Consider the following 72,089-nt stretch of genomic DNA (forward strand, 5'->3'; position numbering starts at 1 on the left):
GAAAAAATCCCAAGTGTCAGAAATGCACATAAAAAATAAGAAATATAAGCCACACTCAAAGGAAATGTAAAGAGTGATCTTCTACAGAGCAAATGGCATAGGGCCCAGACCTTAAGATAAAGTAAAATCAGTCTTCCTTGATTAGGCTTGAGCATCACATCTTGCCTTTTAAGTAAGGGGTTCTGTTTATTTTATTGTCCATCCTGGTACATCTTTTCTTCTCTTATTTCACTAACGTCATTTCATTTCTAATGTGTGATTAGACTGTTTCCATTTCAGTTTCTAGTCAGATGCCTGGAAAGGAGTTATCATCTGGTCTTGGATACACACCTAGATTATTGGCAAACAGAGCTTCTGATAGACATGCAGAGAAAGGGTTGGCCCAACCAGGAAGCTGTTGCCTTTGATGGGGAGGGGGCTGAATGCCTATAGTCAGTCTTACTGCATCTGTGACAGTGTTTGTCCTCTGTGCTTGCAGGATAACGAGCAAATGAATCATTTTCCCCAATATTATCAGTGGCTTCTAAATTCTTCTTTATTAAAAAGTCAACTGAGGTCAACTTGATGGTTGCCAACCAGTTCAAAGAGTTTGGGACCTGGTTTCGGCTAAGAAGCAATTAAGCAGCCAGGCCTGGACGTTTAGATGAGTAAGTGATGAGTAACTAGTGTGCTACCTTGCTTCATGCAACACAAACTGAGTAGGGCAGATGGGAAGGCAGGGATAGAAAACATATACTCATTTGCGCATTGACTTGGGCTCCTGTTTGAGCACGGCTAAGCCAAGAATATGTTCTGACAGGTGGCCTGAAATAGCAGGATTTAAATGTGTCTCACAGCACACAGCTGTTTCTGAAGGAAAAAAAAAAAAAAAAAAAAAAAAACCACTGCAGAAAGGAAATGGACACTTACTCCGTGGAGATAATGCAGATACACTGGGATAAGGAAGGCTCGATTTCTGTCTAAGAGCAGATCCCAGTGTCAGCGAGGAGAGTCTACTCCAGATAACTCAGAGCCAGCACAGACAAAACACACTGCAGCAGCATTAAAAAGAAGAAAAGGCTTCTGGCTGGGAGGGGCAGACTAAGGTCGCTGAAGGTGGAGATACAGAGAAAGAGGAGGAAATTATTTTGGAAAGGGGAGGGGCACGACGGGGCTTGCTAATCTTGTGGGGATTGGTGAGAGGGAATGAGTTGGAAGAAATAACTGGAAAGGTGAGTAAGTCTGAGAGGGCCCTGGGTGCCTTAACTTTGACATTGCCTTAGAAATGAGAGCTCCTACAGCCCCTTTCATTAAGTTAATGTCTGATCTTTTTTTCTGAAATAATCTCAATAGACCCTTAATATGTTATTATGCACTAGTATGGTCCTAAAAAGAGAAGCCAACTGTGTAGCAATTAGTAGTCACAGAGTAACAAATACCTATTTTTAGGCCTACTAACACAACACTGGAAACAAAGTGCAGTGAAGGTAAATTGTGGGTTCCAAGCTCATTGCTAGAACAGCTCCTTTTTGAGTTTCCTTGGCTCTCTGAGCATAAGCCACCCAAATAGGATCTTTTACACTAATTCAGTACAACTTTGCACGTTCATAAGCATCAATGTGACCACTGGCTGGCTGCATGGGAAAGTTGACAGTCTCAGGTTTGGATGGACAGTCTTCGCAGTGTCCTTAGAAGACACACATAGGAAGCTTTCAACTTTAAGACAAATAATGAGGATGGTAAAATTTTGTTAAAGTTTGTGTGTGTGCCTGAATGAGTGCTTAAATTGCTGAAATATGGTAGTAGAGATATGTATGTGTGTATGTATGTGCTTGTATTATGTGTTCATGTATGTGCTGATATACATGTGTGTGGGTGCATGTGCACAGATGTGTGTCAGTGGGTGAAAACCAGAGAACAACTTGGGGTGTCATTCCTCAGATGCTCTTTCTGTGTTTTGAGCCAGGGTCTCAGCCGGGCAGAGGTGGTGCACGCCTTTAATCCCAGCACTTAGGAGGCTGAGGCAGGCGGATCTCTGTGAGTTCGAGGCCAGCTTGGGCTACAGAGTGAGTTCCAGGAAAGCCACAAAGCTACACAGAGAAACCCTGTCTTGAAAAACAAACAACAACAACAACAACAAAAAAAGAAGACAGAGTCTCTCACTGTCTCAGAGTTCCTAAATGAGGTTTGGTTAGCTGGTAGGCCCTACAGGTCTCCCTATGAAACACTGTAGCCAAATTATTAAAGCACCATCAAATGTGGAAAATCACATGATTAACTTACCACAATCTTTCTTTTCACAAGAACATTACTTTCTTAAGACATTAGGCAGATTACTGGAAAAGACTGGGCTGCGTTATCTGTGTCTGCAGGGAAGCATAAGCAGGTACCATGCTGATAATGTGATAATGGCACACAGCTCTGCTGCACATATTTTGGGGCTGCAGCATGGGTACCTAACAAATAGTCTAAAGTTTTAGCTGTCAGCACATCTGTCTTTTCTTTTTTCTTTTTTTTTTTGTATTTGATTTGGGGTGCTGAGGATAGAACCCAGGGCATGTGCTAAATGTATACTCACCCCAGAGCCACACTCCCAGCAAAATGTAAACTCTTCTTTTCACAATGGTAAGGGAGCCTGAAGATAAGATACTGGGGAAATTCTTTGAGAATTTCATATATGACCCCTGCATGTTACACAATAAATCTTAGTTATCAGGCTGAGGCAGGATGATTGCTAGCTTGAGGCCAGTCTGGGCTACACAGTGAACCAGTCTATCCTGGGATACATAGCAAGACTGCCTCAAAACCAAACCAATCCAAACCAAACAAAATATAGAGAGCCAGGTATTAGTATTAATATTTCACCCATGATAAGCCTGGAAAGGCAAAACTATTAAGAAATCTAATTAGTGGTTCTTAGAGATGGGGGTGAAAGGAGGAAACTGATTGGGAGTAGGCAATGACCCTTGAGAGGCTCAGAAAATATTCTCCAACTCAAGTACGCTGGGGACTTTATCAGATTCATCAAAGCACCTCAAACTTGCTGGGTATGGTGGCATATACCTAGATTCCCAGCATTTGGGAGGCTGAGGCAGGAGGATCAAGGTCATTCTCTACTACAAAGTAAGTTCAAGGCTAGATTGGATTACATAAGCCCATCTAAAAGAATAACAAAATAAAAATTTATTCAACTATACATAAGAGTGAATACTAGTAGATCTTGCTTTAAAGTTCATTTAACAAGACTTGTGCCAAAGCAAACTGTATTTCTGTGTGTTAACAGGGGAAAATGAAATTTAAGATGGCATTTGTAACAGTATCAGTAACCAACAAAGCACTGGGGAGCCCTGCTAATCATTGTCCATAGCTCTGTGTGGGAAACTAAGACACATCACTCAAGTAAAGATAAATAATGAAGGAAATGAAGAGACTAGAATATATAACCGGGCGGTGGTGGCGCACACCTTTAATCCCAGCACTCAGGAGGCAGAGGCAGGCGGATCTCTGTGAGTTTGAGGCCAGCCTGGGCTACCAAGTAAGTTCCAGGAAAGGTACAACGCTTCCCAGGGAAACCCTGTCTCGAAAAACCAAATATATATATATATATATCAATTCAGTTAATGAAAGCTTACCTGTGGTGTCAATATCTGAAATAAAACCAGAATTTCTATACATTTTATTTACGTGTGTGTGTGTGTGTGTGTGTGTGTGTGTGTGTATGTGTGTGTGTGTGTGTCCACACAATTCATATATATGGAGGTCACGGCCACTGTGGGAGCCTTTCCTCCTTCCACTCTGTGGGGTTCCAGAGGTTTACCTCAAGCTTGGCGTAAGCACCTATACTCCCCAACCGTCTTGCCAGCCCTAAGCCAGGATTTTTAACAATCAAGGCTTAAGCCTCTTTAGAGCTCTCAGAGGATGTGCTACACCACCAGAAACTAAAGCAAGCTTCTGGGAGAAGATGTGAGGACTCTCAACATCCTATGAAAACGTAAGAAGCTACTGAGGGTGGTAACTGCCAACGGATGATGCTGGTTAAAAGCTACACATTAAAACACAGTGAGGAAAGTGGTTACTCTAATAGGAGATGCTGGTTACATCACTGATTCAAAGCAACTAAGATATTAGAAGAAAATAGAGGGCAATGCCATCAGGACCTTGGGATGAGAAGAAACAAATAAGGATCTCTTTTTGTTAACATATGCCAATTAGAGCAAGAGGGCAGGGTCTAAGAGGATACTTCCACATATTTGCATATATCACCCAAAGGACATACTGAGAATGGCAGAGGAGCCAGCAAACCAAGAAGCCCAAGGGGGATCATGGGTGAGTTCTCTCCAAGTCAGAGTATTGAATATCCTAATATGCTCTTATGCAATGCCTAATATCATTAGTTACCTGACAGATACAAGTTTAAATATCAATGCACTATTAATACATGGCCAAACGAGGTGGTAAGGGGGATTAAGTAACTGTTGGCAAAGATGTTGAGTGAGATTCCTGTATAGAGTTGATGGAGTGGGAATGGATAAAACTACTTCAGAAGGCTGAAAGCATTTGAAAACAAATGCATACACCCATGATATAGGCAAAAACCTATGTCAGTGGCAGCATCTCAAGAAGCTCCAAACAGATGAGTATTCAGTGTAAAGTGGGTTTAAAGGATGGTACATTCAGTCAACAGTGGGCTACTGTAACATTCACAAAAGGACAAACAGGGCTGAGGAGCTAAAGCACGTGCTGCTCACGTGTGAAGGCCAGTTCAATTCCCCAGGAGCCACATAGATACTGGGTGGGCGTTGCTGCCTACCCATCTGTAATTCCAGCACTCAGGAGGCAGAGATGGGATCCCCTGGGTCAACCTGGCTAGCATTGGTGAGCTGTGGGTTCAGTTCAGGAGATTCTGGCTCAGACTAAAGAGCAATCCAGACTCTGGACGTCAACCCTGGGCCTCCACAGACACACAATCCTACAGACACACATGCAAACCCGGCTGCACTGACACAGGCGAATACATACAAACCCCCACATATAAGAAAAAAATCTTGAAAAAAACATAGAAAACATGCTACAAATTTCCAGTCATCTTATTTTAATACTGGGTTGTTTTATTTATCCTGTAATGGAGAGTCTGGCAGGCAGATGTCCTGTCTTCACAGTAACATTAGTACATACGTTGCATGATGAAAATTTCCCAGAAATGCAGCATGATTCCTGCATGCATCTCACTATCAGCTGGCATCTTTCCAAATGCTGCCCAGGCCCTGCAGAGTCGCTGTCCCATCTCTTTCGTCCATTAGCTGACTTGGCCAAGATGTGTTTTTAAAATCATGGAAGTATCACTTATTTCTGCTCAAACATCTCCTACATTAAAATTGCTTAGAATGTGTTTTTTTATTAACCCATCAAGTGCATAAAAATATGAGTAAGTGAATGATTGCAGGAAATGATGAGTTCTAAGGAACTACATTAAGTCATAAAGTCATTAAGGAAAAAGAATTGTTGGCCTGAAAGAACAGAACATATGTAAACACATGGGCTTGCTGTCCTGGTCAGTGCTGGCTTTTCCTGGGGGAAAACAGTGTCCAGAGAAAGGATTCGTGTTTATCAAAGGAGGAGCACACAACCTTTATTTAGAAAACGATCCATTTCCCCAGAAAATTAAATAACTATTCAGGGTAAGACTGTAGTAAAACCAAGAATCTTGCATGTACATGGCTTATCTGGTCACAGTAAAGAATCGACAGTGAGATACAGTGCACATCCTGTCAGAGGCAAGGGAGGAGAAACGGAAAAGTGAACACTTAATCGAACTTGTTGAAGAGATAAAGGCCACGTCTTGTTCTCCGAGCTTCCTTCAGCCAGTCTTATAGCTCATCGCCCATTTATTTTTTTTTAAATTATAAACTTAAAACAAGTTCTTACTCTAGGCATATCATGCACATGCTGCTACTTATAGTATAAAATTGAAACAAGGCACTTTCTGTAAAGCAAATAGATTTATTATGCACTTCATGTACATCAGGATGTTTTTGCATAATATAATACAAGGAATAAAATAAAACTTTACATTGTGAAATTCAATGTACATTTTCAGGTTATTTACACACCCCACACAGAGCGAACAACGGGAAGAAAGCATTTGTCTGCCGCTATATTTGGGAAAAGTGTTGACGGACGGAGGGCATTCAGCAAAACTAACAGTTGCATAGCCAAACAGCACAATGACTCGCTCCTGTCTCTGAAGTAGGTTTTGGTTGAGGAACCTGATAGGGGCTGGAGAGAAAGGAACAAAGGTATTCGCTGTACACTGCAGGGCACTGATTCTGGTCCTCTTTCCCCCTAAACTTTCCTGGACCCCCTCCAGATGACTACTTGTCTGACTTTTTACCACTTGTCATCCAGTGACACTGACCTTCAGGAAGGGGCGTGAAGGAACGTTACAAAAATGTTATAAACAAGTGACATCCCAAACAGCTGATTTACAAAATTTAAACATCTGAATTTCAAAAATAGCTATTTATTATTTATTTGTGGGGCTGTTTCTTATCTTTGTAACAGAGCAGATGCCATTGTTTTTCCCCAGTTGTGGTACTAACCCCCCTCCCCGACTCCAAAATGAACAAGCACAGTGGGGTGGCTGCCCTGCAGCCCTCAGTCAGCCTGAACCTCACCAGAAGCCATTTTTGTTCTTTTCTAAATCATAGCTGATAAAAACAAAACAAAACAAAACCCACCTTGAGGAATACTTATGAGAACCCTATTTTTCCAATGGGCTCGTCCTACCCCCTGTTCTGTGTGTGTAAAGATGGCCACAAAACCCCTTGGAAAATACAGATCCCTACTGCGATGAGCTGTCTTTGCCCTTTGGTCACAAGGTGCAATTTTGTAAAAGCAATAAAATTAAATAAATATGATTTCAATAATTCAAGATTAACAGAAAAAAACTGGCAGCTTTCAGGGTTCTCTTCCTTACAAAGAAAAAACCAAAAGCTACACCTAGTAAGAAGTCAGAGGCTCCTCTTCTATGGTAAACGAGTGTGTGTGAGATGGAGTCACACTGGTTCTAGTACCAGGGTGTGAATCATACTTATCAACACATTCAGAAACACTTTTAAGGCTGCCTTGCAAGAGTTCTGTTAAGTGTCATTAATCAATGTCCCATAGGGACAAGAATTCAATCCTTGAAACATTCACATTTGACTTGTCAGTATCAACCATGCCATCACTTTAACTTTGAGTGACTCCATCCTGGTTATGACTGACAGATGACACACAGGAAGTAAGTTAGGCTGACATTGAAAAACAAAGCAAGGAACAGCTTACACAAAGACTGAAATGAGAAACACTCATCACAAGCAGTTACACATCTGAGCTTCCAAGAACAACACTAGGAGTGTCTTTCACACATGATGACCATTCCTGGCCTCTCCTTAAAACATTCCGAAGTTTTCAGTAGTAGCAATGGCTTTGTGCTCAATTTCCAAATTCTCTTTCCCCAGTCCCCCCTTAGTAACAGCACGAGGAGAACACAGAATCTCCAAGGCCTGGGAGATGAATAGGAGTACAGTGCTCAAGGATCATCAAGAAACCATCCTTGGCTTCTAAATCATCTGGCCAATCAGTTACACAGTCCATCTAAGCTGCTCCATGTTCCTGATGCCGACGCCTCCCTTACCCATGGCTTCTAGTCATCCTATGTAAAATCGTGCAAAGATGAGAACAGGAAAGAGAATGTGGCCAGAAAAGTGCAAGCCCATTAAGTTCTATCAAATAACAAAACATATGTGCTGTGACTAATGGTTAGTGGTGTCACTTGTGATGGACAGCACATTGTACATTCAAGAACATCCATCTCATGAAGTCATTCAAATGTACTCAATTGGTTCTGATGGGGGCTAATTTAGTTATGCAGTAACTGGCAAGGGGAAATAGCTCAGAGCAGTGTGCATTCAGTTACAATGACAGATTACATTTCATTTAGCTGAAGGAGGTGAGGGCTGCCGGTGAATGATTCAGGGATCAGAGTCATCCTTAGTTGGACCTGGAGCCTCTGTCTGCACGTGTCCCCAGGCACTAACTGCTCTGTCCCTGAGAGCATCCAGGCTTCAGGAATGATGGTCTATCTACTTGCAGGTGGACTGACAGGCCGGTAGACAGCTCAGAGCCTCTTGTGCCTGTAGTCGGAGTGGCCAGTGTTTGCCTGCTCCGTCATTCTGCCCTACCCAGACGGTACCAGAGTGACTCTCTATACCACCAGAATTGATGCCTGTGGAAAACTCATCACAAAGTCATTTTTTCACATCCAGGTGGCATTAACACAGAAACTCATTTTTATCCAATGCTGAAGGTTAGCAGACAAAAAAACAGTTGCAAGAATTGTTTTATTGAGTAACATTTTTAAATACACAAGAACCAGGTACACCAGACAATGCGATGGGACTGAATACACACCACAACGCAGAAAACAATAAATACGGAACACTGCCTTTGCGGAGACACCTGACTATGGCACATGCACATTTACCAAATGGGAAAATACTCAAAACCGGGTTTGGCTGTATCAAACTGCAGTTTCCATCTCCATTTATTCAGTGTGGTGGAGACTGCTTCAGCATGGGGGTTATGCTGAGCAGGGCAGCCTTGCTGGGTAGGCACATGACAGCAAGTCAGGCAACAGTACCGAGGGAGTCACAGTCCGGCCAGCACATCCTCAGGTGTCCTGCTTCCATCTGGCAGCTGAATGGCCATTCTGACCACAATGTCTTCTGTTTCACAGAAGGGGAAACTGGAAAAAAAAAAATTCTATTCTTTTCTTGTTGTGACAGTTTTAAGATCTTATAAAAGAAAATTACTCTACCAAATATTTACCTTCTATCATGTTTTTACTAATTGACACAGACATAATTCTTTGTTTTTGTAAGAGATATGAGTTTGCCTGCGTATGCAGGGAACGGGTGTTGTACCATCAGAATCAAGTATTTGGAGGCATATTTCTGAATGACCTTGGATTGGGCATCCCTCTGTTCCCATATTAGGATGTTTAGTGCTAGAAGATATTTGTAATGATGGTGAATTAGTCAAATTCCTAAACTGTATGCCAGCTTGCCTGAATGTGACCGTCACCAGAAGTCAGGTCTTCTGCAAAGTCACTGGACATTAGAAAAGATGCTTAACGAAATCTTCAGTTGATTTATAACATGGAAAGGTACCTCTGAGGAGCACCCAAGGAATACAAATGAGCTCCTGCTACTTGTCCACCCACTTTTACCTATGCAGTGAAGCATCCTTTGAGATGGAGGATAAAAGGTTCTTATTTAATAAAATATACTAGTGATCTGAACATAATATATGGTCTCCATATCTTGCTCCTAAATATGTAACTAAGTAAATGATAACCCATACCCTTCACCTTGGTCCACACCTTTTCATGTTACCTACCAATACTACTAGATTTCTACAAGAGTTATTGTAATAAAACTTGATGACCAATTTAAATCCATGGTCTGTTTCTAGGTAAACCAATGACATTAAAATTTGCCAACTATGCACTAGGCACAGTCCAGTGCTTCAAAACCAAATAATAAATACGTAGAAAACAGCCCTGCTTTCTATCAGAAATCTCCTGGTAGCAGGAAATGATAATACAGGAAAAAAAAACTCTTAATCTAGAATTGATAGACGATATATTCATCTGTTCATCTACTTATCTAATACATTTTTACTGAAAGACTGCGACAGATTCAAACAATATTCCAAGCACAAGAACTCAGCATCAAATACAAACACATCCCTTCAGTCTAATATTTGAGGGGAGATAAAAGAGTAAATAAATTAAGCATCTATGTATGAATGTATGTATGTATCATCAACTGTGTATCATCTGTCACCCATTGTCTCTATCTCTATTACCTACTATCTTATTATTTATATAGCTACATCTCTTACCTATCTATGTCTATTGCCTATTATATATCTCATCATCCAATCTATCATCTACCTATGTCTATTACCTGTCTACATATCAGCTATCTACCTATCATTTATCTACAGTCTGTTATCTATTAGCTATCCTATCATCTATCTATGCATCTGTATATGGATATATCAATCCTTTGTCCCATACATGCTTTGGATAGGTGCTAGAGTTTGGAGAACGCATCTTACCTCTCACAAGGGCGTTTCCTTCTTGTAGTTGAAGCTGGGATCAGAGCCCTCAATCTGGAGCTTCAGGGCTTGTTTAAGGTTCAGCTCTGTCTCTGAGGGAGGGAACCCCTCCAGCACCTCCTGATGTCCTCGCTCCTGCACTGTTCGAGGGACAGAGACCCTGCCCAGAAACACCTGGTTGCTCTGCAGATGGTAATTGGGGTTCGTCATTATCCCATTCCTCTTCTTCTGCTCACCGCTCTGCTGGTGGATGAGAAACTGTGACTGGGTGCGGCTCCCGTCCTGAGACGAGGGGACCACAATTTTACACTGAGATTCCCCTGGCGTCTGTTTAGGTGGGCTACTGCCAGACTTAGCGACAGGTCCTCGTTTGTCAAACTGAGTCATTTCATATTCTAGAACCTTTGGCTGTGAGGAATTATTTTGTTTACCTTTCTTTCCAGCTGACCCAGACTTGCTGGAGTTTTCGGATTTGCCTCCTTTATTTGATTTGGTTGACTTCAAACTTGGTTTTACTTGGCTCCATTCAAACTCACTGCTGGGAGAATTATGGCTGTGTCCTAAGGACTGGGTTGTGGAAGAGGGGGACACGACTGACTGCCTGCTCCTGCTGCGTGGCAGCGAGTGCTGTTGGATCTGCTCCGTGAATGACAGGCTGTGGAAACTGTCGATGGGCACCGTTTGAGCAGTGGCTGTGGAGGAAGTTGTTCTCAGAGATGAATTTTTTGAGCTTTTCAGGGAATTGTTGGACAGAGATGACTTCTGCCGATCCACAGTTGAGTCTGGAGACTCTGACGGAGAGCTAAAGGCATGAGCCGGCCCGTTGGGCAGGCCCCGGAGGGAAGGCTGCAAGTCCCCTCCACCAGTACCACCAGAGCTGTTGGACCTGATGGTCAGAGACTGCATCTTGGACGGTGCCGATTGTGGAGGCTTCTGCTCCATGGTGTGGACAGGGGAAGGAGAGCAGCCATTTAGACTAGAAGCACCGTATTTCTCTAACAGCTTAATGATCTGAGAATGCCCGTTTTTGGCTGCCACTCTCATGGCGGTACGTCCAAATTGGTCGGCGTGATTGGGGTCAGCGCCATGCTCCAGCAGCACCTGCACCACATCCACATGTCCCTCCTGGGCCGCGATGCAGAGGGCTGTGGCGCCTTGGTTGCACGTGTGGTCCACCACGGCACCATGCTCTATCAGAAGCTGGACCACTTTGACATGGCCTTGCCAGGCAGCAGACTGCAAGGCTGAGCGTTTCTCATTGTCTGCGGCATTGACATCAGCATGGCAGGCAATAAGCACCCGTACCATCTCCACATGACCCTGCCAGCAGGACACGTGCAGCGCTGTCCTTCCCTCTGCATCGCTGGCCTCCACATTTGCACCATTTTCCAAAAAATACTCGGCCATGGTGAGCTGGTTCTCTAAGGCCAATATGTAAAGTGTGGGCCGCCCATCAGCATCTTTGTAGTTCACATCAGCCCCATGACTGAAGAGCAATTCCACAATGTCCCGGTGTCCTTCCAGAGCAGCAACACGCAACGCATTTCTCCCGTCATAGCCTCTCTGGTCTATGTTGGATTTGTTCTCCAGCAGGATCTGGACACAGTCATAATGGCCCTCCTGTGAGGCCAAAATGAAGGGGATGCGCCCGTCATTGTCAATCTCATTTGTTCTAGCACCTTGTTCGATGAGAGCTTCACATATTAACCTGTGACCCTCAAAAGCTGCCATGTGGAGAGGCGTCCAGCCAGCATCATCTCGGTGGCTCTCGTCCAAGCCTCTGTCCAGGAGAGTGCGCACCACCTCCACATTCCCCTGTGCTGAAGCTATGCTGAGGACTGTCCGTCCTTCACTGTCGATGCTGTCCACGGCTGCACCCCAGAAAAGAAGTGTGTTGACCACCGAAGCATGCCCCATGGAAGCTGCAGCCAGCAGGGGCGTCCGCCCGTTGTTATCCGTGTGATCCACATCTGCTCCTCCTTCTAGAAGCAGGTCCACCACATCCACATGGCCTTCATAGGCTGCCACCAGCAGGGGAGTCATGCCATCTTTGTCACAGTGATCTACCTCGGCCCCTCGATCAATCAGGAGGCTCACGACTGATGCGTGGCCTTTGCTCGCAGGCACGCACAGTGCTGCCACCGAGAGTGCTGTTCTGCCGTCCACGTCCTCGTGGTTTACCTCTGCACCGTGGTCCAGCAGGTGCTCCACGATCTCTCTGTGCCCCATGTATGCTGCAGCTATCAGGGCAGTCCTCCCTTCATTGTCAGCTTTGTTGACCTCAGCACCATGTTGTAGCAGGTTCAGGACGATATCCTCGTGGCCACCCCAGGCTGCTGCACGCAGAGCCGTCCGGCTGTCCGCATCTGCACAGTCCACCTTTACGCCAGCGTAAAGCAAGGCAGACACCACCTCAGTGTGCCCCCCCCAAGCAGCAGACCTCAGCGCTGTCCAACCGTCCTGATCGGTATGATTAATATTGGCTCCACACCCAATCAAACAGTTAACCACCTTCGTATGTCCTTGTCTAGCAGCTAAAGTGAGTGGCGTGTGTCCATGGGAGTCTTCAATCTCTAAATCAGCTCCCCTGGAGATAAGCAAATTCACCACATCCAGACTGCCACTGTATGCAGCGTTGGCCAGCAGAGTTCTCCCATTGGAATCACACTGATTAACAGAAGCCCCATTATCCAGTAATGTCCGAATGGAGTCCTCTCTCTCGAGGGCTTGCCGGACGATGCAGGAAGTGCGATCGTCCTCGCTGTTGACGTGAGCACCAGCTCGGATCAGCAGCTGCAGCACTTCTTGCTCCTTGGGTATTAAGGTGGACAGAGAGTCTTTGACTGGGGTGCCATTCCATATCATCCAAAGTGCCAGTTCGGCTGGTTCCAACTGCAGATTTGAATTAATCAAGTGCAAGGCAAATTCTTGTGCTTCGAGGGGGGTCAGGTTCCGGGCCTGGCAGGTGTAGCTCATGGCCAGCATCCTGTGCCCTTCTGCAGCATTACACAGGTACTTCTGGGTGCAGTGCTTCACGTCCAATAGCCACTCGGCAAAGCTGTGGTGAAAGAGGATCTTGGTGCTGCCCAACCCATCCACCAAGAGCTTGGAGAGGACATCCAGCTTGCGCTGAAAGTCTTCCAAGGTTAGAGACATATTTTTGGTCCACACGGCATGGTATAATTCTGTCATGGTCAGGGGCCGGCAGGCTGCAAGAATCACGTTCAGAATGGGCTGAACTTTGGCAAACTGTTTTCGGACAAAAAGTCTCTGGCAGAGCCAGAGATAGAGACCATTCAGAGTTCCCGGGATGTCCCGGATTTCCCGAAGCATGATGAAATTCTCTACGACTCCATCCAGCACACGCTCTAGATACAGGAAACACCCACTGCTCTTGATGTGCAGCTGGTTCAGAGTCTCAGCTGTCTCCTTGGTGAGGTGCTGCCGAAGTGCCTCCTCTTGATCCAGGCGGTGGAGGATGTACTGCTGCACATCCTTGACGATGTACGCCTTCCGAAGGTCATCCAAACTGATCTTCCGGAAACCTGCAGAAGACGGCCAGGCTGAGTAAGTAGAATATAGAGGTGGGCACATGTGTGAAGAGAATGAACCAATACGAATAATCTGACTCATGGGTTAATTCTAATAAGAGAATCTACCAATAACTGCTAGTGTGCAAAGCAGTTTTTGTCATGTGGAAACATGTAAGTGACAAAGCAATGATTTTATTTTCCGACCAACAAATGTGGCTAGTACCTGTTTCTTGCAGCTTGATGCCTTTCAACCCCTTTGCAAGAAGCATTAAGTGGAAAAAGATAGACATACACAGCTATAGAAGTATCTTGTAAAGATATTCTGAACAGCAAAGTTGTGAGAATCAAATAGGTTTGTTTTTACAGGATAATCTTTTTCATGCAAATAATAGCCATTTCTGCCCAACTGTTTGTGCATCAACCTTAATGTGAATGGTTTGTATCAAAACAGCGTATCACCAGTCACTCTCTTTATATCATCACATTGCTTTATGATATCAAATTAAGATAATTAAATCTCAGACTGTCAAGAAATAGCTGGAACCAATTAAGATGCAAATTTCCAAATTACATTTGTAAAACTCTAGCATGGTAAAAATAAAGCCACTTACTGAAAGTCAACCAAAGCTAAAACCACATCAGTGGTGACTACTCTAAGTTCTTCAAAGCAGACTATAACAGCAGCTTCTAAAGCAGAAGTTCTCAACCAGTGTGTCATGACCCCTTTGGACTTGGATTTGTTAGGTAACTATTTGTCTCATGGAAGTAAAAGCTACAAATAAACTCATCAAGGCTGGTGTGTGTTAGGAATGGCCACCCCAAAACCATTCAAGAGCAGAGCAAGACCTCAGGCGACCCTTCCAGAGAACAGGCACTCCAGAAGTGACCATGGCATGTCTGCCAACATCAGCAGCCTCAGGTACAAATACCCACACTGTGCTGGGGATTATGTGGGTCACACAGGGCTTGCTGAGTGTGGTAAGTCGAAGGTGACCCCGACATTGGCCTTGATCAACAGGACTGAAAAGCTATTATTGAAAAACAAACAGGTCTGGGAAGAAGACTGATCACTTCAACTATCTGAACCCAAGCTTGAAATACTCAATTTTTTTGAAAAGCACAATCTGCCAACAATGAACAAGATGAAATAACACATTTGCAAAGCTCTATGTTTTTAGAGTGAGATCTATAAACATGCACCACACATGCGCACGTATAATACCTAAATCCTCCACCTCAGAAGATAAATTTTGAGAGGCTGACCTACAAGGAGGTTTAGAATTGAGTTTGGCCTGAGTCTGGTCCCTCCCCCATTCCTGACCACATTAGAATGCTTAGAATGCACTTCACAGCACAGCCTTGGCCTTGTTACTGCCTAGTGTGGATGCACTTGAGCTTATCTTCCCTATTAGACTCAGCTGTCTAATGAGCTCATGGGTGTGCCTGATGCTGTGCTCCTTTAGAAAACTCACTTAAAAGCCAGGCAGCGGTGACACATGCCTTTAATCCTAGCACTAGGGAGGCAGAGGCAGGTGGATCTCTGTGAGTTTAAGGCCAGCCTGGTCTACAGATTGAGTTCCAGAACAGCCAGAGCTACACAGAGAAACCCTGTCTCGAAAACCAAAGCCAAAAAGACTCAAAATCTCACACTTTATTTTGCTTTCATTTAGTGGCTATATTTTAAGTGTTAGAGTTTTTCTAAGCATAATTTGGCCAGTGGCATCTTCGTTGATTCGGCTGTTTACTGACAACTGGAGATTTAATTATTTTAATTTTATAACATAAAATATGCTGCCCCCCCCCCCCACTCACACACCAAAAGAAAGGCTGAGCATATCCCCAGGAATGCCTGGCATCCCACATATCCCAGCCCTTTGAGATGACTGGCCTCCAAACCTCTTCCTGTATGTTAACTTCCTGGTTGATTTACAAAGTCAGTCAAACAGTTTAGGGTAAAAAGGAACCCACAGGTGCATGCCTGTGATCCCAGTACTGGGAAGCTGAGGCAGGATTATGAATTTGAAGCCAGCCTGGGGTACACAGCAAGTACTAGGCCTATGACTAATAAATGAAACATTACTAAATTGGTATGTAATAGTGTTTTAAAGTTTCCAAAGTAATGTGCACACAGACTGATCTATGTGAGAGATTATATAACCCATTATGCAAAAATATCTATAATTTAAGCTAATTAACTAAGATCATCTGATGAAAACTTGAGATAATAAAAACAGAATTGGGCTAAGCTTTCACAGTGCCAGGCCTGATGCCTTCAAAGTGGGCTAAAGAAAATGCAATGAGTCAGCTCTCCTTGTGTGTGCACAGTACCGGGGACTGAATGCTGGGCAAAGGCTCTCCACCCATAGGCTACATGCAACTGTAAGTTTCACACACACACCTGCCATGTGCACTGTGAGGGAGGTTTTCCTACCTTATAAGTAAGTTAAATTCAAGCACAGAGAGCAGCTGTCACCCACCATGAGCATTGACTGAAGAGGTCAGCATCAGGGCTTTGTGGGATACTGACAGAGACAGAGGGAGGAAGAGGTAGAACACTAGAACACAGAACTGATGGTACGCAAATGGAAGTGAAAATGTTTACAACTTGAAATAGTCTCTCCCAAATCTAATGAGAGATGTGGATTTAAGAAGAATTTATATATATGATATTAATTATATTATATTATATTATATTATATTATATTATATTATATTATATTAGTTCACTAACATAGAACTAAGGGCCCGGGGTCGGCAGCTTGTGCCAACAACCCAACACTAGGGAGGCAGAAGCAGGAAGATTGCTACAGATTCAAGGTATACACAGTAAGTAAGGTCCGTTCCAGCCAGGGCAAGACTTAGTGGCAAAAACAAAACAGATGAAGAGCAGAGGTTTAGTTAGCACAGCTGCAAACTGAGCCAGCATGTGCAAAGCTCTGAACTGAGCTGCAGCACCTAAGGAAGACTAGACTCTCCACTCATGTATGGAAGTACCCAGAGAGCCAAAAGCCTTCTCTTTTGATCAGTCTCTCACTGGCCTGGAACTCACCACGTAGGCGGGGCTGCCCAGACAGTGAGCTTCAGAAAGCCCACTTATCTCTGCCTCTCCAGTAAGGAGGCTATCACACCCAGCTCTTTTATATGGGTCCTGGAGCAGGTGCTCTGACAAATGAACCATCTCCCCAGGCTCACTAAACCACTTTTCTATTTTTGGGAAAATATTTCAGTGGGTATGACACTCCTTAGCATTGGTGAAACAAATGGGTTTGAATCTCTGCTTACAAATCAGTGCACCAAGTCAGTACCCTGGTGCTCACACAATCAGAAACTTTATAAGATCCAAGTCTGTGCTCACACAATCAGTACCCTGTCTTCATGGAGACTACATGCTAGAGGATGGCTGGGAAATACATGAAATCAGAGAAATTTCAGTGATACTAGGTCCATGAAGAAAATAAAACCAGACGAGTGAGCGTGTGACTACGTAGGTGGGAGCTACAAATAAACAAGGATGGAAAACACAGTCTGTGTGTGAATGTCCTATTCGGGTAGTGACCTGAGTGGGAAAGACGGCAAGAAGTTCTGAACACTTTATCAGAGTATCATGTGCAAACCTGTAATGGAGATGAGGCAAGCTGACTTTGCAAACGCTGGCTGAAGAGAATGCAGAGAGAGCCCTAATGCTGAGGCAGGTGCGGAAGTCACTGCATGCACAAAAGACTGGAATACAGCAAAGTAACCCAGGCCCATGACAGACACCCCCTAACCCAGCAAGTCCAAGTGGACTGAAGTTCAGAATGTCATTGGCCATGCCATTCTAGCAACTGAGCTTGAGTAGCTCATCCAAAATGCCCAGGATGGGAAGTAGTTTAGATTTTTTTTTTTTCAGATTTTGGAGTATCTGTACATACAGAAGGAGAACAGAAACCATCCCCAATCACAGAACCCATCTGTGTCCCATGCACATCATCCACACAGCTTGAAGTGCAGGTGATATTTTAAACACTCCACAAAACAAACTCTTGACCTGGAGTTTGGATTTTGGAGAACTTAGGACTTTAGGTCTCAGACTAATGAGGATCAGCCTGCAGTGAGAACACAAGGATAATCTGGATGCCAAGGAACAGAGGAACGAAGGATGAAGTGGAGGCCTGTTGTCTTACTTTGGGTTTCTATTGCTGTGATGAAACACCATGACCAAAAAAGCTTGGGGAGGAAAGGGTTTATTTCATCTTATAGCTCATCCTCCATCATCCAGGGAACTTAGGGCAGGAACCTGGAGTCAGGAGCTGACTCAAGAGACCATCAAACAACACTGTGTATTGCTTTGTTCCCTGTGGCTTGCTCAGCCTGCTTTCTCTATAGAACCCAGGACCATCTGCCCAGGGGTGGGACCACCCACAGTGGGCTGGGCCCTCCAACATCAATTATCAATCAAGAAACTGCCCCATAGGGGTAGTTCTTGTTCTCAACTGAGGTTCCATCTTCCTTCTTGTTCTCAACTGAGGTTCCATCTTCCTTCTTGTTCTCAACTGAGGTTCCATCTTCCTTCTTGTTCTCAACTGAGGTTCCATCTTCCTTCTTGTTCTCAACTGAGGTTCCATCTTCCTTCTTGTTCTCAACTGAGGTTCCATCTTCCCTTCTTGTTCTCAACTGAGGTTCCATCTTCCCGAACGTCTCTAGCCAGCACAATGTTCACAGGAAAGAATACCCAGCAGATGAGGCCAAAGACCAAGGCTTAGAAGCAATAGTAAGAATTCAGGTCAAAACTGAAATGTATAACAAATGAGACTAAGAGCAGTATGTATGAAGTCCTTACCATGCCTCAGGCACATCTAACTTCATAGGACCCCACATTACAGACAGGAAACAGGAGGTTAGGCAAGCTGCCCGAGGTCACACAGACTAATGTGTACACGTTGTAGTGACTCATTTGTACAAACAGAAGACTTGGGGCTAGAGAGATGCTCGGGGTTACAGTATGTGCTACTTTTGCAGGGGAACTGAATTTGGTTCCCAGCATCTCCATCGGGCCACTCACAACTGTCTGTAACTCCAGTTAGAGGGTCCATGGGACTTGAGCGTACACACCCACATACATACACACTTAAAAATGAAACTTGAAAGTTCATAATGTTTATAGAACATAAAATGAGCTGATGATACTGGGTGACTTGGATAGGGAGAAAAGAGAGCACGCCCTCAGCCATGCATAGGAGCTGCTGCCTAGCACTGGCTCCGATCACGTCCACCAAAAGCTTTCACTGCTGTGGCCTTAGATTATATGAAGCTCTCTACTTAGCCCTCTCATGATGAAAGGAACACACATGAGACCCTCTGGCAGAACTTCAGGAGACACTGGGGAGATACTGATGAGCTGTGAAGGGCACAAACCTACTGAGAAGTAGCCCCACTAATGATTCACTAAGTTGGGTCTTACTTGGGAGTAGGGGAAGAACGTTTTTTGTTTGTGCACATATTCATGTATATGTACACACATGTGGAGGCCAAGGAATAACTCTGGGTGTCATGCCTCCTCAGAGCCATCCACCATTTTTTTATTTTTTTTATTTTTTTTGAGACAAAGTCTAGGCTAGGCTGGTGGGACAGCGAGCCCAGGGGTCTGTTTGTCTGTCTGTCTCCCCAGCACTGGGTTAAAAGCATGTCACCATGCCTGGTTAGGCTCTGTTGCTGTTTCTGTGTACTGGGGTTTTCCTGTTTGTATGGCAAGCATTTTATTCATTGAACTATGCCCTCTGTCCAGGGAAAGAAGTCTGGGAAAGCCATTGTAAGTGATTTTACAACACACCACACTTTATTTTTAATGTGATCTTGAGGTATGGTGTGAGAGGGAGGCTGAGAGGGCTTATGTGGCAGTTGGGCCTCCACCCTGTACTCTCCTCCCTAGAAGGAACCCAGCATGGGTCCAGCTCTGGAGCACACCACACTCTGGGCGTCCCACAGTCTTGCTCACCAGTGAACATTTTGGTGACAGCTCTGCTCTGTTTCCGGGCAGAGCAGAGAAGCAGTAGCCATGGAGGAAAGAACTCGTGGTGGCCAGCTAAGAGCTCTGCCACAGTCCCGGAGAGGCTGGGCGATGTCTGCTCCCCTTCCATCACATTGCAGCCTTCGTCCACGGAGTCAACCAGCAGGTAGAGGCTCTGTGAGGGCGGCTTCATCCCTAGGAGTGGGAGCAGCACACACCTGCAAGACAGCCACAGAACAGGTCATGGACAGGGCACTGAAATTCATAGTTCAAATGTTGGCATTATTAGCTATAATGTTATAAAAAAATAGAGATTTCAGATAAAAATGCATCTTCTAAGTAGTTCCTTTCCCAATAGCATCAACTTCCAAACTACAGTGTGTATTGTGCACTTGCCTGTGTACTGTGACTCTGTAATTAAGGGTGGTAGAAACTAGACAAAGCTGGATTTCAGTACCCTTCCTGGTGGTCTGAGTCAGGAATAAAATGCTTAGATTGTTCCTGTGCTGAAAACAGACAAACTCTGAGGATACCATAGGAGGAAGAAACCTATTGTCCTGGTCTGGTTTTTAGTCAACTTGACACAAGCTAGGGTCATCTGGAAAGCAGGAGCCCCAGCTGAGAAAATGACTCCATTATACTGGTCTGTGGGCAAGTCTGTCTGGCATTTTCTTGATAATCACTGATGTGGGAGGACCCAGCCCACTGTAGATGGGCAGATGGTCCTGGGAAGTCCAAGAAAGTAGGCTGAGCAAGCCACGATGAGCAAGCCAATAAGCAGCACTCCTCCACAGTCTGAATCAGTTCCTGCTTCCAGGTTCCTGTCTGGAGTTCCAGTCCTCCCTTCCAGCAGTGATGTTACTTGGAAGTCGAAAGTGAAACAAAGCAAACCGTTTGCTCCTCAAGTTGCTTTCGGGCGTGGTCTTTGTCACAAAGTGACACAGACCTAACTAGGCCAGAAAATAGTACTAAGAGTGGGGTACTGAAGTGTTAGACTTGACCATGTTGTTTGGGGAGGACTATAGAAGTGTTTGGAACTATGGGCTGGAAAGGCCAGAGTCGAGGGCTTAGTGAAGTGTTGTGGGAAACCGGAAGACAATGCTGACAGCAGTGCAGATAACGGAGGCCTGCCCTGTGAAGCTTCAGAGGCAAGCAAAGACTCTACTGGAACAGCTGATGTGAGGCTTTGTAGTCAAAATCTGTGGTGGTCCGTCAGCTGGAGCCAAGTAATCAGCCATTGTTAACAAGAGACCAGAACTACTAAAGTGAAAGCTTCGCTTTGCTGGGATAATCAACACTGGCCAGCTGAGGCTGAAGAATCAGCTGTGATAAAGAGAGACCAGCATCACTGAGGTGAAATCTTCTGGAGATTTCCTCAGGGTCAGCACAGAGAAGCTGTGGTCCAGAGATGGCCAAGTCCGTGCTTTGTGCTGACAGCTGAACTTGGTAAGGGGTAAGAGTTTCCCAAGTGGTACTGTTTTTGAAGGCATGAACTTGGTAAGGGTAAGAGTTTCCCAAGTGGTACTGTTTTTGAGGGCATGAAGGCATGTCATGGAAAACAGATGAAACTTGGCCCTGTGAGAGGCCAAGAGAGGCCACTGGCGAAGGTACAGCCTCAGCTGCACCAGGCTTAAAGGGGTCACGTAGAGATGAGGCTGGCACAATGTGGCAGGTGAGAGTCCCTGAAAAGAGCTCAGGAGAGGCTGCTGGTAAAGGAATAGTCCAATTGCAATGAAGACCTCAGCATTTTTGAGATGCCAGTACCATGAGATGACCACTAAGGACAGCAGCAGCTGTGGGGGTTTGTGAGCCTAGGAGACAAGCCGGGTGTACTGTGGATGACAAAGCTGAAGAAGTGGAGCTGCCTGGACTCTTGGGAGCCTAGAAAACTGCAATTCCCAGATGCCCTTTAAACCAGCTACACAGATGGAGTTTGGTTCTGTTCTGAACAGACTGTGATTGTACCCTAATTCTTCCCTTTTGGAGTCAGAAAGCATCTAATTTATTTTGATTTACAGGTAACCACAGTTAAGAGACTGTCTTAGTTAGGGGTTACTATTGCTATGATGTAGCACCATGACCAAAAACAATTTGGGGAGAAAGGAGTTTATTTCATTCATAGTTCCATATAATATAATTCATCATCAAAAGCAGTGAGGGCAGGAACTCAAGCAGGGCATGACCCTGGGGGCAGGAACTGATGCAGAGGCCATAGAGGGGTACTGCTTACTGGCTTGATTTCCTAGGCTTGCTCAGCCTGCTTTATTATAGAACCCAGGACCACCAGCCCAGGTATGGCACCACCCATGATGGGCTGGCCCTATCACATCAATTACTAATTAAGAAAACACTAATTAAGAAAAGCCTATAGGCTTGCCTACAGCCCAGTAAGATGGAGGCTCATTCTCAATTAAGGCTCCCCCCTTCTCTGATAACTTCAACTTGTGTTAAGTTGATACAACACTAGCCAGCACAGAGACTGGGTTTTTAAGCAGATTTGGATATGGATTTTAAAGAGACTGAATGTGCTAGCTAGTTTTATGTTAACTTGACACAAGCTAGAGTCATCTCATTTTCTTAATTGAGAAAATGCTTCCATAAGGTCCAGCGGTAGGGCATTTTCATCATTAGTGATTGATGAGGGAGGTCCCAGCCCATTGTGGACAGGGACATCCCTAGGCTGGTGGTACTAGCAAGGTATGATGAACAAGCCAGTAAGCAACACGCCTCTGCATCAGTTTCTGCCTCCAAGTTTCTGAGCTGTTTGAGTTCCTGTCCTGACTTCCTTGATGATGAGCAGTGATGTGGAAGTGTAAGCCTTTAACCCTTTCCCTCCCAGGTTGCTTTGCTCATGGTGTTTTGTCACAGCCACAGAAACCCTAAGACATGGAATGTTTAAAAGTGTTAGACTTTTTTTTAAAGACTGTAGAATTTTTAAAGTTATATTGTTTCGTATTGCAATATTAATAGTGACATGACATTATGGGGACAAAGAAACGGAAAGGTAATGGTCTAATAGTTATATGTTTGTGTGTCAAGTTGACAAGGGCTAATTGTCTTAGTTTCTTATCAACTTAACATAAACTAGTCATTCCAGGAGGACTCCAACTGAAAAAGTGCCTCCGTCAGACTGTAGGCAAGTCTCTGGGGCATTTCCTTGGTTTGTGATTGATGTGAAAGAGCCTGGACCTCGGTGAGAGATGTCACCCCTGGGCCTATAGTCCATGAAGAAAGCAAACGGAGCAAGCCAAGGTAACAAGCCAGCAAGCAGCACCACTGCTTCTGTTCCTATTCTGATTCCCTTTAAGGTGGACTACACCGTAAGCTGAAATAACCCCTTTCCTACTCAGTTGCCTTTGGTTAGGGTTTTAGCACAGCAACAGAAAAGCAGCTAATAGAATTTAGAAGTGTTACATGAACAGTTCTCACAGGAGACCTGCACATGGAGAAGGTCTTAACCCATACTCAATTTAAGGGACCGTGAAGTAGTAATTTCACCACTTTTCACTGCAGAGCACACACCACAATGAAGCCATCTGTTTCCCATCTACACTGTATTTATTTAGATCTGCTGAGATCATCTGCTAGGCTTTGTGGGGATGTTAAGGAAAGAAGCCCCTATTCTCTTGATGCTTACAGTCCAAAAAGAAATGACATTCAACAAGCCTACTGTACACCCATTACTGCACCTTAACCCTACATAGTATTTCGTCTGCTATGAACATAAAGGTTGATTCAAACAAACCAGTAGCACAGGTTAGTCCAGCAGTTCCCCAAACACATGACCCAAAGATCCCTGTACGGACCACTCACAGCCACAGAGTTTAAGTGAACTTCAATGTTTCTACAATTTCCCCTATAACCCGTCCCACACTAGAAACACTCAGGTGCATGCAACCTGGGAAAAAACAAACAAACAAACAAACAAACTGCATACATCACACAAGAGGCTGCCACTGCAACAGAAAAGGAAACAGAAAACAACAGGCTAAAGGATTCATACAGCCTCCCTTCCAAGACAATGGACCAAGATGCAAAAAACTTTGTGTCTGAGTATATCAAAATGACTTTCCAAGAAAGCAAGAGTACAGGGACGTGATCTAAAACCTGGCTGTGGGAAACTGTACCCAAGAAGGAGTACAGAGGGGATTCTGGGAGTGACAGAATTCTCTGTACCACTGTTGTAGAGTATTTGAGCAAACTGTAAAGATGTATTGCCGTTTTACTTTGCCTACCTAAAGCACCTGATTGGTTTAATAAAGAGCTGAATGTCCAACAGCTAGGCAGGACAGAATAGGAGGGACTTCCAGGAAGAGAAAGGAACTCGGGGAACAAGAGAGACGAGAGAAGCCAGTGAGACATGGAGGGAGGCAGACATACATTATGGAGAAAAGATAAAGAGTCACATGGCGCCAGGCAGTGGTAGTGCACGCCTTTAATCCTAGCACTCGGGAGGCAGAGCCAGGCGGATCTTTGTGAGTTTGAGGCCAGCCTGGTCTACAGCATGAGATCTAGGAAAGGCCCAAAGCTACACAGAGAAACCCTGTCTCGAAAAACCAAAAAAAAAAAAAAAAAAAGCAGTTAATTAAGTTACAAGAGCTAGTTGGGAACAAGCCTAAGCTAAAGGTCAAGCTTTCATAATTAAAGTCTCCATGTCATTATTTGGGAGCTGGCAGTCCCCAAGTAAAAGTCCAACACAATAAAGTCCTACTACATACCATCACTGACTCTACGTTTGTCAAAATCATAGAACTGTACAAGAGTCACTATTACTGAATAAAAACTAAAACATTAACATGATATATAATAAAATATGCAAGAAAAATATAATAAATCCTTCCTGGTAACATGTCCCTTAGTGTGGGCATCTGAATTCTCAGTAGTCAGCTGACTCTGCTCTTCACATACTAATGCTGAGCAAGTCATTAAACAGAAAGCCTTTGTTCATGGGCTAGCCTAGCCAGGGCCTTCAATCCCATCATTACTCCTCAAGCTACCAAAGTCCACCCTGCCCTGGCAGCATGCTGAGTCCAACTACAGGTTTCTGTTTCCAGGCTCTGACCAATAATTGCTACTTATCCATTCCCTGTAACTCTGCAGGCCTGCCTGTGGGCCTTTGAACAGAACCTCTCTCATGCCAGAACCCTGCCTATATGCCTGCTACCATGCTCACTCTCCTCTCCACCCCCAGAGCTCAGCTCAAACACACTCACAGAAGGCTTGGGATTGCACTGCTCACTCTGCAACCTGACACAGGAAGGGTGCTGCAAACACACTGCTCAAAAGCCCTCGACAACTGGGACTAATCAGGTCACCAAGGAACTACCTTCCTTGATCTCTAGGGAAGAGAGGGGATGGCCAGGGGAATTCACCTTTTCCCTACCAGGAGCTTACCCAGGATCCTGTGAAGAGTTACTTATGTTTGCTGGATGGATGGAGTGATCTGATATGTTTATAAATCATTTATTTATAAAGATTTTTATCCCAAATACATAAAAAATTTACAACACTCAAGAGTAAGATGCCTATAACTCCAGTACTGACAGAACAGTGTTCTTCATTCCCAAATGTGAACACAAATGACTTACTGCTGGCTTCTACTCAGCTTCTGTGGGCTTGTGTTCTCCTGGATGTTTCTAAGGTTTGAAATAGTGGCTCTCACCCAATCAGACAAAAGCTAACTGCATGACTGTGTAAATTGGACATCAGTTTATTCTTTCTTCAGGTTCAAAAAATCAGCTGTTAGGTCAGCTTTCCTAGGTCTCCAACATGCTAGCTTCCCACCTTGTAGTTCTCAGCATACATCACCATGGAGGCAAATTCCTTATAATTAGTCCATTTATTACAACTTCTATGGAGCATTCTGAGGGCCTACTCTAAAGCCACTTTACATGTTCCTTTCTATGTACTCTAAGGATTCCTATGTGGATTCCTTAACTTGGACCCACACAACGTGTTTCTACCACCTGCCCCTTTCTACAGGGTGCTGTGAGATCACTTCACTTTGTCTACAGTTCTGGAGAAAGGCTCATTTTGAGCTTTTAGGTTTAGGTTCAGGTTCTTGAAATAAACGAATGAAACTGTTTCCAGAGAACACACTGGCCCTACAAAGATAAGCAGTGTCATATATTGTAAGAAGGGAACTCAGCTGCAGGGCATTGGTGATCCATAAATTCAACAGAGCTGTTCCAATCCATGTAACAGTGGGGAACTTGACCTTCTCAGACATGAGAAATGTCCTAATACCTGATGCCAACTCAGGGAGTCCAGTCTCAATAAAGCAGAAGCAGAGTGACCTGATTCCTCCATTTCTGACAAATCAACACTTACTGTCATTGTTAGGACACAGTGGCTGCTGCAAACCTCAGCAGGCAGGATCTTGAATGGTCCTGCTGCCCCAATGGAGGGAAATGCAAATTCTGGAAAAGAGTGTGTGCATACATGCATGCATGGGTGTGTGCGAGTTTAAACATGTAGTTTAAAGGACATTTACAAAAACCACACACTCAGAACTAGTAAGTGAAAAAACAAAACCCGTAGCTAAAAATGGGACGAGGCAAAGAGCAAACAAAAACCAAATCAAATGATACAATTATTTCAAGTAGGTTCCATTAACTTTGTAAACACATTAAAAAAGATCAGGTCCTACAATGACCTACCACAGGCTCCCTGTGCTGGACAGTTTATGTCAATGTGACAAGCTAATGTCATCTGAAAGGAAGGACCCTCAATTAAGAAAAATGTCTCCGGACCACTGCCAGCAGACCAAGGTGAGGTCAACCTTGTGGATTCCTGAGAGCCTCCCCAGCACCCTGCCTCTTCCTAGTCCCATGATGTCCTCATCTATCATGGTATCTTCCTCCCTGCCCTCCCACGCTGTCTCTGTTCCAGCTTGACCCTTCCATTTTCCTATGTTCTCATCCTCCACTCCTTGCCCTCTGCCACCCACCCCCAGTCCACTCATGTAGATCTCATCCACTTCTCCTTCACAGGGTCATCCATGTGTCCCTCCTAGGGTCTTTCCCTGTTAACTAGCCTCTCTGGAGTTGTGGGTTGCAGTCTGGCCATCCCTTCCCTCACATTTAGTATCCACTTATGAGTGAGTACATACTATGTTTGTCCTTCTGAGTCTGGGTTACCTCGCTTAAGATATTTTCTAGTCCTATCCATTTGCCTGCAAATTTCATGATAAGTTTTTTACTGCTGAGTAGTACTCCATTGTGTATATGTGCCATATTTTCTTTATCCATTCTTCAGTTGAGGGGCATCTAGGTTGTTTCCAGGTTCTTGCTATTATGCTGATATGAACATAGTTGAGCATGTGTCCTTGTGGTAAGATTGAGCATTCCTTGGGTATATGCTCAAGAGTGGTATAAACTGGGTCTTGAGGAAGACTTATTCCCAATTTTTTGAGAAACTGCCATACTGATTTCCAGAGTGGCTGTACAAGTTTGCATTCCCACCAACAGTGGAGGAGTGTTCCCCTTGTTCCACATCCTCTCCAACATAATATGTCTTCAGTGTTTTTGATTTTAGCCATTCTGACAGGTGTAAGATGGTATCTCAAAGTTGTTTTGATTTGCATTTCCCTGATGACTAAGGATGTTGGGGGTGGGAGGAGGGAGGAGGGGGGGGATCTGTGGATAGTATGTGGAGTGAGGAGAAAATTTCTTAATAAAGAAAAAAGAAATAAAGAAAAATGCCTCCATAAGATGGGCTGTAGGCAAACGCAGGGCATTTTCTTAATTATTAATTGATGGGGTAGGGCTCAGCCCATTGTGGATAGTGCCATCCCTGGGCTGGTGGTTCTGAGTTCTATAAGAAAGCAGGCTGAGCAAGCCAGGATGAACAAGCCAGTGAGCAGCACTCCTCCACAGCCTGTGCATTAGCTCCTACCTCCAGGTTCCTGCCCTGACTTTGCTCAGTGATGGTCTGTTACTTGGAAGTGTAAACTGAAATAAATCCTTTCCTCCCCAAGGGGCTTTGGCCAAGGTATTATATCTCAGCAATAGTAGCCCTAACTTGGGGACTCCCCATCCCCACCGCCCTGGTGCTGTTAAACAATTTATGGTATTTTTGTTTACAACAGAATACCAGATTCCTCTATTAAACTGGAGTGGCCAGATATTATGGCCATTGATCTGTCTACAAAAGAGAGTGGAAAGTGGGGCAGCACAAAACTTTGGAGCACAGGCACCAAAAAGCAAACTGTGTCTCAGTATTAAACTCTGCTTCCTATGTAATGTATTGCTGGATTCTACATGTAAACACGCACTTCTGTTGCAGGCTCAGGCCTGTGGAGGGACCATGAGAAGGAAAAGGGATGAGGATGGGAAGAGCCAGTGAGGTCCTGAGGTTCTGCACCTACTTTGTTGTTACCTGCTGGTCTTTGCAGTGAGAATATGCACATCTCTGTGTGTCTAGCATAGTCCTCCTTCAGTGATGAGTGCACTTCTGTTTTAAATGGTACAATCATAAATTCTGACTAATAGGGCTGAGAGGATGGCTCATGAGGACCACAGTTAGAAACCCCAGAAACCAGGTAAAGTATGCATCTCGAAACCCCAAACTCCTAAAGAAAAAAGGGACATGAAGATAGATGTTTTCCCGTTCACTCCCAGCACTCGGGAGGCATAGCCAGATGTATCTCTGTGAGTTCAAGGCCAGCCTGGTCTACCAAGTAAGTTCCAGGAAAGGCTCAAAGCTACACAGAGAAACCCTGTCTTGAAAAAAACCAAAAGAAAAAAGAAAAGAAAAGTAAACACTAAGTTTGTTGTTGCAAGAGAAGAAAAGATAAAAAATTATTAGTATTTTTAACCTTCTATAAAAGGCAAATAACCCCCCTCCAGAAAAAAAAAAAAATTGTATTGAAGCCTGGGGTTTTTGTTTTGTCGTTTTTATTTTGTTTTGTTCTAAAAATTGAATATTAATATAATGACTGCCAGATATGTCAGTATGTACTCTAAGACAATTTAGAACATGCTAGATTTAGCATTAACCTGCTAGGTAAATGACGCTCACACATGTTACATGGGTCCAGGTCCTTAGCTCTTACATGGATAATACTCGGATACCAAATTTTACAGGGACTCTAGGATCCAAAGGGGGTCATCTAGTAATATCATACTCTGACATCTCTGTGGGAAAAACAGTTCAAAGACACAGCTTTTCAAAGTTCTGATCTCTAAACCAGTGAGGCCATAATCCTTAGGCCTCTTTTAGGGGTGCTAGCAAGCAGTGGGGGACATGTTCAAAGCACAAGTGCTGCCCTTATTGCTGGGTATTTAAAGAGAAAAAGAGGCCAGAGTCCCAGTGACCACTTTAAGGGCATGCCCTGGTGACCTGAAGACCTATCAGTCCTGAGTTCAGTGTCTTGTGTGGGATTTTGATGTTAAATATTTGAGGATCTTGGTTCTTCACACTCCCCTGGAATCAGAGCAGCTTAGTGTAGTGCTGGGATTAAAGGCGTGTGCCACCACCGCCCTGCTGTGTTTACTTTTCTTGAGAAAATCATCAATAAATTAAAGCATTCGTAAGAGGGGGGAAAAGATGATGATGGTAGCTGGTATTTCCAATCAGTCAGGGATAAAATTCTATCTATTCACTCACCTACTTAACAGTAACAACAGCCAGCTGGTAATTAAAACGACGTCCACATGGAGCCAACCCACAGGAGGAAACCTGTTTCTGAAATCTTGACTGAAGCAAACATGGAATATGATAGCATAAAGAAAAACATACAGAAGGCAAATGACCTGTGGAGAGCACACACACACAAGTCTCAGGAAGGCTAGAAGTGAACGGGAAAACATCTATGTCAATGCTGAAATCAACGCAGGGTAGTGACTTTAAGTTTCAGATTGCTACCCTCGCTAGGCGGTGGTGGCACACACCTTTAATCCCAGCACTCGGGAGGCAGAGGCAGGAGGATTTCTGTGAGTTTGAGGCCAGCCTGGGCTACAGGGTGAGTTCCAGGAAAGGCGCAAAGTTACACAGAGAAAAGCTACACAGAGAAACCCTGTTTCAAAAAACCAAAAAAAAAAAAAAAAAGATCAAATTGCTACCCTCATTCAAAGGTAACCCTAATGGCGACACATGGGGGGTGAGCGGACAGCAAACAGAATGGAGTCTGGGGAGACAGACAGAAAAGGGGCATAAAAGGCAGGATGGCTAGAGTGGCCACTCCAGACCAGACCTAGTACTGATGTCCAAAGAGAAGTAATTTACAACACAGCCCAAGGACTTAGAACAGTCACATTAATATTCATAGGAACAAAAGCAGGGATGGATTTATATTTAAACAAACAGCACAAGGCACAAATCCACAAAATGGGAAAGTTGCAGGGCATTCCATCCATGGTGACTCTGCAGGGTGAACCTGGTGGGTGGCAGTAGCACAGGGCTGCCTGGGCCACCAGATCATGACACCTGCATCTAAAGACAGGAAGCCTAGATGAACCACAGCTATAGGGAACAAGGGCATTTTCAAAGGGACTGGCCTGTTTCAGGATCAGTTGATGATTGGGAGGCATGAGTGGTCGGTCACAGGTGCAGAACAGGAAGCAGCTGGGCCCACCAAGCGACTCAGCCAGGAACCAAGCCCACGGGGCTGGTAGAGGTCAGTCAGGTCCACTTTACAGAGTAGCAAGTCTGAAGTGTCCACACACAGATTGGTTTTCCCCAAGGTGTGTTTGCAAAGTCCTGGTTGCTGTTTACAAGGCTGAGGAAAGTAGGCCAAGTGTGTCTGCAGGCCAGCAGGCCAGCTCTCAGCCTGCATGCTGGAAAGAGAACTCTGTTCACTTCAAACACAAACAAAACCCTAGAGAACTGGAGGAATGTGAGGCTGGAAAGGGCAGGATGCTACAGAGAGAACCAAGCATCATGGAGGAAGACCTGAACCTCTGAGCCCCAAGGAACTGAGGAGCCTCCAGGACCTGATCAAAAGTGCGGCAAACTACACCAATGAAGACAAGTGGATCAGGGGTTTGGCAAAGACCACAAAGAAGTTCCAGAGCAGCAAAGAAGTCCCAGAGCAGCCAAGTCCTGACGCTAGCCTTCCATTGGAATTGCTGGCCCGAGGAAGGAAAGGTCCTCACTGAGGAGAGATACCATCCAAGACACTGCTATCACCCAATACACTGACACACACTTCAGTTTTTAATTATGGGTGGGGGAAGGGCTCAGTGGTTAAGAGTGCTTGCTGCTCTTGCAGAGGACCTGAGTGTAGGCCCAGCACCCAGGTTGGGTGGCTCCTAACTACCTGTAACTCCAGCTCCAGGGGATCCACCACCATCTTCTGTAGGCAGTGCACTCACGTGCACAAATCCACTTCAGGCACACACACAAACACACAAAGAATAATAACAAACCTCTTTTTCCCATTTTATTTTATGTATATGTGTGTTTTGCCTGCATGTACATGTATGTACCATGTGTCTTCTGAAAAGCCACAGCCCACAGCTTCTCCAGCTTCTCCTAGATGTCACTCAAGCATCATAGTAAAAGCTTCAGAGTCCCAAGTCCTTAGCCCTAGTGGTCATCCACGACGCCGGTGGTTTCAGCTTTCTCATGCTGTGGCTATTCTCAAGACTTGCCTGTCACCCACTGTCATGCACGGTCCTCAACGCGCAGGAATGCTTTATGACTGGCACCTTTGTGCATGGTCCTACCCTCTTACTGCAGTGATACCTTCTTCACGCCTTAACAACCCTGTAGTCAGAAAACTCACCAGGTTCTGAGCCTCACGCTCCTACACTGCTGCCTGCTCATTTGTGGCCTTAAAAGCCAGCAACATCCCTCACAAGCCTCGGCTGGATCTGAAATGCTAGCTCACCTTCTGTGCTTAGATGTTGGAGTTCAGCTTTTCAGAACACACCCTCCAGGGTCCAGCCCTCGCTGGGTCCCTCCCTTCAGCTTCTATTTTGCAGTAACTCAAAATTCCAGCCTTCCAGTTTCCCAGCCAAGATCTCAAGAATCAGCTCTTGCTTTATTTCTGACCTAACTCACATGCAGCAAGCTCTCAGGTCAGTGTGAACAAACTCAAACTACACTTCTCCTGGGTCCTTCACTTCTCCCAAGCGCAAGCACCTGCACATGGATCACAGCACTGGCCATTTACTGCTTTCCTTGTGCTAGCCCATCTACCTTACATCAGTCACTGTGACCTTATGAAACCAACAGTCAGATTATTTGTGTCTAAAGAGCTTCAAGGGCTTCCAATCTCCTCAAGGAAACACAAATGTCCTGACAACCATCTGAGGCTCTTTCTGCCTCCCACTGTGAGAGCTCTCCCAGCCACACAAGCACACCTCTGTTCCTAGACATTAAGCCAACTCCTACCCAGGCCACAACCTTGTACTTGGGATCTCCTTGGTCTGAAGGGCTCTTGTCAAACTTCCTTCTAAACATCCTAAGTAGCCCTATGTGAAAGAGCAACCTTCTCTCTACTTTCCCAGCCCTCGCTCCTGCCCTGCTTTGGTTTTCTATAAAACACTGTTACCTGGCATCTTAACTTCTGTGCCAACCACCTCCTTTAGCTATAAAACAAAACAAAACAAACAAACAAACAAAAACAAACACACAGGATATTTGCCACATCTGCTTACTGCATATCCTAGAGCAAGACCTGGTGCATTCCTCACCCCCAATATGCATTAAAACAAATGAATGAATCAAAGTTCAACAGCAGCCTCAGCTACACTGCACACCTAAGGCTACTCTCGGGAGGACCCGAGTTTAGTTCTCAGCACCCACGTCAACTGGCTCACCACTGTAATTCCAGCTCCAAGAGATCTGACTCGCTCTTCTGGTCTCATAGAACATCTACATTCATGTGGCACATACACACACAGACACAAACACATATGCATAAAAATAAAGTCAAGTCACACAGGAAAATGCTGCCTAATGATACTGGCTATATCACACATCTGCACAGTGCCTCTCTGGGACACTAGGTATCCCAGGCCTCAGACCTCTGAGAGAGACACAGTGAGGTTTTGAAGAAGGACCTCCTTAGCTGTTCTCACTTTCATTCCCTCTGAAAATGGGAGTATGTGGCTACAGCAGGGAGATGATGTAAAAGAGATGTGTTCTACATCTACAACTGTGTAATACATATAACTATATGCATAAACTGTTTCACATAAGAAAATGGAGTATTTTAGAATCAAATGTGGTTACACAATAAAATTTATATTGATGTGGCCCAAATTAGACAGTTTTATATTAAAAAAAGTAGTTGGCTATTAGTTTAATAGTGTCTAACAACCACATACTCTCCTTGCTCAAAATGGTAGGCAAAGAGTCAGTTAAACATACACAGAAATACCCCCAGATTGTGATCATTAAGAAACAGAGAGAAGAGTGGGATGGTAGCTGTACAGGGCAACTGAGGGCAGGAGCGTAGCTCAGAAGGCATACTAACTTGTGTGTGCCCTAAGAGTGAGCCCCAGTACCACTGAAAACAGGACCAGGGCTGAAGGAAGGCTTCTGAAGGCTCTGAGAAGGCAAAGTGACAGACACACAAGTAGGTCCAGAAGGAACAGCCATACAAAAAAATGTGTTGGCTGTAGCATAACCTATCTCAAGGATGGGATAAAAACAGTGTGACTCCAAAGCAAGGAAGAGGGTCAAGGCACTGAAGAGCAAGGTCAAAGGCCAAGGCCAGCAGGAGACCATGGAGAGCTCAGGTTTTCCTCTCAAGATGGAGGAGGTGCTGTCAGATGTAAGGGGGAGAGGTAACATGACCTGACATTTTCTCTGATGGTCCATGGAAGGCTGCTATAGTTCTGGTAACATAGAGGGATTTAGCCATGGTGGGAAGTGGAAACAGGAGGTGTTGGCTTCATCATGGAGGTAAAACAAGTTGCTGACAGATTGAGTATATGGATGAGTGAAACTGATTAACCCATGACTGCCATATTTCTAATGAAAATAATGACCTCCCATTTGAAATATTCCTTTCTCCTTAGTTTTGCAGTTATGTTCATAATCGTGGTCTGTATCACACACCCCACCCCCAAGAACAATTATATATTTTCTCCTTTGTGTCTATGTGGGTGTTTTATCTACTCCAGGCTTGGGGTCAGGTTGCAGCTGGCCTGTCTCCGTAACTGTCATCATCCCTGGACCAGCAGGTCAACTAGAGCACATTCTCATCACAGTTCTGTTACCATGGTGATGGCAAGAAGTACTTGAGGAAAAGCTGCACTGAAGCCTCTGTTAAAGCCACATCTACCACCATGGCACAGACCTCAATCCCAAGAAAATCAGTGACAGGTATGGCTCTAGAACTCAGCTGCTTCAACTGTGGAGTGCAACTAAATATGGGGTCCCATAACTTTCAAAAAATAACTTCATAATGGGATAGATTTCCAAACACCATGACCCAAAATTAGCTGAACATAAAATGCAGAATAAATCCAGGTGTGTCTGGCAGCTCGACTATGCTGTGTCTCAGGACTTTACTGCAGCTTTGGCTCTGAACATGGGACATAGAAACTCCATACTACAACACTGTTAGACTCAAATGTGGAGGCCCAAAGTGGCTATCTAGTGAGACCTTACCAGGGTCAGAGAATCTGAGCTTGCTTTACGCAGCAGGGCTGCATAATGGACTAACTTGACCTCAGGTGTGTTTACCAGGTGTTTGGAAGGGTCTATACTTGGCTATACGGTGTGCTTGCCATGTGGAGGTCTTTTGCCTTGCCCCTTGGCATATTATAAAAAGCCCTTTTGAATAAATGTCTGGGCTGTTGGGTATTGACCCAGGCCCTCCTTTTTAGAGTAGATTACTGAATCTACTCTAAAAAGAAAAGGGGGAAGATATAAAAATGACAAAAGGTAGATTATTGAATCTATTATGAAAAGAAAAAGATAGAATATGGATATGATACGATAAAAAGGTCAATTACTGAATCTACTTTTAAAAAGGAACTACTTGTTTTGAACAGATTAAGTAATGAGGTTTTTTGTCTGAATTTATCAAATGTTACTGGACTGGACATTGTTATATATTCATGGAGTTTTTCCATCTGAATCTGTCAAATGTTAATGGACTAGACATAATTAATGTAATTCTTGACTATATATATTATATATATTTATTGGATATGGTTTTTCTTATATTAGTTATAAGCTTTTTAAAATTTTAGACAAAAAAAGGGAAATGCGATGATATTGTGTTCCCCAATAAACTTATCTGGGGTCAAAGAACAGAACAGCTACTAGCTATAGAGGCCAGAAAATGGTGGCACACATGCCTTTAATCCTATCACTTGGGAGGCAGAGAGCCATCCGGATCTCTGTGAGTTTAAAGCCAGGCATGGTGACTCACACATTTAATCCCAGGAAGTGATCCTTTAATCCCAGGAAGTGATTGCAGGAAGCAGAAAGGTATATAAGGCATGAGGACCAGGAACTAGAGCTGGTTAAGCTTTTACGCTTTTGAGCAGCAGTTCAGCTGAGATCCATTTGGATAAGGACTCAGAGGCTTCCAGTCTGAGGAAGCAGGATCAGCTGAGGAACTGGCAAGGTGAGGTGGCTGTGGCTTGTTCTGCTTCTCTGATCTTCGAGCATTCACCCCAATACCCAGCTCCAAGTTTGTTTTTATTGATAAGATTTTTAAGATTCATGCTACACATATCATCAAAAATGCTTTTAAAAATAAATAAATATTTTAAATGGTAGAACAAAGGTTGAAAATGGTCTTGACCTGAAAGACACCTGCAAAGTTTGAAAATATAGTTTTTGCTGTGTTTAAACATTTTTATAGGGATCTTCAATTTAGAAATACTTAAGACTGAAAAATGAAGAGGGTGGAGAGATGGCACAGTAGTTAAGGAAACTACAGTTTTTGCAGAGAGCCTGAGTTTGAATCTCAGCACCCACATCTAGTGTTTCATAACCACCTATTACTCTAGCTCCTGGAAACACGACAACTTATTCTGATGTACATATACACACACGTTTTTAATTTTCAAAGATACTTTTAAAAAAGAATGGAAAATGGTAGTTATCCTATGTAGTATTAGTTATAAAAAAAAAAACAAGTGATAGAAACAGAATATTTTGCCATGAGCAAACACAAGGGAAGAGGAAAGCCGGCCTTCAGCCTTGAGTCCTCTGTTGAAGAGGTGAGATGAGATATGGGGATATGGCCACTAAATTACCTGATGCCAATTCACACAGAGGTTACTAAATTAAAAATCACTACATTAGTCTGTTCTGCATTTAAAACTAGCCTTAACAATACACACTCTCTCTCTCTCTCTCTCTCTCTCTATATATATATATATATATATATATATATATATATATATATATATATATATTTTTTTTTTTTTTTTTTTTAAACTCATTCAAAGGCTTCAGCCTTTCAGTTATGTTAGGGAATAATTTAAATAAGCAAGCAGCATTATGCATTCATTAAATGATAATTACTTAGCAGCTGCTGACATCAGGCAAAATGCTAACTAAGCACTACAGTAGACAGGAAAAGTTCCTCAGGCACAAATGACATCATGAAGATGGTGAAGAGAGGTAGGAACAAAGGATGCCCGTGTGAGTAAGAGACCCCAGGTAAGAACATGGGGATGGCAGGTGAAGTCACCTAATAGATTCAGACCTTCCAGGATTCCTGTTCTGTTGGGTGGGGATGGGGATTGATCTCTCAACTGGAGACCTTCTTTTGTGAGTCCACTGCCCTTGACCACTAACACACTGAACTGCTAAACTCTCAGTACCTAGAGCCATTCACCCATCTTTAATACTTCCTCACAATTCTATTCCACCTACACTTAATACCAGAGGGAAAGGGAAACCTGCGAGTGTCATCCAGAAATAAAGGCAGAGATAGAGATGAAGGCTTCTGGGTACCGTGTCCACCTAAATCTAAAGGACCTGGAAGGTCCAGCTGGGAGTTTGTGGCCCAGTGAAATGACATCTTCTGTCCTGCTTCTAAAGCACACAGGAGCTACTGCCCGCAACACCTCACTGCAGAGATAGTTACATCTGCTCACAAATAACTGGGATTTACTAATGGTTACAGGCCTGATGGGAAGCTCTGCATCACTTGTTCTAACACTAAAGAATCCATATTGAAGGCAAAACACACAGCTTTGTAATGAAAACCTGAGGGGCCAGGAGGGGCAGAAAGAAAGCAACCAGCCATCAGTTCTCAGCACAAATAAAACTGAAAGCATTATAAACTTAGTTCCTTTGACTAATAGAAATGAATTTTAAAAAACCCCTGTAAAAATATACAGTTGATAACTAAATGAAAATGAAAAGAAACAAACAATAGTGTGTTTTTACATCTCTTCATTAAATGAAATAATGCTGTGTGTGGCAGTGTTCATGTGCCACAGAGACACTGTAATGGGTTTTCAACCTTAACCTCTCTTCATAGAAGCGGGATGGGCACTACTCAGAATTTAGACTCTCTGATGGCACACACTGCTTTATCCCCAGTACAACTCGACTCAAAACTTGGCATGACTCTCACTGTGTGCTCATGAATGAATGGATGGGTGAATGGGTGAATGAAGAGAGGGGAACCTTGGACAACTGTATCTGAGAGGCAGCAGGCCATGACTGAGGAGAAAGCAGCTGCATCTGTCACCAGATTAAAGTCACTGCAATAAATCCAGCCATACATCACATCATTAAGAACGTACCTAGTGGTACCACACAGTCTCCCACGGACTAAGTAAAACACAGGGAAAAGGTAAACTGTGAAATCGGGCAGGGGGAAGGGGGGGGGAGGAGACACGGGACGGGGACAGTTAGGTGGATGAAGAAGACCTGACTGACTCTCCCCTCAGCCAGTTCCCAGTTTTTTCCTGTTCAACTATAGACTGCTGTCCTGATGTTTCCTGTGTATTCACAAGGCCACTGATGTTATCAAGATTTATATGTTAAGAAAGTGATGCTACAAAAGCAGGCTTTGAAATTTTTACTGACAGGAGAAAGGATGATTCTATTTTTCTAGGCTTACATTTATATTTTATTTATTCCTGCATCTATTATCTAATTTCACACCATGCTGGCTAGTTTTGTGCCAATGTGACATAAGCTACAGTCATCTGAGAGGAAGGAACTTCAATTGAGAAAATGTCTCCAGACGACTAGGCTATATGCAAGCCTGTGGCACATTCTCATTACTGATGATTGATGGGGCAGGGCCCCGCCCATTATGGATGGTTCCATCTCTGGGCTGGCGGTCCTGGGTTCTATAAAAACCCAGGCTAAGTCATGATAAACAAGCCATTAAGCAGCATCCCTCCATGGCCTCTGCATCAGCTCCTGCCTCCAGGTTCCTGCTGCGTTTGAGTTCCTGTCCTGGCTTCTGTTGATGATGAACACTGATGTGGAAGCATAAGCCAAATAAACCCTTTCCTCTCCCAGTTGGTCATAGCGTTTTATCACAGAAACCCTAACTAGTAACCCTAACTAGTACACACCCCCTTAACTGTTTACTACTATTTATCCCCAAATAAAGTAGCTCCTTGGAAACAATAGCCCTCTCCTGGGTGACCTATTGAATGTGTCTATTCAGGTCCAAATCAAACATGTTCCTAATAAATTTTTTTGAAGAGCTCAAAGTGAGTTGGCTGGGTCCACTCTGTATTGCTGTAACAAAACACTAGAGTGGAAAGGGTATAAATAATGGGCTTACTGGACTTCCTACAGTTCTAAAGGGTGGGGAAACCCACGATGAAGAGCCTCAGCTCATGAGGGACTTCTTGCTAAATGACAGAAAGGAAAGTCAAGCAAGCAGACACACAGGAAGTATAGGTAAGACCCTCAAGAGGCGGCACTTTTGTCAATCAGAAGGGCAGTGTGGGTGTGGTTTTCACCCACAGCCCTAGCTTGGCTTCCTTCCCTTCAATTAGCTAGTAACTTCAAATCAGGCAGAAAAATAAATACAGACTAAAGTTTGAGTATGAGAAAATTTCCTGAATGTTTTTTTGAAAATCAATGATACTATGAAGAATGAGATGCTTGGGTTGAGAATACATTTTAAAAAGGGGAGAGGGGAGGCACAAAGTTAACACACGAGTTTGAACTCTTAGGTATCAGATGACACACTCTAGAAGTAATTAAGATGTCACCCAGATAGCTTATGGAATTATTTAAAACCCAGCTCCTTAATTATTAAGTTACCTTCAGAAAAGGCAGTAAGGGGGAAGAGGGGTGCTTATGCACCATCTGAAAGGCGTGCAAGCCTTCCACACAGGGTGCCTTCCACCAAACCTACCACCTGCCTGAGTCTGAGCCACAGGCTTGCACTGACTTCCTCACCAGCTTACAGGCAGTAGCCCTGAATGTGATGGCGAGCAACATGGAAGATTTGCCCAGGGTTTTACTGGACTGTATTTACACATTAACAAGTCTAGAAGAATGCCACACCTCTCAAATCCTAGCCCAAGCTGACTTCCATATTTAAACTATTCACCTTCACTCCTCACAGTGACTCGACCTATATGACTACTTTGCATTACTGTGATTAAATGCCTAACAAGCAGCAACTTAAGAGGAGAGTGCTTTGGGTACACAGTTGGGGGGCACACGGTCCACTGAAATGGGAAAGGCATGGTGGCACACGGTGGGAAAGCTTGGGGCAGATGGTCACATTACCTCCACGGTCAGGAAGCAGAGAGCAGAGAGGAAATGCGGTGGGGCTACAAACTTCAAGGTCTATCCCTAGGGACCCACTTCCTTAAGTTGGGCCCCACCTCTAGGACTACACCTAACTGGCTCAAGCTTTGAAACACCAAGAGTCTATGGGAACATCTCCTATTCAAACCCCACTGTGTCACTCTATGAGCCATATGAACATGGTACTAAATACACGCCAACACCTCCCAGCTCTACCACCTACAACTTCTATTACTCAGAAGTTCATCAAGCAACTCTTCTAGTTACAATTATATACAGATATATTTCAAATGTCAGGTTATGCTGTTGTGTGAGATTTTGATTGTGTTCTGACCAATAAAGCTTGCTTGGAGTCAGAGGGCAGAGCTAGCCACTAGCTGACCAAATTTAACCACAGAGATTTTGGAGGACTGAGGACAGATAGGACAGGAAGTAGTAAGGTGGAGCAGAGAGGGATCTTGGCCCTTTTGGAGGAAGGAACGGAGCTGGTAGGAGAGGACTGGTGGCTTCTCTGCTTCTCTGGTCCGTTAGGTTCTTACCCCGATATCTGACTCCAGAATTATTATTGATAAAGAATATGTAGGTTAATGCTTCTGTATGCAGCTTAACCTGTTCAACCTTAGGTAATTTCCTTCTGCTTTCTCCCCCTCAGCTTCCTCATCAGGAAAATGGACTAAAGGTTCCCACATCACACAATTCCTAAGAAAATGACATGCCTAGCAGTTCCCACAGTGTTGGCTATCATTAAATACTTTCAATATCACCTGCAAAAGTTGTAGATTTCAGGACATAAAACCAACACTGCTTTTGTCATCCCTTGCAAATCCCTCCTCCAGACACACAAACCTCTCAGTCATGAGAGTGCAGAGCACTTTGCACAGACTTGGCCCTGGAGGAAGTAGGCAGTGTTGAGGAGAAACAGGTACACTACAGCAAAAGTGAGGCAGAGGCCACCAGGACTGCTTCGACATGAGAGAGTGACTAGCCTGACTATCTCCAAGGAATGGCATTTCCGGGATGCAGTTATGCATCTGAAATCCTTTTCAAAAGCAACATGTTCTATCAGAGATTCTTACATGAGTAAAACAATGCTGTCTTCAACACTTAAAGCGTAAAGATGCTTCAAATGTTCACTATTTTATAAATATCGCCACAGATCACTCAACTTGTCCTTTAGTAAATAGAATAAACTCCACCACATAAACACATTTCCTGAGGACTTTGTTTTAGAGAAAGTACCTTTAGTAGTCAAACAAACTATAAATACTACTATGAACAAAAGCTGGCCTCAGTGAACTCGCACCCCAGTGTCCCAGCACCAAATAGTTGTGTCTTAGGACAAATTTCCCTCCCCATCTATAGGCACTGTTTAAGAAAGGAGCATTCTGTTATTAAATGAGCAAAATTAAGCTTCACTTTTAAGCCACACACTATGCAATACAAAGCTTAAGTTTGGTTCTCTTTTCTACTAAAACTAAGGAGGTGTAGTAACAGTGATTTACGAACAACTGAGCGGCATCTCAGACTTGGATGCATAGACATGCAAGCACAGCTACCTTCTTCTCATGGTTACCTTTTAAATGCTTCCGCTGGGTTTCTCTCACACTCTCCAGGCTCCAGGAGACTTTGGACGGCTGGATCTCTTAGCTTGTCCTCATAACCTTGGAGAAGTCCACTTTGGCAGATCTGGGCTACCAGACCTCTGATAAACCCTCCAACACACAAAGTGTCTGAGTCCTGGGCTTTGCAGAAGTGGAAAGCCAGAGCCTGGCGGTGCAGACCTCTCTGTAGGCTGGCTGGTGAGCTTGGCCACAAGAGCTCAGTACACAGGGCTGTTTTCCCACTGCCGGGCCCTCCCACCAGCAGCACACCCCAGGAGGCCCCCTTCCCAGAGATGGCACCAGCATTATTCCCAGCATTCCCGATGAGGGACTGCGCGTTGGCTGCACTGGAGCAGCAGCTAGACTTCTCCTGGAGGCAGTGCTGAAGTTTGTGGAAAACCCATTCCCGACAGTAAAACTGCTTCCCTTGCAGGAGACTCGTTTGGGCCATTTTGCAGACTTTCTCTTCCCAAGGATTAGTCATAATAGGTTTTGTTTTGTTCTTAAATCTTCAGTGTGGGCTAGAATCTGGATACATTGCCACAGGCTTCACGTCCATTTGTGCATAACTTATATGTTAGTTAACTGGGAATGGCCAGTTACAGTGAAATTCAACAGCCCCAGAGCTCATTTGGCAAAGGAATGTGCATGTCTTTATTTGGTTCCATAGCCTTAATTAGCAAAGGAGATATTTATTTAATCATCAAGCAGATGTGAAACTGGCTTGTCCCGAAGCTGGGCAACAACATTCCTGGATCTCTCGGGGTCACAGAACTCTGTGGCTCAATCTGGAGTTCATGTGATGGTAGATGTTTCAAGTACACAAATGAGAAAACACATCTGGAAACAGAAGCCAACGGCCAGTGCTTGGATCTGTAGAAAAACGCCCTCACAGCACTGCAAACCTCAGTGCTCTATCTGAAATCGAGATACAGAAAAGCCATCCATTATGTTAAGTGGCACCAGAGAGATTGCATTTAGACAGAATGTAGGTAGCGCTGTGTCTCTCTCGCTGAAGGATGAGCATTCCGAGCCTAGAGCCTAGATCTTGCCCGTTTCAGACATCTGACCACTGCCAGGGAACTGTTTCAAATTAGAGTCTCTTATGTGGCAAAAATCACAAACCTCTGTTGACACCTTCTTAATGGAAAACAGTCATAAAACAAATTTTTTGAGATGACAGATTCTTAATAGACCTGTTTGTAGGTTCCTCGGTGTTCCCATGTCCAGGTAGCCAACAATTTCCAAAACTAAAATGAAGCAAACAACAATATCTTTAGTGCCAAACACCGCGTTAAAACGTATTTGTTACAACTCACCCCATAAGGCACTTTCAAAAAGTTACATGATTACCCCTTAAATAAACCCATATTCCTTTTTATACTTTTTTCTTCTCCTATGGGTATGCTTCTGAGACAGACTTTAACAGAATTAACCCAGATTTTGAAAGCCTCACTGTCGAAACGGAAACAAAATGGTACTTTATGCCACCTACAACAACACCCTGGATTTCAGTCCAAAAGCCCTCGCAGTGTAGCTGTGCAAGAGCGCCACTGAGGCAGCTCGGGCTTGCCCCGTCCGGCGGGGCTTCTTTGTTGATAGTTTGCAGACCCTAGGGGAAGCACCGGGCTGCGGCTGCACCGGACCTGCTCCCGCAGAAGGCCGGCTGAGCCCGGGCAGCCAGTCTCCACTCGGGCCCAGGAGGTCGCCTGCTTCCCTTCGTGCTCGCGGCCGTAGCTCCGGCCCCGGCTCCGCTGACAGACAAAGGCTCGGAACGAGGTGCAGCCCGGTGCGGCGCGGGCAGGGCGCGGCCCAGGTCCCGCCGCGGGCGCCGCCTCCAGCCCCGGGAATCCAGAGAGGGTCTGACCCGCTCGGCCCGAGCTCCGCTGACAGAGGCCGCTCCACCCGGCCCGCGGTTACCTCAGTCCTTTCAGCTCCACGCTCCCGGGTTCCCCGCCGCCGTTCCGCCGCCACAGCCCCCGGTGCGCTCCGCCTCGCTCCCGCCTGCGGCTCCCGGCCGCCGCCAGCCCGGCCGCCCCGCACCGCGGCGCTCCGCCCAGCCCCCAACAGCCGCCACCGCCGCCGGCGCAAAGACTGTCTCCGCCAGCGCCAGCGCCCCGCCCGCCGCGCAGGCCCCGCCCCACACAGGGCCCGCCCCGCAAGGCACCGCCCAACCCCGCCCCCGCTGCACGCAGACCACGCCCTTCGCGGACCACGCCCCTCCTGATAGGTCACGTCCCACATAGACCCCGCCTTCCCACTCAAGCCCCACTCCATTGGCCCGTCTCTCGCAGGCCCTGCCCAACTTTTCTTTCCCCCACAGGCCCCGCCCAGCTCCTAGCCCCGCCTCATCTGCCCAGCCATTCCCTTCAGGCCCCACGGGCCACGCCCCGCCCCACCCCGCCCACCGTTCTCTGCACCCACACCGAGCTAGAGCCGGCGTTGTTGAGACCCGTGACTCGGGTTAAGGCGGCGTCCTAGTCCCCAAGCTCGGCTCCGTGGCTGCCTTTGTGTGGTGGGTCCCAGAGTTATCCCGTGGAAAGCCGGCCTGTCGCTGGCCCCCTGTGCCTTGCTAAGAAGGAGACTCAGGCCCGCCCAGGCTGAGGGGCGGGGCTTCTCGCGTAGGCTTAACTCCTGCACCTGTAGTGCCGCGCACCTTGTCCTGGTCGCAGGGAACCTGCAAGAAATGGGTACATTCTCCAGAGCTGCCGGAAAGCAGATTTTTACAAAGCTACAATTTGGGTAAACAGCTTTAGTCATTACTTAGCCTGTGTCTCCTACAGCATAGGGCAAGATGGTAAGTGGAGAGATTTTAATGTATCTGTAGACTAGTTTGTTTTAATTTACCCTGTATATAATTTCCAGTAAACTACTCGCTAAGTTAATTAAAGGAATAGTTTAGGCCTGGACCAGAAGCTGGAGAAACCTGGTTTAGTCGGCCATCCCCATTGACATGGAATACTGTTTTTGAAAGGCAATCTTCCTAGGTAGCATAGGCTGGCCTTGCGCGAAGCGATCCTGCCTCTGCCTCACTGGTGCTAAGATTACAGGCATGGATCATGTCTGCTGAAAGACTGTTATCAGCTATAACAGTCATAGGCCCTTTGGATTTTAATTTTTCACTTTATGTATCTGACAATTCACTTTTATAATTTTGTTTCTCCTAATAGAAAAACTAACAATAGCTTACATATAATTTTATCAAATTAATTTTTTTTTATCAATTACCTAAATACTAGAAATAACATTAGCAGATATTTGCTCTTAGTATATACATTAGTTGGGCTTTGTTTGAGACAAGGTCTCACTGTGCAGCCCTGAAGGGCCTGTAACTCTCTGTGTAGACAAAGGTGGCCTCACACTCAGAGATCTGCTCTTCTACATCTACTGAGTGCTGAGATCAAATGTGTGTGCCACCAAGCCTGCTGGCTCACATATATTGTTTAATTTCTTAGCCATATTTTCTCTAACAGAAGTTATTTCTGAGAAAAGAAATTTAAAAAATAGTTTCCTTATTATTTTTTAAATTCTCTTAAATCTTCACAGTTGCATAAATTTGAAATTATTAATACTTTCAAATATATTTCCCTGTAGACCAATTTTTCTTTTATCTTTTATTGGTTGTTTTTCCCCCATTAGAGATAAGTTACTTATTAAGCTCAAAGCAAACTGGCTGAATAAAGTGTAGTCTCCGTTTCTAATTTATTTGAAAACTACAGTTTTTCATTCCAAATCTTTTCTTACATTGATTTTGATCAATAGTCAGGGTTATATCCTTCAACAAATATGGTTGAAACACAAACTCATCACACTTTTAAAATTTATGTTTATATTAATGTTTTAAGATTTATACACTGCAAAGTTACATTTCTTTTTATTTTGACCATTTATGTATAAAGTAAGATTTCATTCAGTTAGGAACAGCACCTCCAACCAAAAGATTCACCCCACAAACAAAGGTATTAAAAAGCACAAATAAAATTTCAAAATGGGGTGTTAAAGAATGGTTGTTCTATTCTTTGGCAGAGAAAAATATCCATTTCTATCTAAACCCTGATTTCACTCATTTCAACAGGCAGAGGTCACAAACATCAATAACTGAGATTTTAGAGATTTTAAGTAAGAAGCTTTGAAAACTTAGAGAACTCTTGCCAGTACTCTGGTGTGGCTCCTCGGGTTAGCTCACAAAGTCAGCTTTAAGGACTTGGGCATCTTCAGATTACGTCACAACTTTCAAGAATTCTGTGGGCTGTATGTTTCCTTTCCAGATGACATGATCTTTACTGCTCATGTTCCAGAGAGCTTATGTGCTCACATTTGGTTCCCACTGGATCTCAGGAAGGCACACACTGCAGGGATCCCAAATGGATAGGCACACCACAGAACAAGTCTGCTTCTGTGTGTGTGTGTGTGTGTGTGTGTGTGTGTGTGTGAGAGAGAGAGAGAGAGAGAGAGAGAGAGAGAGAGAGAGAGAGAGAACTAACTACTCCTATAAAGCTGTTTTGTGTTTTGAGATAGCTCACCACCCTGGACAGAAAAATGCTTTTCATCTGGAAGGACTAGGGAAGAAGTTGTCCCAGGTGGCCTTTCCCATTTTCCCCCAAACTTAAAGAACTCCACACAGAATATGCTACACACTGCTCAATAGAGCAGATGCTGAAAGTACAGTAATGAGGTGCCACACTCATCCCACATGATTTTTAATGTTGCTATTAGTACAGGATTGTTTACACAAACGTGGGGCATGCTGGTTACACTGGCTGAACTTAACAGGAACATATGGAGAACATAGAAAAGAATACCATGTAAGAGTATGGTAGCTCATACACCAAAGCTCAAGACAGAATTACTGAGAGTATGAGGCCAGTCTGGGCTGGTTGGTAAGATCTTGCCTCAAAAGACCAAGACAAAGAGACCTGAGCTTAGTAATGGGACGTCTTGTTGTGGCTGTCCTCCTGAATGCCTTTGGGGAAGTGCCTGTTTGAGCTTTCCATATGGAAGGCACTGGTTGCCTACCCTGTCCTAGAAAACATTCCTAAAGTTGCCTTTGCTTATGAACCATACAAAGTACAGATGTTTTCCCTTAAAGGATAGGAGAAACCCCAGGTAAGTTGTGTTTTGCAGATTACCTCTTTTGATTAGAGGTGCTGTTCCTAATGGAATGAAACCCTATTTTATACATAAATGGTCAAAATGAAAAGAAATATAACTTTGCAGTGTGTAAATCTTAAAACATTAATATGCTGGCCCAAGGGAATGAAGACCTTCCAGCTATTGTTAAGCAGCTGATTGCAAGTTTTGCCTTTATTCTCTACGTTTTGAGACAGAGCATAAGTTGTCAGTAGACCCCAGTGTTACTGTACAGTAGACTTAGTTGTATGAATGTAAAACTTCTGCCCGTGTCCAACTCTCATGGCAGAAAGGAACATTTAAACACCAAATTAGGGTCCTCTCACCATATGCCAGGCATTGAATTTGCCTGCAATTTTAATGATCTTCTAACTTCAACCTCAAAGTCACCCTCCAGCTTCCACAGAGTCTCATGTGCTCATAAGCATTCTGGGAACCACATTGTAAATATCTGAGAACCTTGGAAACCAACTTAGTAACAGATGACCTTCATGAGTCCTTAGATAGGGCCTGTGCCATATGTTCCTATAGAACCATAGCACTAATCACACAGAATTACACCAATTTGAAACTAATGTTAAATGTCATCTGTCAAGGTGAACTTTTGTAACTTCATTATGTCTGCTACACATCCTCCAGTGAGATGGCAAGGAAACATTGGCTAAATTAATCACTTCATTAGCTTGTATAAAATTTGTTAACTTGAGTGTGCCCAGGGAAATAAAAGACACTGTTTAATCACTTGTCCTCAGGCTGTCTGTGCTCCCAGCAGCATGCCTTCCTTTTTCTTTCTCCAGGACTGCTCTTATTTGCTGAACCACCTTGGTAACTTCAGGATGGGAGCTTGCCTTCACTCACAAGACTAATGAGATGTTCTGGAAAAGCACAGAGGTAAACTAAGGCAGGTACACATCTAATTAGACTTCCTTCTCAAGGGCTGGAGAGTTGTTCTGAGGTTAAGAGTTAAGAGGCTTAAAGAGGAGGGACTGTAAGAGCGTGAATTGTTGAGACCAAGATTGGAGAGGCACAGGGACAAATAGCCAAAGGAATGGAAGCACATGAATTATGAACCAAAGGCTGTGGAGCCCCCAGCTGGATCAGGCCCTCTGGATAAGAGAGACAATTGAATAGCTTGAACTGCTTGGGAGGCACCCAGGCTGTGGGACTGGGACCTGTCCTTAGTGCATGAGCTGGCTGTTTGGAACCTGGGGCTTACACAGGGACACTTTGCTCAGCCTGGAAGGAGGTGACAGGGCCTGCCTGTACTGAATCCACCAGGTTTAAATGAATCCCCAGGGGAGTCTTGGCCCTGGAGTAAATGGGAATGGAGGGGAGGGGATGGGAGGAAGGTGGGGATGGGGGTGGGAGGGGGGAAGACAGGGGAACCCATGGCTGATGTGTAAAATTAAAACACAAATATAATAATAATAATAATAATAATAATAATAATAATAATAATAATAAAAGAAAAAAAAGAGTTAAGAGGCTTACAGAGAACCAGAGTTTGGGTTCTAGCACCCACGATGGTTGGCCCATAACCTCCAGTTCCAAGTGGATCTTACCCCTCTGGCCTCTGGGGACACCTTCAGTCACATGCCCATGTCTACATGTACACACACACACACACACACACACACTTACACAATTGAAAATAAAGTGGAAGAAAGCAGAAAGTTTCTAAGGTGTCAGAAGCTCCTGTGGGTCCTACAGCCCCTGTTCTACACAGCACTGAGAGCTCATGGAGGTGGCTGTGATGATGATACAGATGACAGAGACAGCCTGTGACAGAGCAGGAGTCCTGCAGTGATGTCTGCGAGAGTCGTGTTCCTCTTCGTTTGAAGTTAGGCCACAAAGTTAGCCACAAAGATGTAATTCATAATTTTCTTAACCAGCCAGCTGAGGTAGGTGCCTGTATTTTTGATTAGCCTAGTATAATATATCATCCTTCTTTTAGGGGGTGTTAATTTTTTTTTTTTAACTTTCATTGAATGTTGCCTCAGCCTGTTGTACTCTGAAGAATGCTTCTGGAAGATAATTGTAATTGAAATTCCAAGTCAACACTGAGTTAGATTGACACTGTCCAGTCAGTGGTGGCTGCAATGCCAGAAACATGGAAAATATCTTACAAAGTAAATGCAAAGACTCCCTTTCTTCAAGAGGGGGCAAAAATGGTACCAGCCCCAGCCCACCTAGCTACCTGGGTCTCCTAGGTAGATACCAAGATGCACCCTGCCTCCTGCAGTGGGTGTCCTTAGGCAATCCTCTTGATGTATCCTGTTGGTCACACTAGAATGTGACAGCATGAGAGGATGTCAGCTCCAGGATTTTCCACCTGGGAAGGTTCAAGTTTAATAACCATCAGTAAGAAAGGAGAGACCCAGGCTGCCCAATGTCCCAGGACACAGTGAGGCCCCCATGTCACCACCTCCAACACCATGAACTACACTTGAGAGCAGTGACAAGATTGTCCAGCCGAGCCTGGGAAGCCCCGGGAACTGCAGGGCTCACAAAATGGTTTCAGTGTCAAGCCTGTACCCTGGCTGAGTAATCTGAGAGTTTGCAGAGTCACCCACAAGCACGTATTGGACATAATAATCCAGGATCTGGAATGGAAAACCCTCTAAACACGAGATGTGCTGAGATGAGTGCACGAATAAGAAACTCCACTTGTGACTCCACAGGGTGGGTCATAGTCACAGTTCAACAACGCTGAGAACATGGGGTAGAATCCCATCCCGCTATCAGGATAATATGTGCTTGAAAGTTTGAAACAAATGAACTTTGTGTTTAATTGTTGGTTACTTTTCTTGTTGCTACACAAAAATAACTGTCAAAAGCAGCTTTTGAAAGTATGATGGTAAGTTTCCTGTCCACGTGCAGGAGAATCACCTGGGAAATAAACCTGAGTGTATGTCAACTGGGGTGGGAAGAGGTGCCCACTTTGGGCAGCATGCACTGCCTGATTGGAATCCTGAACTGAACAAAAGGAGAACATGAGCTGAGCACATATTGTATAACAAAATAGTCACATTTCCTTAGCTAATTCTAGAAAGTTGGTATTTCATCAATTTGGCACTTTTTTGTTTTGTTTTGCTTTTTCGAGACAGGGTTTCTCCTGTAGCTTTGCACCTTTCCTGGGACTCACTTGATAGCCCAGGCTGGCCTCAAACTCACAGGGATCCACATGGCTCTGCCTCCCGAGTGCTGGGATTAAAGGTGTGTGCCACCACCGCCTGGCTAATTTGGCACTTTCTAAAGTTAAATTATTTTAAACTAAGAAGGTTAAAATCAACTAATTTTTAAACTTCAGGTATTGGTTGGAGTGTATTCCATCAAATAAAGTCAAATTCTTAACTTATATTGTTAAAAATTAAACAATGGGTGCTGAAACCTATCTTAAGATGAATGTTTTTCAAAGGTAATTTACTATATGACATAATAGTTGGCACTGGCTGTATCTTCCTCAGATAAGTTTGTTATTTGATATGATCTTGGTACTGTGAGCATGTATTATAACACATGGTAGTTTAATTTGGCTGAGTTTCAAGTAAAATGAATGAAGAGTATTTTATTCTTTACATCCGTATATGCCTTCATTATTTGCTTCCGGAAGATCTTAGGAAAGTCACTTGCACAGCAACTGGCACTTTCTGTGATTGATAAGATACAAGCCAAGCTTTGCACGTGTCCGTATAGCACAGACTAGAAATTCTCCCACAGTACCTGAAGAACCAGGTGCTACCACTTGATAAGGCAACACTGAGCTTCGAGAGAAAACACTGCAATTGAAGTGTGCCCTGGGGAGAACGCAGAAACCAGAAGTTCACAGCAGGGAACTGTCCTAATATGCTTTCTGATGCCATGGTAAACACTGACCAAAAGCAGCTTAGAGAGGGGAGGGTTTATTCGGCTTACAACTTACATGCATCCCAAAGGGAAGCCAGGGAAACCTGGAGGCAGAAACTGAAGCAGAAACCATGGAGGAATGCTGCTTACTGATTCGCTTCCTGGTTTTGTCCCCTCCCCGCCTCTGTCTGTGTGTGTCTGTCAGTTTCTCTATCTCTATCTCTCCCCTCTCTCTCCAATAAATCTTTTTGAAAATGTGTGTGTTTGCCTGCATGTATGTCTGTGCACCATGTACACAGGGCTCCGGTAGAAAGCCAGAAGAGGGCTTCGGATCCCCTGGGGCGTTGGGTGCTGCAAATTGAACCTGGGTCCTCTAAAAGAGCAGCCAATGCTCTTAGCCTCTGACCACCTCTCCAGTCCCCAGTTAGCTTCCTTATATTGCACAGGTCCACCTGCCTTGGAATGGTATTGCCCACTGTGGGCTGGGCCCTCTTGCATCAATTAGCAATCAAGAAATGCCCTCACAGTTATGGCCACAGGCCAGTCTGGTTGAACGTTCTTCAGTTGAGGTTCCCTCTTCCCAGGTGTGTCAAGAGGATGATCAAGATTGGCCATCACAGGAGTTACCAGAATGAGTGCCCATCAAGGGGATTTCAGTGACTGAAGCCTGATGGTTTTCAGGAACTCTCTGCTTCTGTACTGTTCCCGGTACAAGGTAATTTGCAGAAGGAAGTTTTAGTGCACCTTTGCAGGCTTGGACAGACACAGCAGTGGCCACAGGCAAGGATGGGCCAGTGACTCCGGGAGCTAGGTGTAAAGTGAAGCCTGGCTAACTGCCAACAAGAAGTGGGACCTGAAGGCAACAGCTGTAGGATACTGAGTTCTCCCAATCACGAGACAGGAGCCAGCAAAGGAATCTGACAGCCAGCACCTTAATTTGGACTTCATGATACCTTAAAGCTAGTGTCACCTGAGTCTGGCTGCGTTTCTGCTGTCCAGAAACTGGGGGGTGATAAACAGATGTTGAGACCTGAGTCTGTGATAACTTGTTTGCTAGCCATGGAAAACTGATCAATCTAGTGCCACAAGGCCATCACAGAAAATTTCAGATATGTGAGAGGCCTTGGCTAGACAGGTGTGAATCAAAGCCACTAGAATTTTAATAATAGACAAGGCTTAGAACCTTGGTTACTAGAAACACAGATTAAAAACAAAAGCAAACAAAAACATTGCCAGAGTAGGGCTCCTCAGGCCCTGAGGCCTGAGGAGGAATGTGCTATCAGAACTGGAAAAGGAGAATTCTTGCTTCATGGTGGGGGCAGGCTTAGGGACATTAATTCCTGTGGGTATTTAGAATGTACAGCCTTGACATGATAAATTTTGATGCAGAGCAGAGGAGATTGCTAAGTGTCAAAGGTGAAGCCTTGCCTTTTGCTTTAGTAGAGAGAGCAGCTCAAGAAAGGACTGTGAAAGGCTAACAGAAACATCATAGCTCGGGAATTCAGCAGCTTCAGAATTGGGGCTCAGACAAAGACCAAACGTGTAGCTGATAACCCCAGAAAGAGCAAAACCTTGGAGGATGCAACACCAGAGCCTGATGGCAGCCTCCCATCAAATCGCAGCACCCTAGGCAGCAGAGGCCAGAAAGGAGTCGTCTCTGTCTCAGAAAGATGAGCACAGCTTTGTGTCTCACGGAGTAAACCTGGAGACAACCCAGGAAGCACAAAAGGTGCTTGATAACTTGCTATCTCCAGGAAATCATCTGCCTGGGCCAGAAAGGGACAGAGGTTTTAGAAACCAGCATAAACTTCAGAAGTCGGGGTCACCAGAAGCACTCAGCTACTGACACAAATCACCTTTCATGGAAGAGAAAGAGGGTCAGAGTGAAGAGTCTGGAAAACAAGGACCAAAACCACAAAGGATGTTCCCAGGCTTTTCCCAGATGGGCTTAAAACCATTCTTCAGTTTCACATTTTTGGGTGAGAATGTTTATAACTCTATTTCCCCCCACTCCCTCTCCTCATCTCATCTCCCTCCTTTCTTTCTTTCTTTCTTTCTTTCTTTCTTTCTTTCTTTCTTTCTTTCTTTCTTTCTTTCTTTTCTTTCTCCCTCCCTCCCTCCCTCCCCCCTCCCTCCTTCCCTCCCTCCCTCCCTCTCCCTCTCTCTCTCTCTCTCTCTCTCTCTCTCTCTCTCTCTCTCTCTTTCTTTTCTTTTTTTCTGATACAAGCTCTCACTATGTGGCCTAGGTTGGCCTCTAACTCACCAAGTTCCTCCAGCCTCAGTCTTTAGGAGGATAGGTGTGTGCCACCATGCCCAGCTTGAATCAGTTTTTAATTGCCCTATAACAACCTGCCACACCTAGAGTGATTCAAAGCAGTTGAAAAGAGTGTCCCATAGCTCCAGGGGATTCAACACCTTCTTGTGGCCTCCAAGGGCATCTGCATACACATACATTCACCCAGACATGTTCACACACAAACATAAAAACAAACATAAAAGAAGCAAGAGGCATTAGTCCCCTCACCTGAAATCAAGAGCACAAGGCAGTCAGTGTCTTTGTGCTGGCGCCATCTTGATCCTGTGTGCCTCATCCCATGGACTCACCTTCTTTTACTGCACCAAGACTGGATATTTCATGAAAACGTGAAGTACATCAAAATGCAGAAAGTGGACCTTTTGAAACTCAGTACTAAAATATGCATATATGCAAAAAGGGGATATTAATTCATGCATGCATGCATGTATGCAGATGCATAAAGGGACATCTTACCAACTCTCTGTGTAACTGTCCCTGCTGCTGCAGCCCCTCTACGATAGGAGTTTTCACCAGTGCTAAAGCCTTGTGACTTCTGAGCTTGATTCTACCGTGTGTGTTCTCTGCCTTAGCCATGCTTCTCACACACACACACACACACACACACACACACACACACACACACACAGAGTCTCTGATCCTCAGGTCTTCTTGTGTTTTCATCTTTCCTCTGACTTAAACCATGGCTTCATCTGAGAGTTTTCTCATTTGCTCTTTCTGTGGCCAGAAAGCAGAAGGGTACAGCTCTGTCACTCCTAGGTGTCCTTATGAATGGCACCTTTTCCCTCACTCCCAGATGCATTCATAGGGAGCCCTGATGTCCGGCTGCACTTGGAGATAAGGCTGTAGGTGGCAATTCAAGTTAGATGTGTTTATAAGGTCTAATGCAGTAGGGCTGGAACCCCAAAAGAGGAAGCAGGGATGCTTGCATAGAGGAAACAGTAAGTGAGGGCACCGGCCAACGTGGTCATCAGAGGCAAACCTACATCAGAGGCCTGGCCAGATTCCAAGCCTGCTGGTGCCTAAGTCTTGGCTTCTGGTTCGAGAGTCACAAGAAGATGCATTTCTGTAGGTCGTCTCACCATCTGCTGCTTTCTCTGTTTCTCTGTTGCACTCCTAGCAAAGAAATTCAAGGACTGCACAGCTCTTCATGAACAGTTCATCTGTTGTCTCTCAATAACAGAATAAAATCTAAACAAAATCAGCAAACACCCACAAGCACAGCTGGACGTGTGAAGGCAAGATGTTGGGCATTTTTCCTTAACTTAAAAACTTGGGAAAGGCCAAGTTCAATGCTTCCAACTTTCAAGTTCTCAGTTTGTCATCTAGCTTCTTCCCCCTGCCCCCTCACCCCCAACCCCCGTCCTATACTTCTGATAAACACTGCTGTCATCGATGTCTTTAAAGACCTGTGCCAATTTTCAGGCCTCCCCCTGTTTGTCTTGATGTCTCAAACAATGGCATTATATTAGCTACTTTCCTGGTTGTAACAATATACCTGACCAAAGCTACTTAAGGAAGAAAGGGGTTATTTTGGCTCGCAGAGTCCATCATGGCTGAGGAAGTATAGTAACAGAGGTGTGAGTCAGGAAGCAGAAAGTAAACACAAGTGTTCAGCCTGCTCTCTCCTTTTTATTTAGTCCAGGGCCCTAGACCAAGGAATGGTGCCACCCACAATTAAAGTGGGTCTTCCCACCTTAAATGACCTAACTAAAATCATCCCTCATGCTTTTTTCCTAGGTTATTCCAGGCTTGTCAGGCTGATAGCCAATGTTAGCATCACACTTTTCCTTGGCACGGGTCCTATTGGTGGAGCTGACATCTCCTGCAGTTATCTTTTGACCCCACTTCATCCATGGTGCCTTCAGTGTGATGTTCGCCAGGGTTCTCCATCTCATTTTCTCTTCTCTGGACACAGTCCCATTCAGACATTCAGCCTCTGCTCCTGTCTGTATCCAAGGCTCCCTTGGACAGGCCTGCTGAGTCCACCTCTTCTGCACCATGCTCTCTGATGGTAATTTCCCCTTTGGTTTCACAGAGGTTTGGAATTTTATGTGTTTAGGCATTGACTGCCAAAGATAACTCTGAAATAGAGGACCTATAGAATGGGGATAATGAAGATCTTAGAAATGGGGCAAATAACTTCGCAGTGTAACCTTACTAGAGATAAAGGAAAGTAAAAGAAAACAGTGCATGCTGACTCTTTACAGAAGATGCAGGGGGACTGGACGGCTGCCAGCACCAGAAGCCCCTAGGTTTGTTATGCTCTTGGCTGGAAGCCACGGAGCAGGACTTAAGACAGGAATCCTCTGCCAGGGAGACAGGTCAAAGGAACACCTGTAGACGTTTTGAAGTGAATTCTAATGAGCAATTTCTTAAGCCAGTCACTTGTTTTTCTCTTTCCATTCTTTATGTCAGGTCACCAAGTTTTTATTTTTATTTTTTGCCTCAGCACACATTTATACTTTAATAGTTATTGAATAATTATGTTCATGTAGCTTACAACCCGTGCTCCTATGGGAATGTACTTGCCCTATTAAAACAAAGAGTGTAAATGTATTATATTCAAATGGCCAGAAGCCAATTACATGCTGGTACAAATAACGTAATTTTATCAAAGGTATTTTTTCAAAGCAAGAATAGCAAAAGGCTGTGAGAAGATTTCAGCACTCTCCTTTGACAAATCTCTTTAATGTGAGACGTAAGAAGACATCTGGGACCTCTGCCTGCTGGGAAATACACTCTTGTGTTGACCTGTTCTGGCTCATATACATACAGCAGCCAAGCCAAGCACAAATGTAGTTAGAAAAGGCACAAAATTCTAACAGTTTTTCATATAATAATTAATGTTCAGCTTCATACTGCACCAAAATTTGGCTAACAGCAGCATCTTAAACATAAAGTTTCAAAATGGGATCTGAGTTCAGGTCAATTAATTTACTGATTAAGTTAAATCTGGTTGGTCTGTCTTGTACCAGAGCAATGTATTTTATTGGCATATTACAATAAACCCACTTGGTCTATCTTAAACTTCAATTGGACATTTTTTTTTTTCAGCTGTGATTGCATAACACTGTATTTTCATGACTAGGCAAATGTTCGCTGAGGTTGGTAGGCACATTCCCTTATAGAAAGAACACCCAGACTAACAAGAAACAAGATTCCAGTTCTTGGGATCCCCAGAAAACTCATTCAAAAGAGGGAAGGGGTGTGTGTGTTGAGGGGGAGGCGTATCAAAGGGAGCAAGAAGGGAAGAAAGGAAGAACAAGGCATGCACGTATAGAAACATCAGGAAGAAAAACACCAGGAAGAAACCCTTTACTTCATACCTTGCTTTGTATGTAGCCTTTTATTAAAATAATTAATTTAATAATATTGGTCAAGTTGACAAAGATGGCCACTAGCATTCCAAGATAAATATAATGTGTATGAATGTTTTGTCTGCTTGCATCTTTATGCACCAAGTGCCTGCCTAGGGGCTGAATGGGGACATCAGCTCTCCTAGGACTGGAGTTACAGACTGTTGTGAGCCTTCTTGTGTGTTCTGGAAATCAAACCCAGGTCCTCAGGAAGAGCAACAAGTGCTCTTACCCACTGAGCCATGTCTCCAGCCCTAGCCCAAGATTGTCATTGTGCTTTGAAAGCCTACATTTTGTCATCAGCAATAACTTGTTTCCCTGAAGGTGACCGGCATGTCTTTCATTATTGAGAAAACCTGTGCTACACACCCCAGGCTGGAGACTGAGGTGTGGCTGCCAGCTGTTCTGTCAGAGTTAAAGGCAGTGTTCATGAAAACTGTGTCGTTAACTGCTTAGAGCACACTGAACGTTTACCAAGACAAGGGGCTCACACAGGTATGCAGCAGGAAATGCACCCAACTGTGAGGTCTTAGTAAAAATAACCTCTGTACTCTCCTTTGTCTCTACACTCTGGCTGTGCAGTGGTGAGCTGTCGTGACTTGTGGCCCCACTTGGTGCTCCTGCCAGCTGGATCTGGACTCCCCTAGAACCTCCAGAACCATCAGTCCAACATGCAGAGAAAAAGCAAATTTCTTTTTATTATTTTCATGGATCTCTTAGAGACATTGATTGTGGTGTAGAGTCGCATGTACATATGCCTAGTGCACTGCCCCTCCTCCCCACCTGTGGTCACCATCTTCATTAATGTCATCATGTAGCAATTAAGGCCATGGTAGGAAAGCAGAAACTCCAATTAGTTGTCCAAGGGAGTTGATTGGATCTTTTTTTTCAAGACAGAGTCTCACTGTGTAGTCCAGGCTGGCATCAAACTCACAGAGATCCACCTGCCTCTGCCTCCCCAGTGCTGGGGTGTAAGGCGTGGGCCACCACACTGAGCAAGGGGCAGATTTTACCTGTTAACGTGCATGGAAACTTGAGGTCCTGAAGCAGTAGGTTAAGCATTATTTCTGAGTGTCTGTGAAGGGGCATCCAGAGGAGGCTGGTGCATGAGTTGACAGACTGTGCAGGGGTATCAACTTCAATGTGTTTGGCATCATCTTAAGAACTGGAGTCAACAGAACAAGAAGGCAGAAAGGGTAAATTGTCTGTTTATTTGCCCCCCCTCCCCACACCCACCTTCTGAGATACCCCTCTTTTTCCAGATGTGAAAAACATATATATATATATATATATATATTTATTTTATTTTTTTCCAGAATTTCTGGCCTTGGGTCTGTGAGGCTTATAACCCCCTGCCCCCATTCTATACCATTTGTGTCTGGACTTAGAATTCCATCATTAGCTCCTTTAGTTTGTATGGTTCAGAGGCCTTTAGATTTAGCTCAAATAACATCAGCTCTCCTCATTCCCAGCTTCTGAGGCTCCCTGGTCTCTTGAGCATGCCCCGTGCACTCAGCCCAGCTGTGTTCTAAACCTAACTTCATTGAACATTTCCAAGTTTGATTCCTTTTCAGCGTCATCGCCCTGTTTGGTGTTTCTGTTTTTATCGAGGAATCACAACTGTCCAAATGTGTCTTCCATGTCCAGCATTCTCCAATGTATCTTCCATATTGCTACAGGAGTTTGCATTCCAAATCATGTCACTCAGAACTTTCAGAAGTTCAGTTGTTTTATCAGATCCCTGTCACCAGGAGGATAAAGTCAGCCATTCTTAGGAGGATACAAAGAGTCTGTGTGACTCTTAATCCTGCCATTGAGATGAATGACAGGCCTCTCCACCTCCCCAAGATTCCATCTTAGGCTCCCCAAACCACCAGCATATGTAAATGCTTTCACCCCTGAGAACTGGAGTCAGCAGATGCAAGGCAAGCTTCCTTTACCTGGCGTCTCATCTTCTGTAATATTCAACACTAATTATTTGGGTGACTTTTCTACGTCATATATTCTGTGAGCTCCCTCAGGGCAGAGGCCATATGTGTTCATCATGCCCCACCCCCTTGCTCTTCTGTTATGCATTATTATGCCTCAGTAACTTGTGTTGAATAAATAAATGCTCTGCCTAGCCCAGAGAGCCATGGAGTCACTTTTATAACAACACTCCCTTGTAACATAGCCACAGCCTGGTGTTTTCATTTTAATCTCAGAGAACATATCTTCTCATCCCACACAAATCTGTTCTTCCTCTTGGATTGCAATCACTGTTTGGGTACATTCTCCCTTTGGCTGCTCAAATCACAAGACTAGGCATTGCCCCACACAGCTCCTTTCTCTTTGTTATTCATGTGACATCTTCCTAGCCACCTAAATGCCTTTTATTGGATTTGTCTTTTCAGTAGAATACTTCCGATTCATACAATGTATTTTGCTAATACTAATCCCATCCCACCATTTGCTTTTTGAGACAGGTTCTCACTGCATCTCTCAGACTGGTCTTGAACTCCCAATCTTCCTGCTTTCTCCTCATGAGGTCTGGAATTAAAGGCATGTGCCATCTTGCTGGCCTAAGCAACTTTATGATCATGCTTATCCACTTTCTCCTCATTGACCCTTGTTTTCACCAGTTCAGATCATCCACTTCCAGTCCACACTATAGTCTACACTACTGCAGAGCAATCCATCCTCTATCTGACTGTCATTGCTTTTGATGAGGTTGTACCATTGCTGCCTTTTGTGTGTGTAAGGCTCTTTGAACAGTCTGTGGTGACAGTGATGAAGCACTACCCAGTAACCACTTTATCTTGCCTTCTTCATCCTCTATATATCCACTTAGCACTTCAGACCCCACGTTTTGGAAGCCATACACGTAGCTGGAGTTATCTTCAGTCCCACCTAGGCCCACAGCCACTCAGACCCAAATAAAGACACACAGGCTAATATTATTTAAAACTGCTTGGCCATTAGCTCAGGCCTACCACTTGACTAGCTCTTACACTTAAACTCAGCCCATTTCTGTTAATCTATATGTTGCCATGTGTTCTGTGGTTTTACGTGTATGCCTGTTACATGCTGCTCCCTGGATGGCAGGCTGGCATCTCCTCACTCAGCCTTCCTGTTCCCAGACATACACACTGTATTTTCTTCAGCATTTCCTCTATTGGGATCTAGTTATTCCACATGGCCATTCAATCCTCTGATGAATGAATGAATATGAATTACAGGAAAGACAAGCCCTGCTGCTGCCAAGTACTAAGTCAGACTTTATTCAATTTCCAGTGATTATCAAATCACCTTTAAAGGAGAAAAAGGGGTAATGACCATTGCCTTCATTCATGGCAGAAGGATAGCCATGAATGAAAATTATGGCCCATAAGCCAGCAGCCTCAGCCAGAGTTCTCCTTTTAGAGTTAAAAGGTATGATGAGAACCCAACAGAATATGCAGAATACTACACTGTGATTAAAACAATTACTTAATAAAACTTAAAAATGCATGGAACATTTTGTGCTTTTGAAATGTAGCAGCATAAAACATATTGATGGCTTTTTTCAGTGATGGGAATAACTGAGTAATGATTATTATTCCAATGCCCTTGAAACCTCTACTTTGAAGGGAAACTAAGTTCTCTCTTTCTTTGTCTCTCTCTCTCTCCCTCTCTCCCCCTCTCAATATGTAAAATTATCATGTAATAAAATATATCATATTAAGAAATACCATACTTTAGACAGTTGATTAGCTTGAACTGTTTGGGAGGCACCCAGGCAGTGAGACTGGGACCTGTCCTTAGTGCATGAGCTGGCTGTTTGACACTTTGCTCAGCCTGGGAGAAGGGGACTGGACCTGCCTCAACCGACCGAATCTACCAGGTTGAGCTGAATCCCCAGAGGAGTCCTTGCCCTGGAGGAGATGGGAATGGGGGGTGGGCTGGAGAGAGGGGGCAGAAGGAGGGAGGACAGGGGAATCAATGGCTGATATGTAAAATTAAATTATGAAATTTAAAAAAATACAATAATAAAAAAGAAATACCATACTTTATATATTTTATGGCCCAGCATAAATTGGGTTGGGCAACACTCTGTGATTACCCACTATAGACTAAAAGCACTCAAGGAATTTCAGAGAAGAAGCTCCATATGTCTTATTATATTCAAGTTATTATCTTTGTTTCTCCATTAGAACTAAAGTTTTGCTCACTTTATGCCCTGCTTTGCAGATGTAAGAATTATGAATGTAATTAACATGATTAACTCCTGGGGGCACTTCAGTGGCTCCTGACGTATTGGTCCATTGTGGGGAAGGAGGAGTGAAATAGAGCCCATGCTCTGATGAGGGGACCTGTAGACTGTTCCCCATCAAAGCGACAACACTCCCTGGGACCTGCTTCCTTCAGGTAGGCTTGATCTCCTCAAGATTCCATGACCTCTTAGAACATGCCACAGCACATGTTCAACTTAAGCACCTGTGGGAGATACTTCATGATTTAACTGTCACTCCAGGGGAAAAATTAAAACTATTAAATGATGTCTAACATAGAGAAACTGACTAATCAGAGCAGATGCTGGTGTGGTCTGTAAGGAAATATGACTGCTACAGTGCCGTGTCTTTACTGGTTGGTAGTCTGTTGGCTTTCTCATATTGTCTTTCTGACTCTCTGGAGTTCTTTAATTAATACACAGTGAGTATGCATTGTGCCATATGTGCTAAGTTTGGTTTGAAATGAAAACCAATGAATTCTCCCCTCCCTGAAGTTGTGGTCCTCAGTACAGTGGGTGCAATAGTATCTGGGCCTTTGTAGTTTAGTTAGAGAGCATCCAATTTGTGGCTTCCTTCCTTCTCTTTCTCTCTCCAACTCTTCTCTCTGTCTCTGTCTGTCTGTCTGTCTGTCTGTCTGTCTCTCTCTCTCTCTCTCTCTCTCTCTCTCACACACACACACACACACACACACACACACACACACACACACACACCTCCTCTCAGGATAACCCTCTTGATATACTTCTCTTTTTCTAGATGTTTCTCCCTCTCATATCCATTTCCTACATTGAATAGATTAAGGAATGCCTTGCATGCAGATCCCTATGAGTTCAAGGATAGTATGGTCTATGCACTAAGACCTTGTTTCAAAAAAGAAAGGAAGGAAGGAAGGAAGGAAGGAAGGAAGGAAGGAAGGAAGGAAGGAAGGAAGGAAGGAAGGAAGATTTAAAAGGAAAAGCAAGGCCTTGTAGGGCTGGGCAGTCCATCATTTTAAAATTTTGATAGGACTTTGTCAGCTACAAATCTCAAACTCAAGAACCTTGAAATCAAGTTATAAAAATGTTATAAAAAGAAAAAGTATAATGTCTTAAAGTAAGTTTATTCTTTTGTGTTTTTCTAAAGTCACAGCTATCCTGGGCTGCACATGGCCTAAGGTCCACTCAATTGAAAATACCTCTAGGCAGAGAGCTAATGCGGCACACGTTGAGTATGCCTGTAACTGTGTCAAGGAAGGCTCCTCCACAGAGAAAAATGACCTACCCATTTATGTGAGCAGCTCCATGCCACGGACTGGGGTACCTGACAGAGTGCAAAGAACGGAAAGAAAATGTCGTGTCTCTGTTTGCTGATTCCCCAGGTGTGAGCAAGCAGCCGTCCACCATCATCAAGAGCTGGTCCCACCACCAGGCCTTCCCCATCATGGCAGACTACATGTCTGGGGTGGGACTTAAAATAACCCCTCCACCTTCAAGATGCTTCTGTGAAGCATTTGTTATTCAGCAGGTTTCTGCTGACCAGAAAAACAAATAGCACAATAGTACTGTGAAGCAACATGGATGTCCTAAAAGAAATATCCAGGGTACAGCTAGGGACCCCTCTCTCAGCACGGTCAACAGGCTCTCCCGTTGAGACTGTACTAAACAGTGCATGCTTGGTGTAACTCTGAGGTTGGTTTCCCATTTCCTTTGCCATCTCCATGGTAAGCCCAATCATCCACAGATGTCTGTGGGGACTGGCTCCCAGGCCACTCGCAGCTACTGAAATTTAGGGATGGGCCTGAGAATCTAGCTAAGGGTAGAGTGCATGCCTAACCTGCACAGGACCTGGGTGACTCGACGGAAAAGTTGTCCAAGTGTCATAGCATTCACACATAACCTGTTGGTAGCCATATGCTGTAGGCACCTTCCCATCAGCACAGTACATAAATGTGGATTCTGTGTACTGCTCTGAGATTTTCGACAAGGAAAAACCCAATGTTGGGTACAGTTGCAATTATTTTCCAGTGTTTTCTATCCATGAGTGGTTGAGTCTGCAGGTGTATCTAACTGTAGGCTCAGAACTTGCAAAGGAGAATGAATGAGAGGCAAGTCCTGAGAGATTTCAGGAAAGACTCCCTGGAGTAGAATTGGGGGCACGGTTCCTGAATGCCTCTCTGTACCTTGACTTCCTCCACTCCATTACTCTTTCTTTGATTAGAACTTGCCTTTCACCCATATTGAAACAGTCCTCATTAATATTATGAACGAGGTTTTAATTACAAAGCCAACAGCTGATATGCCAGGTCTCCAGTGACGCAAAGTGACTCTAAGTTATTCTCTGGTTTTCTGCTGTTATTCATGGTACTTCTTATTTAGGCTCTGACCCATTTTTCATCTGTTTAAAATCTTTTCCACTTGGGATGTTTTATTACTCCACTCCTTCTTTACTGATGGAGTGAGCTCACTTTACACTTTGCAGGAAAAAAAATAGATGGTCCCCCAAAATCAACTTTCAGTGAATTTATCTGGGCTAACATTCCCCCAGCCTCTCCTGCTGCTGCACCGGGACTAGCCTTCATCCCACACAGGGTAAAGAGTAACGTCCCTTCTCTTTTGCTTCTCTCTGGTCTTCTCTCTCCTTCTGAGTGAGTGTGTGTGTGTGTGTGTGTGTGTGTGTGTGTGTGTGTGCGCGCGCGCGCGCGCACAGAGGTTAGAGGACAGCCACAGTTATTGTTTCTTTGACATTGCCCCCCTTGGTTTTTAGAGGCAGGGCCTCTCACTGGCCTGAAACTAACCAAGTGGACTATACTAGCTGACCATCCAGCCACAGAGACCTGTCTGTTTGCTCCTCAGCCCTGGGATTAGGGTGTGGGCCACCCATCCAACTCTTTTAATACAAATTCTGGATATGGAACTCAGGTCCTCATGTCTGAAAAGCAAATGTCTTACTCTTGGAGATCCCTCTTCCAGCCCCTTAATTTTTCTCCCTAATGTCATTCATAAGCATCCCTTTGTTTCCTAAAGAAAGAAGTTAAATATAGACCACACAGTAAAAAACATCTGAAATTCAACACATGTTTCCAACGCTCATCCACAAATGCTTAGGAAGGTCTCTGAGAGATGTGTGACGCGGTCCACTGAGTCATTACACCTTCCTGAGGGCTCCCACGGCCAGCCTCCTACCCTCATACTCCAGGCCAGCTGCTTTGCGGCTGGTGGTGTAACTTGTTTGATTTGTAACTAAGCTCTTTCAGGATTGAATGCCAATAGTAAGAAAGTCAGAAACTCCCACTAGTACATATTCATTTCCAATGAGGCATAATGAGGGATAGGGGAGAGAAGAGTGAGGTAAATACTTACCTGGAGGTTCTGTGCAAGGCTATTCAAATAAGTCAATGTTAGTCACCGGTGTTACTACCACCCAGCCATCAAGGCTGTTAGGGGAATGAGACAAGACCAGAGAACAGCCGAGAAAGTGCTTTGGAGTGGGTGCGAAGCACGGAAGCCCACTGAAGGTTACTAGCTATTTTCCCTTGGGAACCGTTGGCTCGAGGTTCTTGTTGGGTAACAGCAACTGCTTTATGAAGATGTTGTTCTTTGTGGAAGACATCTGAAGATTATTACACACGGTTGTACGTGTGTGTGTGTGTGTGTGTGTGTGTGTGTGTGTGTGTGGCGTGGGGTTATTTGTGTGTGAATTTGAGTGTGTGGTGTATGTGTGCGTGAGTTTGTGTGTGTACAAGTGGTAGTACAGTCGACCTTAAGTGTTGCTTATTCCTCAGGATCCATCCACACTTTATTTTGAGACTGCATCTCCTGTTGGCCTGGGGCTCATTCGTTCAGCAAGGCTGTCTGGCCAGCAAGCCCCAGGGACCCTCCTGCCTTGGCCTCCCCAGTGTACTCTTTATCCTCACAATCTCATTATTAAATTAATAATAAATTAATATTATATTAATATTATCATCAAGGCCCAGTGTCTGGCTTGGAACCTTATTCCCTGATTTGTAAGGCTTTGCTCCTCCATCTCCATGTTCCATCGGTTGATTCAGTTACAAGTTTAGGAAAAGGTAAAAGAGGCAGACAGCAAGAGATCTGACTTTCCCTGCTGTACCATTCATCGTTCTCCTATCTCCAGAGAAGTTTGTTATCTTGGGATGATCTGAACAGAATGCTGTCTGGCTCTGACCGACCGCAGCTGAGGCGAGGAGGATCAGAGTTCAAGGTCAGCCTCAGTGGCTCAGTCACAAGACCCTGTTTCAAAATGGCAGCAACAGAAACCCCAAAGCAGCTCCCTGGCAGAAGGATGCTGATGTGTGAAACTACTTTAATTAATTGTACTCGCTATTAGCATGTGATTGAAAATATTTTAGTTACGTCACTCCTGAAGACTGTTCATCTCTAAAGTGGATGTAAAAAGCCAAATACCTTATGTTTTATGGGGAGGAAGATTTAACTAGAGGTCAGAACTGGTTCCATGGATGAAGCCACCTGCTTAGGGAGGAAAATAAGAGCCTCAACACGGTCTCTACTGACTTTCCTGCTAACTCTTAGAACAAGACAACATGACTGAATTAACTCACCCTTTCTCCTTTTTAAGCCCATTTTCATTAGTAAATAAAGTTAATCAAAGAAAAGCGTGAGTTGAAATCACTCTCTTTGTGTAGGAAATAGACCCGTGAAAAGAGAAGCCGAATTAAGTGGATTCTGGTAAATTAAATTTCACAGGGATCCATTTGTTGATTCATGTTTGCGCTCTTGAGTATAAATATCAGGTGGATTTAACCCATGGCTGATGTAATTCCCTGAGCCTCCAGGTCTCTTATTTGCTGAAACCCTTCCAAAGTCAGTCCCATTAATGTTTAGTGATATTACCTTCTCTCTGAAGAGAGGCCGGTGAAAACCAGGTTTGCATTGGAGGAATCCCACCCTGCCCCCTCCACATCTCCCTCCTACTTTCTTATTTTCTATCATGGACTACTCACACAAATAATAGTTACTTCTCTTATTTCACAGAAGCCACTATAATTTTTCTTAATTGTTGAGTGCATGATCTTACTTTAAATTGTCAACTTTACTGGAGTATCAATCCCGTATGATGAGAACTTCCTTCCTTGAAGAGCTGGAGATGGAACCCAGGGCCTCGAGCATGCTGGGTAAGTTTGTCTGCGCTCCTCCATCACACCAGACCAACCCAGGGAACCACCACACACAATTACAACAGAACACTTTCATCACTGGTAGAGTTTGGCCATGGCCTTTGGTGTGAAATAACTCTGTGACTCTGGCAGAGGCTACTCCAGCTCATGTGTATATCCACATAAGCCCCAGAATCTGGAAAATTCTAAAGAAAGGTCACCTGATGACTTAGATGAGCTGAATAGGCAAGGTAACATAGATAAAAGAGACAGTCTATAAATACTGATATTAAATACTTATAATGTACTTGAACATGTACTTTTAATATTTAATTATGTGTATGTGTGTGCATCTTGGTGTGGATATGTGTACTTGAGCAGGTGGCCAAGAATGCTAAAGATGTCATATGCCCCTAGAATATAAATGACAGGAGTTTCTGAGTCACTCCACAGGTGCTGGGACCTAAACTTGAGTCCTGGTCCTTTGCAGTGTGTGATACTGATTGCTGAGCCATCTCTTCAGCCCCCACAATGGTATATTCTATACTTTTTATTAACAATATTCCAGCCACAAATATGATGTATATTAGGTTTTCTTTGATCTCCTTCTGTACAGTTTTACAGTATGGTGTAATTCTTACACATAATTTTTAAATCCATTTTAAATATTTTACTTATATGCTATTTAAACATTTTTTAAATGTTTGTTTGAATTTTTTGACACTTCCCTACATGAATACATTCTATTTATAGCACTTCCCTCCCTCCCTTCCTCTCTTCCTTCCAGCTCCTTTTATGTTTCCACACACTCCTCTTAAATTCATGGCTTCTAAAATCATTACACACACACATTACACACATGCATAAACATAACACACACACACACATTTGCATTAGAAATACACGTTAATCTCTTAGTGTTGCTGCTAATGACTTGAAGGCTTTTTATCTGCACACACAATACTTTTAAAATAAATATATTTACAAATCAAGGTCTCCTTTCTCTCCATCTCCATGGTGACATTTCTGCAGAAGTGTTTGTGACTGTGGTATGGTGACTTAGACTAATATGTTTCTTGCAAAGACATCATGAGATCTGCATGTTTCCCCCTGGTGACAGTACAGCTTCCAGATTATTGTCTCTGGTGACTGGAAACGGTCAACAGCTCTTCAGTTATTTAATTTTAGTATCCTCTATATTATATTCACCTCCTTCAACCACCTTGCTGAACATCTAGGCAACCTGGAACAAGCTGGGGACACTGTCTTATCTGTGACGCTTATCTGAATATTGTGGCAGCTTCTTTCTTTGATTTTTCCCTCCTCAAGGACCCAGATTCTGTTTGCTTCTTCATTTCTGGACTTTACTGGAGCCTGCCCTTCTATGAGAATAGTTGCTGCTTTCTCCCTTTTCTACACAGCCACCTCTCTATTTCATTGCCCACTAAAAGGATTCCCTTTTCCTTCTCCAGGGTCTTAGTTTCTGCTAAAGTCTCTATATATGCATGTATATGCTGTGGTATGTCATTCTATATGCTCTGATTGGCTGATTAATAAAATGCTGATTGGCCAATAGCCGGTAGGAAGTATAGGCAGAGTAAGCAGATGAGGAGAATTCTGGGAAGAGGAAGGGTTGAGTCAGGAGTTACCAGCCAGGCACAGAGGAAGCAAGATGTCAAGGCATAGCTGAGAAAAGGTACCAAGCCTCTTGGCTAAACAGAGATAAGAAGTATGAATTAATTTAAGTGTAAGAGCTAGTCAGTAATAAGCCTGAGATAATGGCCAAGCAGTTATAATTAATATGAGCCTCTCTGTGTGTTTACTTGGGGGACAGGAGAGATTTTTCCTGACTGCTGGCTGGCCAGGACAAAGGAAAACCTCCAACTACATGTATATATTAATACACACACACACACACACACACACACACACACACACACACACACACACACACACAGAGAGAGAGAGAGAGAGAGAGAGAGAGAGAGAGAGAGAGAGAGAGAGAGAGATGTGCTTCTCTCTCCACTCAAACATGACCTTAGTGAGGCAGTTACGGTCCCTCTGTAGAGCTAAAAATGGCTATTCATGCCTGGCAGTTCTCCGGTTCTCCATTATTCCCACCAAGTAACAATCCCCTGACATTTTGTCACTTTTTGCTGCTATAACGAAGCACCAAAGACTTGGTGACTTACGAAGAACAGGAGGTGAGAGTCTGAGATGAAGGTGCCAGCATGTGGTGCTCCGAGGAGGGTTTTCTCCCAGGCTGTGCACTTGTATTGTTCCCCTGCATCCTTCAGAGACAGAAAAGGAACAGGAGCACTCATATGGGAGCACCAATCCCACCCATGAGGGCCCTACTCTTGTGACCTCATGACCTTAGAAAGTAATGGTTCTCAGCCCTCAAAATGCTGCAGACTCTTTTTATATATTTTCTTATGTTGTGATGACCCCCTCAACCATAAAATAATTGTATTGCTACTTCATAATTGTAATTTTGTTACTGTTGTGAATCCTAATGTAAATATCTGATATGTGACCCCAGATGGGTCAAGACCCACAGGTTGAGAACCAGCATCATGAGGCTTTCTAACTGTGTTAGAGGCTAGGATTTTAACATAGGATCTTTGGAGAACGTGTTTAATACATCATTCTTAGAAGTCTCATTAACATTATTTACTTTAACACCAGTTAGTTTTTATGAATGTTAGCTTTATATTTTTTAAGTGTTTAAATTTTTTTAAATTGATTTTTATTTTACGTATATAGCTGTTTTACCTGCATGTGTATCTGTGCACCATGTGCTTGCCTGGTACTCAGAGACCAGAAGAAGGTGTTGTATGCCCTGGAACTGGAGTGACAGGCAGTTGTGAGCCTCCATGTAGGTGATAGGAATAGAACCTTGGTCCTTTGGAAGGGCAGACTTGTTCCCTGAACCGCTGAATCATCTCTCCAGCACCTCCCTCCCACCATATTAGTCAGGGCTCTCTAGAGTAACAGAACTTATAAAATGAATATATACAACACACACAGAGAATAACTTAAAGGTTGCAGTCCAGCTAGTCCAATAATAGCTTGTTGTGAAACAGAAAGTCCAAGAAGTCAGTAGTTGCTGGATCCACAAGGCTGCCTGTCTTAGCTGGTTTTCAGTATGTGCTAGAATCCTAAAGAAGTAGTCTCTAATGCCAGTGAAGGAATGGATGTGCTAGCAGGGTCAGGGCAAGCAGGCAAAGACCAAAAGCTTCCTTTTTCTATGGCCTGATATGGGCTTCCAGCAGAAGTTCAAGATCCTGATCAAAGGCATGTGTCTTCCCACCTCAAAGGTCCAGAATAGAATGGATTCACACCTTCAAACCAAGCAAAATATCTCACAGGTGTGCACAAAAGGCTTTTTTATCCTTCCGTGTTCAAAACTTATGAATGATCCTTGGAATTTCACAGCTATTATCACTTGTTGAGTGGGGGCAGGGAGGCAGAGTACAGTACAGTACTTTAGAGGGGTTGTAACTGGAAAGCTTTCCTGCCCAAGTTCACAGTGATGACAGAAAATACAAAGATTCAGCATTTTCAAGACGGAATTTCACCTGGGGCACATGAGGCTGGTGGTGTAGCAGGTGTGAGCAGGCATGACTTAGTAGCATTTAATGACTTGAATGAAGTATCTACATCCAAGTGTGAATTACTTAAAGATTTGGCTTCAAAGGACAGTGTGCACTCTAGTCATACAGATTCTCCAGGTCAGACATCCAGTGTCGTGTAACAGGAGATCTGGTTCAGGGACTTCCACAGTGGCTGGCCTGATTCCAGGTCTCCTAGGAGGCCTGGCATGTAGGCCCAGCACCTCCTGGGATGTGTGGCATGTGGTTGGTTGGCTTAGGGTCTCCTGGGATGGGTGGCATAGTGGACACTGTTCCAGGTGCTCTAGTAAGGCTTTAGTGAGGATATTGGCCTGGGCTTCACCTGAAACTAGGTGAGGATGGAGTTTTGTTCTCAATGGTTCAGTTGCTGTTGTGAAATATTATTTTAAAGTGTTCCATTTTTTTCCTACTGCTTTTGTAAATGATACAAAGATGTGTTACATTTGTTTGATTAAATAAAATTAACCTGCAAGCAAGAGGCTGAGTCAGCAAGCACCTGGCAGGAAGTGATAGGGAGGAACCACGTGTAGCTGGGGTTCCTAAGTGGGGCCTAAGCAAAAGGATGCTTGGGTTTTCTGGAAGATGCCAGCAAAGGGAGAAAGTGAGCAACTTGCTATTCCACCTTTCTGAACATGCAGAAATCCACTTTAGAGGGATAGAAATCTGGATAAAGTTTCCTGTCATAGCTTTGACAGAATTCCCTCCGGCTGTGTGGCCTTTGCAGCCCAACTGCTGCTGGTAACATCTGACTTGCAGTCTCTGGTTAGGACAAAAGTTGCTTAAGGGGCAGGCATTGTAAATAATAAAAAATAGATAACATATTACTGACAAGTTGATGATGATGGTGGTGGGAGCTGCTTCAGTTTCTTTGTATAGGACGGTTTGAGTCTCTTCAGGATACAGGCAGCTGGCTTCTCTTAGAGGGCTTACATCAAGAAGGAACAGGGCAGAGTGACAATTTCACTATGCCATTCTACATTGTTTAGTTGTATTCAAAACTGAGACCAAGTCAGTGTGGCTGGGGGCAGCATAAGGAAAGAATATCCAGATGAGTCACCAGTGGCTGTGTTGGATGTTGGGTATGAGACCCTAGTCACCACTGTCCTGCATTAAGACTGGCCCTCTGGTAACAGAATCTGGACCTGCCAGCAGTAGGAGCCTATAAACCGTGTGTGTGTGTGTGTGTGTGTGTGTGTGTGTGTGTGTGTGTGTATGTGTGTGTGTGCACGCGCCTGCTGAGCTCACTTCCAAGAAAGAGAAGGCAGAGGGTTGAGCTATAAGGCCGTTTTTTTGGTCCAAATGCAATAGTAAGACTGTTGGCCTCCAGTCTCCTGAAGCAGAGAGAGAATGGCAAATGACCAGGAGCACTGCAAGGAAACAAAGCGTTAGAGGTGGATGTGATGACGTGGCAATACCGCTCAGCATCAGACCACTATCGGAAAGTTCTAGGTTCTGTTTTCAGTACTTCGAGAAAGAAAATGAAGTTGATTAGTTCCCCTACTAACACATCACACAAAACATGCCCACAAGTCATCTGTCTGACTTCTGGCTGGAGGAAGGTTGTACCAGTTTAGCTACCTAGCTTCCTGGAGTTCTTTGCAGGTAAAAGGTTCTTTCATGCTCTCTTCCTGTACAGTACCACCCCCCACTTTTAGATGGACACACAGGCCCTACAGTAAAGTAATGTATTTAAGTTCATACATAAAACTAAATACATGGGTTAAAATATCAGAACAGAATAGTGGTAACTGTCAGTGTTCTCCAGAGGAACAGAAATTATATGTGGGGGTGGGGGTGGATTTGGCTAGATGTCTCAGCTGGTCTTCAGTATTTTCTGCAATGACAAAGAAGTAGGCTTCAATGCCATTGAAGGAATGAAATTGCCAGTGAGAGCAAGCAGGCAAAGAAAGAGCAAAAGCTTCCTTCGTCTATGTCTTTGTACAGGCTGCCAGCATAAGGTAGGACCCAGATTAAATAAAGGTGCATCTTTTATGGTGGTTTGAATAGGAATGGTCCCAATAGGCTCGTATGTTCAAATGCTTAGTCACCAGGAAGTGAAACTATTTGAAAAGATTAGAAGGATTAGGAAGTGTGGCTTTGCTCAAGTGGTTCGACCTTGATGGAGGAAATGTATCTCTGGGGGTGGACTTTGAGGTTTCAAGAGCCAGGCCCAGTGTTTCTCTTTGCTTGTGAATCAAGATATATTTCTCAGCTTTTTTCTCCAATATCATGCCTGCCTGCAGCCATGCTCCCTACCATGAAGATAATAGACTAAACCTCTGAAACTATAAGCAAGCCCCAATTAAATACTTTCTTTCATTGAAGTTACCTTGGTCATGTTGTCTTTTTACAGAAATAGTGCAGTAACTAACATCTTCCCACCTCAAAATAACTTGATTAAAAGTGGGTCTTCCCATTCTGCCATACTCATAGATCAGTGCCTTGCTCAGCCATCATCAGAGAAGCTTCCTCCTTCATCAAAAATATAGAGACTCGCATTACATTATACAGAGAGTGTGGTACCTTGGAACACTTAGGCTTAAATGGGATATCTTCATAAAATTCCCGCTCTGAGGGTGCCAGAAACTCTGTGGAAGAGGAGAGTTTAAGAGCCAGAGGGGATGGGGAACACCAAGAAAACAAGGTCCTCTAAATCAACAGGATCAATGGTCATATGAACTTAGAGCCTGGAGCAGCATATATAGGCCTGCATGGGTCACCAAGTCCTTTGTGTATATATTATGTTTTTCAGTTTTTGTGTATATATTTGTGTTTTCATGGGATTCCCAAGTATGTGAATGAGTGGTTTGTTCTTGTGCCTTCTCTTAGGCTCTTTTCCTTCTGTTTGTTTTATCCAATTCAAATGTGTTAGTTTTTGTTGATTATCATTCCTTAGAAGCCTGTTTGTTTTCTAATGAGACACAGAAAAGGAGAGTAGATCTGGCTGGGAGGGGAGGTGAGGAGGGAGTGGGAGAAGTAGAGGGAGGGGAAACTGTAATCAGGATGTATTATCTGAGGGAAAAAAAAATCTATTTCCAATAAAAAGGGGGGATGAGTCTTTTCATTTCAAATGATTTAATGAAGAAAAGTTCCTCACAGGCATACCCAGCCACTTGGGTTTGAGTTCATTCCAGATGTATTTAAGTTGACAACCAAGAATAGCCAATCCAAGTCCACCCCTTGTCAACTTGACACCCAACCATGTTTCCTTATGTCATGTTTAATTTCCAAATGAAAACAATAACCAGGTCATAATGACACTTAACATGATATAACTGTCCCTTATAGAACCACAAATATATTACAAATTTTAGAATAGGTGGCAAATTCCTTGAGGGACATTCTTTTAATTTCTCAAACTTAAATATGATAGACACTGGTATTTTCTTAGTTGCTGTTGTATTACTTGATGAAGAAATTGGAAGAAAGAAAACACAAATATCTATACATATACATCCTTACCAAAATATGACAGAAACACGTCAATTATAATTCTTGGTCTGTAATTGGTCAC

The 72,089-nt window shown here is 44.1% G+C and overlaps 1 protein-coding gene across 1 annotated transcript; it reads right to left on the reverse strand.

The window, feature by feature from the left end:
• Positions 1-8,344: 8,344 nt before the first annotated feature.
• Ankrd50 (ankyrin repeat domain 50) lies at positions 8,345-42,957 on the reverse strand. The gene is made up of 5 exons (XM_036190249.1): positions 42,849-42,957; positions 40,901-42,178; positions 19,654-19,883; positions 10,147-13,691; positions 8,345-8,767 (listed from the first exon to the last, which is right to left on the reverse strand). The coding sequence occupies exons 2-4, from the start codon at positions 41,410-41,412 to the stop codon at positions 10,150-10,152; spliced, it is 4,284 nt and encodes a 1,427-aa protein (XP_036046142.1). The 5' UTR covers positions 41,413-42,178; positions 42,849-42,957; the 3' UTR covers positions 8,345-8,767; positions 10,147-10,149.
• Between the last annotated feature and the right edge of the window lie 29,132 nt (positions 42,958-72,089).

The sequence above is a fragment of the Onychomys torridus genome, chromosome 6, assembly GCF_903995425.1.
Source record: "Onychomys torridus chromosome 6, mOncTor1.1, whole genome shotgun sequence".
NCBI classification, from domain to species: domain Eukaryota; kingdom Metazoa; phylum Chordata; class Mammalia; order Rodentia; family Cricetidae; genus Onychomys; species Onychomys torridus.

Coding starts and splice junctions, on each gene's coding strand:
- Ankrd50 (XM_036190249.1), bottom strand. CDS start 41,412: ATGACTAATCCTTGGGAAGAGAAAGTCTGCAAAATGGCCCAAACGAGT. Junction 19,884..40,900: donor CCAGCGGAAGCATTTAAAAG/GTAACCATGAGA, acceptor GCTGTCTTGCAG/GTGTGTGCTGCTCCCACTCC. Junction 13,692..19,653: donor TGTCACCAAAATGTTCACTG/GTGAGCAAGACT, acceptor CGTCTTCTGCAG/GTTTCCGGAAGATCAGTTTG.